The sequence below is a fragment of the Pelophylax lessonae genome, assembly GCF_965119305.1.
Source record: "Pelophylax lessonae genome assembly, chromosome: 6".
Taxonomy (NCBI): domain Eukaryota; kingdom Metazoa; phylum Chordata; class Amphibia; order Anura; family Ranidae; genus Pelophylax; species Pelophylax lessonae.
In genome coordinates, this window is record NC_138773.1 from 331,982,548 (window position 1) to 332,054,636 (window position 72,089).

The 72,089-nt window shown below is 49.9% G+C and overlaps 1 protein-coding gene across 1 annotated transcript; it reads right to left on the bottom strand.

The window, feature by feature from the left end:
- Positions 1–4,815: 4,815 nt before the first annotated feature.
- MARCO (macrophage receptor with collagenous structure) lies at positions 4,816–48,119 on the bottom strand (the record flags this gene model as incomplete). The annotated part of the gene is made up of 4 exons (XM_082261968.1): positions 4,816–4,929; positions 20,731–20,997; positions 24,100–24,201; positions 48,017–48,119. The coding sequence occupies 4 exons, from the start codon at positions 48,117–48,119 to the stop codon at positions 4,823–4,825; spliced, it is 579 nt and encodes a 192-aa protein (XP_082118094.1). The 3' UTR covers positions 4,816–4,822.
- Between the last annotated feature and the right edge of the window lie 23,970 nt (positions 48,120–72,089).

Below are 72,089 nucleotides of genomic sequence, written 5' to 3' on the forward strand. Positions count from 1 at the left end.
CCGTCTAAGCGCCGAGACTCGGGAGGCGCCATTTTTAAATGCAAAGCCAGAAGCCACCTTCCACAGAACAGGTAAGTCACATTGTCACTGCTGCTGCCGCCCGCCTGTGTCATTTGTTATCTATTTTTCACACAAATTAGGCTAAATACTATTTTATTGAAGGGGAGGATAAGGGACTGTCACCTGGCTGTCTTAACATAAGGAAAAAAAAAAGAAGAATTAAAATACAAGAAAATAATACAATACTTAAAAATAATATTTTTACTACATAATTGCATCGGTAATGGCACAGTTACATACATGTATGTAATGCATGTATGTAATGTATATGTATGTAATGTATGTATGTATGTAATGTATGCATCATGTAATGTAATGTATGTATGTAATGTATGTTATGTAATGTATGCATGTAATGTATGTATGTATGTAATGTTATGTATGTAATGTAATGTATGCATGTAATGTATGTAATGTTATGTATGTAATGTAATGTATGCATGTATGTAATGTATGCATGTAATGTTATGTATGTAATGTAATGTATGTATGTAATGTAATGTATGCATGTAATGTATATAATGTTATGTATGTAATGTAATGTATGCATGTATGTAATGTATGCGTGTAATGTTATGTATGTAATGTAATGTATGTATGTATGTAATGTATGCATGTAATGTTATGTATGTAATGTAATGAAATGTAATGTATGCATGTATGTAATGTATGCGTGTAATGTTATGTATGTAATGTAATGTATGTATGTATGTAATGTATGCATGTAATGTTATGTATGTAATGTAATGTAATGTATGCATGTATGTAATGTATGTGTGTATGTAATGTATGCGTGTAATGTTATGTATGTAATGTAATGTATGTATGTATGTAATGTATGCATGTAATGTTATGTATGTAATGACATGTAATGTATGCATGTATGTAATGTATGCGTGTAATGTTATGTATGTAATGTAATGTATGCATGTATGTAATGTAATATATGTATGGGACGAGGGGTGAAGATGGGCGGGCGAGGGGTGAAGATGGGCGGGCGAGGGGTGAAGATGGGCGGGCGGGGGGGGGGGCGCCACAGGATTAGCTCGCACAGGGCGCCTGAACACCTAAGGCCGGCCCTGTCCCCAGTCCATACCAATATAGATCCTAACACATTACCCAGCCCATACCAGTATAGATCCTAACACATTCCCCAGTCCATACCAGTATAGATCCTAACACATTCCACAGTCCATACCAGTATAGATCCCAACACATTACCCAGTCCATACCAGTATAGATCCCAACACATTACCCAGTCCATACCAGTATAGATCCTAACACATTCCCCAGTCCATACCAGTATAGATCCTAACACATTACCCAGCCCATACCAGTATAGATCCTAACACATTCCCCAGTCCATACCAGTATAGATCCTAACACATTCCCCAGTCCATACCAGTATCGATCCTAACACATTCCCCAGTCCATACCAATATAGATCCTAACACATTACCCAGCCCATACCAGTATAGATCCTAACACATTACCCAGCCCATACCAGTATAGATCCTAACACATTACCCAGTCCATACCAGTATAGATCCTAACACATTCCCCAGTCCATACCAGTATAGATCCTAACACATTCCCCAGTCCATACCAGTATAGATCCCAACACATTACCCAGTCCATACCAGTATAGATCCCAACACATTACCCAGCCCATACCAGTATAGATCCCAACACATTACCCAGCCTATACCAGTATAGATCCTAACACATTACCCAGCCCATACCAGTATAGATCCTAACACATTCCCCAGTCCATACCAGTATAGATCCTAACACATTACCCAGTCCATACCAGTATAGATCCTAACACATTACCCAGTCCATACCAGTATCGATCCTAACACATTACCCAGTCCATACCAGTATAGATCCTAACACATTACCCAGTCCATACCAGTATAGATATCCAGCATGAGATTTTTCTCCATTGAGATCCGATGTGTTTTTAAAGCGTTCCTTTAATTTTTGTGAGCAGTATTTGGTATTTATTACCCCAACAAATCATCAGCCGTTACATTTTTACATAGTAACATAGTTAGTGAGGTTAAAAAAAGACATCAGTCCATCCAGTTCAACCTATGATGTGTGTGTGTGTTTGCTTTTAACCGTACATTGTATACCCCTGTATGTTGTACATTGTATACCCCTGTATGTTGTACATTGTATACCCCTGTATGTTGTACATTGTATACCCCTGTATGTTGTACATTGTATACCCCATGTATGTTGTACATTGTATACCCCCTGTATGTTGTACATTGTATACCCCCTGTATGTTGTACATTGTATACCCCCTGTATGTTGTACATTGTATACCCCCTGTATGTTGTACATTGTATACCCCCCGTATGTTGTACATTGTATACCCCTGTATGTTGTACATTGTATACCCCTGTATGTTGTACATTGTATACCCCTGTATGTTGTATATTGTATACCCCTGTATGTTGTACATCGTATACCCCCTGTATGTTGTACATTGTATACCCCCTGTATGTTGTACATTGTATACCCCCTGTATGTTGTACATTGTATACCCCTGTATGTTGTACATTGTATACCCCTGTATGTTGTACATTGTATACCCCTGTATGTTGTACATTGTATACCCCTGTATGTTGTACATTGTATACCCCCTGTATGTTGTACATTGTATACCCCTGTATGTTGTACATTGTATACCCCTGTATGTTGTACATTGTATACCCCTGTATGTTGTATATTGTATACCCCTGTATGTTGTACATCGTATACCCCCTGTATGTTGTACATTGTATACCCCCTGTATGTTGTACATTGTATACCCCCTGTATGTTGTACATTGTATACCCCTGTATGTTGTACATTGTATACCCCCTGTATGTTGTACATTGTATACCCCTGTATGTTGTACATTGTATACCCTTGTATATTGTGGTCTTTAAGGTGCCCATCTAATAGTTTTTTGAAACTATCAATGCTTCCTGCTGATACGACTGCTTGTGGAAGAGAATTCCACATCCTTACCGCTCTTACAGTGAAGAATCCCTTACGCATTTTAAGGTTAAACCGCCTTTCCTCTAGTTTTAGTGAGTGGCCACGTGTCTTATTGTATCTCCTTTCTCTGAATAGTTTGTTCCTTATGCTAGGGTCACCAGTACAGTATTTGTACATTGATATCATATCCCCCCTCAATCATCTCTTCTCCAGAGAGAAGAACATTTAATAGTATGTACGGAGATTATGTTGTGTTTTGTGCAACGCATATAATTGATTCTATAACATGGGTTTTTTTTTTTAGATCCTCTGCTTTTAGAAAATATATTGTTTTGTCTTTAGTAAGTTTTAAAGCCCATAATGTTATTTTCTGATAGTACTGGAATGGGTGAAGAGGGAGAATGTTGGACTTCAGGGTGGATTGAGGGGTAGAGGTGTCCTCAGATGTTAACCTGCCTAAGGCCATGTTTGGTCTGACTTCGGCCCTGACATTAAGGTTCTCTGGGGTGATGGCTTCTCTGTCTGTATTCATTTATTATTTCTTACCTGGCGATCCATTAATCCCGTTGTCACCTTTATCTCCTTTCTGTCCTGCTGGGCCTGGTACACCGGAAGGGCCAGAAACCCCCGGAGCCCCCAGGTCACCTGGAATACACAATGGTAAGGACATAAATCTGTATATAAACAATTTAATGTAATTAGAATCCAATACAGATGATATGAAACTGATACAAAACTCTTAGATTGGGCGAGATGATCTCTTATTAAAAGAAATAAAATATTTAACAACGGAGGAGAAATTATTTCATATGGAGAAAGCCAAACAAAATTCAACTTTCACCCGTGACATCTCTTTCACAGGGACCGGTGTCCTCTTAAGATATTCGGTGGTTAAGATGACTTCAGGAGGCCATGATGGCTTCCAATGGTCATTGTAACTATAGGCAGTCATATTGACTCTCTGTGGCCATAGCAGTCTCAGATGGTCTTGATGAGTCCCCACATCCATGATGACTCCCGGGAGTCATGGTGATTTCAAGTGGCCATGAGGATTCCAAGCTGCCATGATGACTCCCTGTGACCATAATGATGTGAGGTCATTATGAGTCCTGGTGGCCATGATGACTCCTAGCAAACATCATGTCTTTAGGTAGTCTTGATTACTCCTGGCAGCCATAGTGATCTCTGGTGTCCATGAAGACTCCAGGCTGTCATGATAGTCTTAAGGAGGTCATGATAACTCCTGGCGGCCATGGTGGCTCCCAGTGGCCATGATAAATTCTGGCATTCATTGAACATTTTGCAGGAAGATGATTGTGTAATTTGAGATTATTTTACCTTTTTGTCCCGGAACTCCTGGTTCACCTTTCACCCCTTTAGGAGACAAAAATATACCTTGGCTAGTGAGCAGAATTGACTATTTATCATTTGTATAAGATTACAATGATTGGTAATTTATTAATATTATCCCCTTATTGTACAGTATGTTCAATAATCCCGGTATAGATGGTAATCCCCTCCTCCTCCTCTCTGTAGAGATATCTACAAGACATAAGCTCCTCCTCTTTACTCAGGCGGTTTCTTTCTCACCATCTTTCCCACTAAGTCCAGTTGGTCCAGGGGGTCCCTGCGATCCGGGAGGGCCACCATCTCCTCTCTGGCCAGGAAGTCCTGCAATCAGATACAGGTGATAATGGAATGTCTATCCAGTTCTGGGTGGAGGGTCCACAAACCATTCATCCATTGTACTCTGGGCCCCTCCCCCTTTCTATATATTTCGTGTTCTTGGATTTCCAGTCTCACCTGTATCCCCCTTCTCTCCTCTCATTCCTGGGAGCCCCGGAGCTCCTTTCTCCCCTCTAATTCCCGGCAACCCTAAAAAACAAAATAAAATATGCAATGGAAGAAAATAATCAAATTCTGAGTGTATAAAAATGTCATATAATAACCCAACACACACAAGTTAAAGAGGACCGGAGCATAGCATTATAGAATATTAAGTAACGATGCTAAAATCCCATTTTACATTCATACTTTCATTATAGAGTAATCAGTAATGGAAATTTGTCAGCATTATCTAAGTCTAGGTATACATTGTATCTCTTTAAAGGAGATTGTACAGAGATTGTACAATCAGATTGTATAGTGTATGATCAGTTCTATAATGGCATCATGGAGAAGAGAATCATTTGGTGATCAGACGAGAAATTAAAAAAAAAAAAAAACAGTGATCTGCACCACAGAAAATATACATAACCAGTGCTTCAGCCACCAATAAGGAGCAGCCAGACTCCCAACATCAATAACAGCAGCACTAGCCCTGATTATTGTCCTGTGATAATGTAGCAATTAAAAAAAGCAAAAACAAAGGATCAGTGGGAGGAGCTCCAGGCTTGAAGGGAAGGGCCCCAGCCAGGGGTCCGGGGGGGCCCTTCATGGTTTCTTGCACCGGGGCCCTGAAGGTTCTAGTTACGCCTCTGGATTGGACGCTGGACTTTGGGTTTGCTCTGTTCAGCACCAATCTTCTTATGAAGCAATTTTCATTATATCGGTTTTAAGTGAATTCATGGGATTGACATTATAATGAATTGGACACATTTCATGTGAAGGGCGCGTATCACTTTGGATTTTATTTCTTCATATTATTGGATTTATAGTTGCACAATCTGTGTTACTTTGTTTTGCTTTTGCAATTGCGTCATTATGACCGGATAATCAGAACTAGCGCTGCTGTTACTTGCTTGTTATTGATCAGAAGATGCAGACCAGCTCCGGTCCTCGGGGCCACACTAACAGGCCAGATTTTAAGTATTACCTTGGAGAGATTCAGACCAGAATACTGCAATCACTGAGCAGCAACTGATCTCACCTGGGATGTAATTCAGTTTTCTTGCAAACCTGGCCTGTTAGTGGGTCCTGAGGACCGGAGTGGAGAACCACTGATGCAGACAATATGTGGTATCCTTTCCTCCTAACAACATTGTTAGCCCATGAATATCCCTCTGAGCCCCATAGAATGTCTGTACCGGTGCTGACTGCACTGCCTGCTGATCCCTTCTCCAGTTTACAGTCGATTTCCTTTCCAGAGTGTTGTGATTGTGAACCAAAGTCCTCTTCCCTGACCAGAGCTACTGTCACTTATCAGATACAAAGATCTTCACTTCAACATCTGGCCATTCACAATCTTTAATTTTATGAGACCCCCCCCCCCCCCCCTGTAACAGCCTTCAATATCCATCTTGGTCCAGAGCTGTAATATTTGGTGGAGATCAGCGATGTGAGTTTCATTTCACACCAATGTATGAGGATAACAAGTGATCCATTGTGAAGTCACCTGACAATCTGGAAGGGAGGTCGTAGCATTGAGATCACTGTAAATTATTCCAAAATGGCAGAAGAAGCCACATTGGGGTATCCCAGTCTCAGGACTTTTTTTCTCGAAAAATAGCTGCAGGAACTCCCCCTTTCTGACTCACTCTTTTTCTCCGCCCCTACCCACCTCCGAGGACCGTTCCCTGATTCCACCCCCTGCCCACCTCCCAGTACTGCCCTTTATAGAGAATACAGAACTATTTTTGGTACCAAGTAAGTATGGAATTTGTTAATGATTGTTAATGATAACAAGAAAATCAGTAAAATAGATCTCCTGCAGCCAGCAACATCAATACACTCTCCAGCAACAATAGATCCATCCAACAAAAATGCACCACCCACAACAATATATCCCACAGTACAATAATAAAGCGCTGGCAGCAACAACCGATCTCCCCACAGCCTGCATCAATAGACCCCCCTTAATAGTAGATCTCTCCCAGCAACAACTGACACAACTGACCCCCCAGCAACATAAGACAAACCCCAGCAACAAGAGATCCCCCACCAGTAACAATAGACTTCCCCAGAAACAATAGACCCCCCTGCAGTGCAAATATGGATCCCCTCCAGCTACAATACATCCCCTAGCAGCCAGCATCAGTAGACCCTTCAGCACACCCCAGCACTACTTGCATACATTCAGTGCCGGAGGTGCCGGAACTGCGTTCCCCCGCATTCCTGCTGAAAAAAAGCCCTGCAGGGTACTGACTGGATAAGAGTCAGAGCCAATCCACATTGCTGTAGCCATAGGAACAAGAAGCCATCTTCTCAGGTGGAGAGAGAGCCAAGGAACCCTAAAGTCGTTTCTCTTCAGTTAGTACTGTTCCTCTCCTATTTTATTGTAAGACAGAGAAAGTCCACATCTGGCCTCTGGAAGTCCTGGCCGGGAGAAGGGGATCTTTCCAACATTTCCTAAGGCAAAAACTCAATCTCAGCAGAAATGCCAGCTTGCCATTGGTTGAGGAGATTCAGCATGGAGAGCGATATGAGCAGTGTTGGTCATCTTACTTTAAAAAAGTAATTAGTTACAAATGACTTCTCCCAAAAAGTAATTGAGTGACTCAGTTACCACATTGAAAAGGTAATTAGTTACTCAGCAAAGTAACTGCGATTTTTTTTTTACTATTCTATAATGCAATTATGTTCTATAAGATCTTTAATAGTGGTGGCGGTGTGGCACACTGGTCGTGGCGGTGTGGCACACTGTGGGGGACTGAGTCCTCCTGACTGTGTGAGTAACTGTATTTTTTTTTTTTGGTACCTGCTGCCTGGAGTGGCTGGCTGCTGGTAGTGGTGGTGGCGGTGTGGCCCACTGGTAGTGGTGGTGGCGGTGTGGCACACTGGTGGTGGCAATGTGGCACACTGGTGGTGGCGGTGTGGCCCACTGGTAGTGGTGGTGGCGGTGTGGCACACTGGTGGTGGCAATGTGGCACACTGGTGGTGGCGGTGTGGCCCACTGATAGTGGTGGTGGCAGTGTGGCACACTGGTGGTGGTGGTGGCAGTGTGGCACACTGGTGGTGGTGGCGGTGGTGTGGCACACTGGTGGTGGTGGTGTGGCACACTGGTGGTGGTGGTGGTGGTGTGGCACACTGGTGGTGGTGGTGGTGGTGTGGCACACTGGTGGTGGCAATGTGGCACACTGGTGGTGGCGGTGTGGCCCACTGGTAGTGGTGGTGGCAGTGTGGCACACTGGTGGTGGTGGTGGTGTGGCACACTGGTGGTGGCGGTGTGGCACACTGGTGGTGGTGGTGGTGGTGTGGCACACTGGTGGTGGCGGTGTGGCACACTGGTGGTGGGGGTCTGAGTCCTGACTGTGACTGAGTCTGTGAGTAACCTTATTTTGGTTTTTGTTTTTTGGTACCTGCTGTGCTGCCTGGCTGGCTGATGGTGGTGGTGTGGCCTGCCCAGGAAAGCACACTGGGGTCCGTCTGGCTCCGTCCTCCTCCTCCAGGCCTGTCTGTCTGCCTGTGCTGTGTGCGCCTCTCTCTTCTGGGCTGGCTGTGTGTGGTGGTGGACTTCCTTCTGCCCTGGAGACTCCTGGACTATATTTTGGCCGGCCAGGCTGGCAAAGTGGCAATGGTGGTCGGCTGGTCGAATGCTCTGCCCTCCTGGGCCTGGCGCGCTGTGCTCTGCCGCTCGCCTCTCCTCACAGAGTCTCCTCCTCCTCCCTCTTTCCAGTACCGCGGACAGCACCGGCCACGGTCATAGAGGAGAGGGGGAATTACAATTACACTACTGCCATCTAGTGGCGGTAGATGTAATTGCGGTAACGCAGCCGAAGTAGCGGCAACGGCGTTACAGGGAGGGCACGAGTATTCAGTTAGATTACTCGATACCCTCTAAAGTAACTGCGTTAAGTAACGCCGTTTACTTAAACGCAGTTACTACCATCACTGGATACAGAGGCGTAACTAGAACCTTCAGGGCCCCGGTGCAAGAAACCATGAAGGGCCCCCTGGACCACTGGCACCCTGGGGCCCTTTACTCTCGTTGCGGGGCCATTTATTATGGTCCCGCAGCGGGACCTTTTCACAAGTTCTGCAGTGGGTCCCCTTCCTGCCATCTTGGGGCCTCCCCACAGTGGTGGAATGCCAGGGCCCTGTCGCAAGTGTGACCTTTGTGATCCTGGAAGTTCACCCACTGATGTCGGTAGTTTTTATTTTTTGGTATTTTAATTGTATTGTTTTTCATAATTTTATTTTATTTTTTTTACAATGTGACTGACTATGACTCTGTCCATTCAGAAAAGGAAGGAGCTGGTAAAATTACATATTTACCAACCCCTTCCTGGTTCTCTATTGTGACATATCCCCTGTAGCAGCCGGCAGGAGAGGGAGGGGAGCTCAGTGGGGGGGGGGGCAGCACAGTGGGGAGGGGGGACCAGGGGAGCACACAGGGCCCAGAGACAGCAGAACACAAGGGAACTGGATAGGAGGAGTGGCGGGGGCAGCATACAGAGGAACCAATCTCCTCCATTTTCCTCCTGCAGCTACAGAAGGAAAAAGGAGGACAGTGATTTCTCTACATGCTGCCCCCGCCTCCCCTCCTATTCAGGTGTACGGGGGAGCCACATGGGCCCCCTTGAGCATGGGGCCCGGTTGCGATTGCCACCCCTGCAACCCCTGTACTTACGCCCCTGACTGGATATGAGAATCCTTCAAACAGGAGAAGGAATTCATGACAATCTGTATGGAATATATTCTACAGGAAGAGTTTTGTCATTTTTTTCATCAACAATTGGCATCGCATTCAGGGGTCAGGCTCGGAGACCAGCAGCTAAACCAATGGAGAGGCTCCCACCAATTAGTAGGATAGGTGCACAAGCAGGTCACCCAGGCGGATGACACCGGCTCACCTGAGGTGCAGGGTCTTAGCACTAACCGGTGTTCCTGAGAGCTCCTGATGGTGGAGATGGGTTTAGCTGCATGTTAGTACCAGGTTGTGGTCCTCAGGATCACCCCACTAGGAGGTGAGCAAGCTGGGGTCCAGTAGCAGATATAGCAGTAAAAAAGGGGAGGTGTGAGGTTGGTGCTTCTCTGATGTGTGTACAATCAAATATGAAACCAAAGTCAGAAATATATACAATACCAATGAGTACTAATAAATAAAAATATAAATAAAAATTCATCCAATGATAAGAAAGTGCATGGTGCTGGATAAAAAATTCAATCAAGTGCTGAGGATGTGATGCCCTTCCTTAGCCACTAGAGGGAGTGGCGTGCACAAATAGATATGCAAGATGCAAATGTGAAATAAATAAATTGGTGATTTGTAACGTGCCAATGTGCTATTGAATGGAATACCTCTATAATTAATTAACCCACCGTATTATTAAGGTGCTTAAATAGATGAAAATAAATAAAACAAATACATTATACTTAAGGTGACATTTATCAAATAAATAGTACTGATTCATGATAGTGTCTTAACAGTCCATACAATGGTAATCCTGTGTATTGCAGCTATTCGCTAAGGGCCCTTTCACACAGGCGGACCGTTCAGATCCGCCTGTCCGTTTTTTTGGCGGATCTGAACGGTCCCCCCATGCATCCCTATGGGGCATCGGATTTCAGCGGAGACAAATCTGGACGGATGGAAACCCTATTTTCCACCTGTCCAGCAGATCGGATCGGATGAGAACGGACCGACGGTCCGTTCCCATCCGATTCCCCCATAGAGATCTATGGGGCTCTGACAGCTGTGTCTCCACACACAGTGCGGAGAACAGTTGTCATTCTCCTGCTCAGCGGGGGATCGGCGGATCGATCCCCCGCTGAGAAAAGCGGAGTCCGTTTGACGGACACAGTGTGTGAAAGGAGCCTAATAGCTGAAAAAGTGCCTGTGCTTCTTTAGTCCTATATGAGTGTTCGAAACCAATGGGGAGTCTTCCCCGTGATCCTGTGCTGTGAAATCTATCCAATCTTATGGTGATTGTGCTTTCTTCCTCCTTGGTGCATCAAGGCTCGTGCAGGTGCGAATCCCCTATGGTTTTGCACTCACCACAGATCCTTACCCCTGCAGGGGTATGTAGCCTTTGTTGCAGTAAGAATGTGTCCCTGGACTTCCCAGCTTTCCTACCGACTTCCTATGTTGCCACTGCTCACATATGGAGAAAATATAGCGATACGCCCATAGTGTAGTATGTTAACCACTTAACCCCCGGAGGATTTGGCTGCTCAAAGACCAGGCCCTATTTTGCAATTTGGCACTGCGTGACTTTAACGGACAATTGCACGGTCGTGCGACGCTGTACCCAAATGAAATTGATGTCCTTTTTTTCCCACAAACAGAGATTTCTTTTGGTGGTATTTGATCACCTGTGCGATTTTTATTTTTTACGCTATAAACAAAAAAAGAGCGATAATTTTGAAAAGATAACAATATTTTTCACATTTTTTTATATGAAATTCCCCCCCAAAAAATGTAAAAATCAAAATTTTTTAACATTTTAGGCCAATTTGTTTTCTGCTACATATGTTTGGTAAAAAAAAAACGCAATAAGCGTATTTTGATTGGTTTGCGTTTACTAAGTTATTGCGTTTACTAACTAAGGGAAAGATTTCTGTCATTTTTATTGTTTTTTTTTTAACTAGTAATGGTGGTGATCTGCGATTTTATTTGCGGGACTGCGACATTGCGGCGGACAGATCGGACCCCTGACTGACATTTTTGACACTTTTGGGGTTACCAGTGACATTACTGCAGTAATCAGTGCTATACATATGCACTGTTACTGTAAAAATGACACTGGCAGGGAAGGGGTTAACTTTATTGAAGATGCAGGGGTTAAATGTGTCCCTAGGGGCATGCTTCTAACTTTCAAGGGGCGTGGCTTTTCATGTAACCACAGAGACATACGATCCTACATAGCAGGATCGTATGATCTCTGCAGTTACACCAGGGAGAATGACAGACACTTGTGTTTACATCAGCCGCCTGCCTTTCTCCCTCTCCAGTGGGAGATCACACACGCAGGGATCCCTGTGAACGAGCGGGGGCAGGAGTGCGCCTCCGGCGGCACGCGCTCGCCCCCTATTGGCTCGTGGGCAAGTGACGTACCGGTACGTCACTTTGCCCAGGAGGGGCTGACCGCTGCAGTATATGTACTTGCGGCGGTCGGCAAGTGGTTAAAATAATTTATTATTACAAAACATACTACACTATACTAACATATTGGACAGTGGAGGAAACCTGGCCAATAGCACACCAGGGCTTGTATCTATCCCAGTGGGCAGAATTTGCCGCAATGCATCCTGGGAAGGGATATAAGTCTGAGGGGAGCACATGACAGGGTGTCTTTGGCGGCAAGCAGAGTCCCAGGAGGAGGGTGACGGCTTTCTTTCCTCCTGTCAGCGGTAGTGAAGGGGTCCTTGGCGGTCGGCCTGAAGGACAGAAGGTTGAGCTGAGCTGCAGAGAGGGATCCAGTGTGCTGTGGACTGAGTGGAGCTGCTGGGCAGAAGTTTCCAGAAAAGCAGAGTCGTGAGTACTGTAAACTGCCCCCGGGGTCTGCCTAGGATAGGGGACCACTCCAGAAGATTGGAGGGATCCAGGAGCCAGCTAACCAGTAGAGGGGGTTTGGAAAGGGGGTGCCAGTTCTTTAGCCCTGAAGATAAGTGAGTGAAAGAGGGTCAACGACAGCAAGTCAGCATTAACCAGCGTCATCCGGCGTTGACCGGCATCCAGCCAGCGTCAGGTCAACGCAAATAGGCGTTTTTCAGTTGTCCCACTAAAATTGTGCACTGGTAAGCCAGAGGAGTATCCCACTCATCCCTCAGGAACCGCACATTCAGCCAAGGCTCGGCAGTTCCTAAATGTTTTGCAGGACAATTTCATGGGTCAGATGGTGAATGCACCGACAAGAAACAATGCGGTACTTGACCTACTGATTACCAACAATACAGACCTGCTCACGGATATAGAAATACGGGACAACTTAGGAAACAGTGACCATAGGTCAATAAGTTTCAGTATTAATTACAGTTATAGGAAGCAGAGGTGTAATATAAGGACACTGAATTTCAAAAGAGCCAATTTCCCAAAACTGCGCTCGCTGCTAGAAAATATCAATTGGGATAGAACCCTGGGAACAAAGAACATGGAGGAAAAATGGGAGTGCTTCAAGAGCATACTTAACAAGGGGATTGGCCAGTGCATTCCAAAGGGAAATAAATTTAAAAGAGCAAAACTAAACCCTGGGTGGCTAAACTCCAACATAAAAATGCATATTAATACTAAAGAAAAGGCCTTCAAAAAATACAAGACTGAGGGGTCATTGGCAGCATTTAAGCATTACAAAGAGTGTAATAAGAAATGTAAAGATGAAATCAGGGCGGCTAAAATAGAACACGAGAGACATATAGCGGAGGAGAGTAAAAAGAACCCCAAGAAATTCTTTAAGTATATAAACAGTAAGAAAGCGAGGCCCCATAAAAGACGATGAAGGGAGATTTGGCCACAGAGGACAGAGAGAAGGTCGAAAGTGTTAAATAATTTCTTCTCTTCAGTCTTCACAAAAGAATTGGGGGCTACACTAACCCAGCTTGTAAGGCCAAACTAAATAACACACCTCAGAAAATACCGCCATGGCTAACAGAAGATAGACTTAGAACTAAACTAGAGAAACTTAACATAAATAAATCACCGGGACCGGATGGCTTGCACCCGAGGGTTCTTAAAGAGCTCAGCCAGGTGATTGCCAGACCATTATTCTTGATCTTTAAGGATAGTTTACAGACGGGTATGGTGCCACCTGTGAGGAAAAAAGCCAACGTGGTACCAATATTTAAAAAAGGGCCGAGATATATCCCGGGTAACTATAGGATGGTCAGCCTAACATCAGTAGTCTGCAAGATTTTGGAGGGGATGTTAGGGGACCACATACAAGACTTTAGTAATGAAAACGGTATTATTAGTAGTAATCAGCATGGATTAATAAAAAATCGTTCTTGCCAAACAAATCTATTAACCTTCTATGATAAAGTGAGCTGCCACCTAGATAAAGGTAAGCCTGTCGATGTGGTGTATCTGGATAAAGGAAGGTCTGTGGATGTGGTGTATCTGGATAAAGGAAGGTCTGTGGATGTGGTGTATCTGGATAAGGAAGGCCTGTGGATGTGGTGTATCTGGATAAGGAAGGCCTGTGGATGTGATGTATCTGGATAAAGGAAGGTCTGTGGATGTGGTTTATCTGGATAAAGAAAGGTCTGTGATGTGGTGTATCTGGATAAAGGAAGGTCTGTGGATGTGGTGTATCTGGATAAAGGAAGGCCTGTGGATGTGGTGTATCTCTGGATAAAGGAAGGTCTGTGGATGTGGTGTATCTGGATAAAGGAAGGCCTGTGGATGTGGTGTATCTGGATAAAGGAAGGCCTGTGGATGTGGTGTATCTGGATAAAGGAAGGCCTGTGGATGTGGTGTATCTGGATAAAGATGTATAAATGATCTAGAGGAGGGGATATCTAGTACAATCTCAGTATTTGCGGATGATACTAAACTAAGCATGCCAATATCTTCTATGCAGGATGTGGAAACCTTACAAGCGGATCTGAACAAAATAATGGGGGGGGGGGGGCAACTACATGGCAGATGAGGTTTAATGTTGAAAAAAATAAAGTAATGCACTTGGATGCCAGAAACCAGAAAGCAAGCTACTCACTAGGGGGGAAGCCTCTGGGTGAGTCTAGGATGGAAAAGGACCTGGGGGTACTGGTAAACAACAGGCTTGGCAGTGGCATGCAATGCCAAGCCGCTGCAAGCAAAGCCAACAGAATACTGGGATGTATAAAAAAGGGGATTCACTCCAGAAATAAAGAGATTATTCTCCCTCTCTACAAGACTCTGGTCCGGCCACATCTGGAGTATTCTGTCCAGTTCTGGGCACCGGTCCTCAGGAAGGATGTGCTGGAACTGGAGAGAGTCCAGAGAAGGGCAACAAAAATAATTAGGGGAATGGAGGACATCAGCTATGAGGAAAGACTACAAGCACTGAACCTATTCTCTCTGGAGAAGAGACGATTGAGAGGGGATATGATATCAATGTACAAATACTGTACTGGTGACCCTAGCATAAGGAACAAACTATTCAGAGAAAGGGAATACAATAAGACACGTGGCCACTCACTAAAACTAGAGGAAATGCAGTTTAACCTTAAAGTACGCAGGGGGTTCTTCACTGTAAGAGCAGTAAGGATGTGGAATTCTCTTCCACAAGCAGTGGTATCAGCAGGGAGCATCGATAGCTTCAAAAAACTATTAGATGGGCAACATACAGGGGTATACAATCTACAACATACAGGGCTATACAATGTACAACATACAGGGGTATACAATGTACAACATACAGGGATATACAATGTACAACATACAGGGGTATACAATGTACAACATACAGGGGGTATACAATGTACAACATACATGGGTATACAATGTACAACATACAGGGGCTATACAATGTACAACATACAGGGGCTATACAATGTACAACATACAGAGGTATACAATGTACAACATACATGGGTATACAATGTACAACATACAGGGGCTATACAATGTACAACATACAGGGGTATACAATGTACAACATACAGAGGTATACAATGTACAACATACATGGGGTATACAATGTACAACATACAGGGGGTATACAATGTACAACATACAGGGGTATACAATGTACAACATACAGGGTTATACAATGTACAACATACAGGGGTATACAATGTACAACATACAGGGGTATACAATGTACAACATACAGGGGTATACAATGTACAACATACAGGGGGTATACAATGTACAACATACAGGGGGTATACAATGTACAACATACAGGGGGTATACAATGTACAACATACAGGGGTATACAATGCACAACATACAGGGGGTATACAATGTACAACATACAGGGGTATACAATGTACAACATACAGGGGGTATACAATGTACAACATACAGGGGGTATACAATGTATAACATACAGGGGGTATACAATGTACAACATACAGGGGTATACAATGTACAACATACAGGGGTATTCAATGTACGGTTAACAGCAAACACACACACATCACAGGTTGAACTGGATGGACTGATGTCTTTTTTCAACCTCACAAACTATGTAACTATCCTTTCTCCCATCCAAGTTCACAATAAACATAAAAAAACAAAAGATACTGGACTGTTCCTTGTCTCAGTGCTCACAATTGGAGAACATGCTTAAATGTGCTGTGGTTGTTAGCGCTAATCCTGGCGGACCAATAAGCAGCAAAACGGCTGGAAATCATGCTACATTTGGGGGCTCGTCCGGGATTTCGCCATGGGTTACTGGGTCGGTTGCCCTTGGCAACGGTCAAAGAAAATGTTGAAAATCTCCATTTTTGTGGCCGGAACTTTTCTACAAAACTCAAGCCAAGTGTGAGGTTAGTTCTGCGGGAGGCAGGGAGAGTGGGATGAAGATTGAAGTGCACATGGAAGGTTGCCCATGGCAATGCAAATGTTCCAGTCGGTTCTGCAAAATGGTGGGAACCTTCCACTTCAGTTATGACATGTACTCTGCTATCAGGCATTGGAGAGCAGGGAAGAAGTTTATGTCAGTGAACAGAAGCTGCAGCTGCCTAACAGAGAAAGTTTCAGGGAGGGACGAAGAAAATGGTGGTCAGGGTCACAAGGAGCAAGGTGCCAGGGGCCAGGTGTGTGTGCAAGCTATATGGACTGATGTTGACCGTGCTTATAACAGCAGGACATTTATTCTATACAGTGATTGCATTGATACTGTTAGAGAAATTAAGAATGTCTTTATAATCATTTATGTATAAGGCTGACCATTTTGTTCTGCTTGAATACAATCTAACTGGTTTTAAATGCCCTATACTATATATGGTAATGGCTAGATTTCAGAGTTTGTAAGATGAAGCTTCTTCCCCTTTAAGGAAATGGCAATAAAAACAGACATTCCTCATTGTCCTGGGGGAAGAGTTAAGTCAGGATGTTTAACTGTATATAAATGTGCGAGCTAGCTTAAGAAGGCAGACAAGTCTCAGATAAGAAGCCAACTAGGCTAGCTACTGTGTATGGTGCCCTATACCACAGGTCACAGGCGGCTAGAACCGGTGGGTGAATATCTGACAATCTCCTGTACTTGTCTCCTCGTATACGAGTATTAAATGCCTCTTTCCTTGTATCAGCTTGTGGTCTAAAGGTGATTTCCCTGACACATACTGTGAAGATTGCAGTCGGCCATGCCGGGGGAGGCAGTGGAACTATCTTCGGAGACAGTATGGTGGGCCTTACTTGCACATGTGTTGGGGAGAGGACTATTGACCGTGCTTGTGACAGCAGGATAATTCTCTTGCCTGGCAAAGAGGGACAGCTGGCTCCGGGAGAGGGAGGCGGGAGGGGCATGATTTGAGTTATGATAAAGCTGGAGGCCATGCAAGCTGACATTGGGCCAGCATTATCAGTGAGAGGGACTCGGTCACTGGGATCTCTGGGGAGAGGGTGCATGCCTACCCAGCAGGCCAGGAGGTGGCCAGAGGGTGCACCAGTACCCACCGCAGCAGCAACAAGGTCTGCCCCTGTTCCCATTCCACAGCAAAAATGGCCTGAGGCCATCAAGGCCTCACCAACCAGCCCTAGCAGTGAGGAAGGGGCCGGAATTATTAATGTAGGGTCTCCTTCCTTTCAGTATAAACATGGGTCTATTGAGGAAGAAATAGACGACTGGAGATCTGAGGACGAGACAGAATGGGATTGGGGTTCTGAGGCTGGGAGCAGCTCACCAGGCCCCGAAGTTGTCACTGTTCCTGATAAAGAGACTAAAGAGGCTATAGAAAGAGGGAATTTAGCTCAAAAACTGGGGTTTTGTGAGGCATACACTAAGAGGATCCCAGACCTATCCCCACCTGCCAACTATGCCTGGGCTCGGGACCAAAGCTAGGCATATGACTCATTGATTATGAGAAAAGAGACCCCCTTTTCCTTTCCAGGGAGAGGCAACAGGAAAACCCTCCCCCGACTATCTCGAATGCAGAGGTGGATGCAGCGCAAGGTGGCGATGGAGTACGGATTTGACTATCCATATGCTCCTCGGGAGGTCATGTTGTTGAAAAACAAAGGGACTTCTGGTGTGACAAAGCCATATGGGACTTTCTCTTTGTCCCCAAACCTTTTTGGGACTCACCAAGGACAGACCTCAAGGAAAGAATTGATGCGGTGAAAACTCAATGGCTCTATGGACGATCCATTTACATTGATAGGGTGGAGGTCCATCGTCCAGACGGGTTGGGCCAGGCCTGGTCCATCCGAGTGCGAGACAGCCAGGGAGCCCTTGTCAGGGTTCCCCACCCAGAATACTATATCTAAATGGATTTCTTTCATTGCAAAACTGTGTATTTAGGGCTGGCTAACCATCACACTGACAAAGAAAATATAATGCTGAGTTATACAAGTTACTGTTCAGGTTGAAAGTGTTGTGTTGTTCTACAGAACACTTGGGCCATCGGGCCAGGGTCTTAAGGAGGTATTTTGAACCTCATAGATCCCTTGGGCCATTGGGCCAGGATCTTTTGGATTACAAATATTATGCAAGAAACTGTGCAATTTTCAAACAAGAGGAAAAAAAACGGGTGGCCGTCACAGCCTTGGGCGGTGCATCCAAGAAGTTGATGAGGGCTGCCCTGGAAAACCCCTCATATTTCCCTGTCTCAGCAGGACTGCAGGCCACTCAGGCTCCAGTGGTTTGCCCTGTTTCCAAAAAAAGGAGAAGCGTTCTGAGTCACATCAGGAAGATGCTGAGTCTAACTTCTCTAAGGACTCTGCATAAGTAGTCAGAGATAAGGCACAGATTTCCCCAGAGGAGAGGGGGAGAATTGGACCCGGCGTGTGAAAACACTGAATGGCAGAGGAGTCAGGGAGTGGAGTGAGAAGGTCGCCCTTGTAAGGACTCGGGTCTTCTCACTCAACTGTTCAGAAAGTTACTTCTGTGATTATTGCATATGTGTAGTGTGACTAATCTTTATTTTCTCTACCGGTGGGCTCACAGTAGAGGCAGATAGTCAGTGAGTTTGTTTGCTAAAATCCCCACCAGGCAGATTTGTTTGGTGGGGGGTGCATCCATCCATGCACCTTAAACTGTTTGTATATTTGTACACAGTGGCGGCTGGTGCTCAAAATTTTTTTTGGGGGGGCGCAAACAGAAAAATGTAATAGGCATTGCTTTGCGGCAAAAAATGTGGAAAAAAATTGTGACTTTGAGGTCACAAAAGTGTTAAAGGGGCCTTCAGTAATCAAGGTATAGTGTGCCCCCTTCAATGCACAGTGACCAGTGACCAGCGTGCCCCTTCAATGCAGAGTGACCATCGTGCCCCCTTCAATGCAGAGAGACCATTGTGCCCCCTTTCAATGCAGAGTGACCACAGCGTGCCCCCTTCAATGCAGAGTGACCAGCATGCCCCCTTCAATGCAGAGTGACCAGTGACCAGCGTGCCGCTTTTCAATGCAGAGTGACCACAGCGTGCCCCCTTCAATGCAGAGTGACCAGTGACCAGCGTGCCCCCTTAAATGCAGAGTGACCAGTGACCAGCGTGCCCCCTTCAATGCAGAGTGACCATCGTGTCCCCTTCAATGCAGAGAGACCATCGTGACCCCTTCAATGCAGAGTGACCAGCGTGCCCCCTTCAATGCAGAGTGACCATCGTGCCCCCTTCAATGCAGAGAGACCATCGTGCCCCCTTCAATGCAGAGAGACCAGTGTGCCCCCTTCAATGCAGAGAGACCATTGTGCCCCCTTCAATGCAGAGAGACCATCGTGCCCCCTTCAATGCAGAGTGACCCTCGTGCCCCCTTCAATGCAGAGTGACCATCATGCCCCCTTCAATGCAGAGTGACCAGCGTGCCCCCTTCAATGCAGGGTGACCAGTGTGCCCCCTTCAATGCAGAGAGACCATCGTGCCTCCTTCAATGCAGAGTGACCCTCGTGCCCCCTTCAATGCAGAGTGACCATCGTGCCCCCTTCAATGCAGAGTGACCAGTGTGCCCCCTTCAATGCAGAGTGACCAGGGTGCCCCTTCAATGCAGAGCGACCATCGTACCCCCTTCAATGCAGAGTGACCATCGTGCCCCCTTCAATGCAGAGTGACCATTGTGCCCCCTTCAATGCAGAGTGACCATCGTGCCCCCTTCAATGCAGTGACCAGCGTGTCCCCTTCAATGCAGAGTGACCATCGTGCCCCCTTCAATGCAGAGAGACCATCGTGCCCCCTTCAATGCAGAGAGACCATCGTGCCCCCTTCAATGCAGAGAGACCATCGTGACCCCTTCAATGCAGAGTGACCAGCGTGCCCCCTTCAATGCAGAGTGACCAGTGTGCCCCCTTCAATGCAGAGTGACCAGTGCACTTAGCTGATTTGCAGCGGCGGCTTCTCCTCAGTCCCCCGCATCTCCCCGCGTCTCCTCGAGTCCTCCCGCCTCCTCCTTCTCCTCCTCCTCCTTGGCCAATGGCATGAGTTTACCTTTCGGCCAATGAGGAAACGGGTATCGGACCCGCTTTCTGATTGGCCAGGAGGAGAATCCGTGTGACAATAGCGAATTTTCATTCGCTATTGACACACAAATGGGTGGGTTAGGGCGCAGTGCACTGCGCCCCGGGCCCACCCTTTTCTGAAGCCTATTAGAGCCTCTGGCTGTATAAGCTACGTAATACCACCTCCCCCATTGTCTTCAATTCAATGCATGCATTTATTTCTCTCTATATTCCCATGCTGGCCTGGTGGCGGGAGTGTCAGGGATGGGACAAAGCACTGTACCTGGGCTCAGGGTGATGTTGTTGATTCTCAGGTTGAGATCCATGTTCTGGACTTGGATAAGTCGGATTTCCTCCTCCAGGTCGCTCAGCGTTGGTCTGACCCCTCGTGGCCCTGATGAGAGGGATGAGGCTTTCTTTGTAGCTATGGCTTCCTCTGTCCTGGTATCCCAGAGGGTCTCATCTCTTCCTCCCGCCATCATATCACTACCGACCGGTGTGTGCAAACATTGCAAGTTACAGGCCACCAGCTCGCTGCGTAGACTCACATCTGATCCAGAGAGAAGATTGGGAAAAGAGTCCTGAGATCATGTGATCAACTAAAATATATTTCATGAATACAGGAAACTGTTATGCACACTCTGAAGCTGGAATACATTTGGGTTCATTTGCTAAAGAAGTAGAAAATGTTTACTTCGCTCAGTGAGTCATTATCAGCGATTGGGTGACTGCAGTGAACATTCTATTAATCAAAGTCTATGTAAACCCCAAGAATGAACATTTCTTATTTGCACCCTTTTGGTCTGTTGGACAGGGCTATTTTTTCAGACAATACTCTCTCTGCTCTCTGCCCCCTACCCACCTCTGAGCATCATTCCTTGGTTCCATCCCCTACCCACCTCTGAGCATCATTCCTTGGTTCCATCCCCTACCCGCCTCGGAGCACCGTTCCTTTGGTTCCACCCACTACCCACCTCTGAGCACCATCCCTTAGTTTGACTCCACCTCTGACTACCAACCCTTGGTTCCACCCCCTACCCACCTCTGACTACCAACCCTTGGTTCCACCTCCTGCACCCACCTCCAATCACTGTCCCCTGGTTCCAATCCCTATCCACCTCCGAGCATTGTTCCTTGGTTCCACCTCCCTATCTGTCTCCGCGCACCATCCCTTAGTTCGACCCCCGCCCCCCCCCCCTGAACACCATCCCTTGGTTTGACCCCCTACCCACCTCCGAGCATTGTTCCTTGGTTCCACCTCCTACCCACCTCTGAGCACCATCCCTTGTTCCAACCCCCTACCCTCCTCCGAGCATTGTTCCTTGGTTCCACCCCCTACCGGTCTCCGCGCACTATCCCTTGGTTCCACCCCCACCCCCCCCCCCCTTAACACCATCCCTTGGTTTGACCCCCTACCCACCTCGGAGCATTGTTCCTTGGTTCCACCTCCTACCCACCTACAAGCACTGTTCTTTGGTTCCACCCTCTACCCACCTCCAAACACTGGTCTTTGGTTCAACCCCCTACCCACATCGAGCACCATCCCTTGGTTCAACCCCCTACCTACCTCCAAAAATCGTTCCTTGGTTGCACGCCCTACCTACCTTCCAGCACTGTCCCTTTTAGAAAATACAGAACCAAGTATGAATTTGTCGTGCTGAGTAATTTGTGTGGAGTTTAGGACCCCCAAGCAACAATAGATCTCCTGCCAGCAACAATAGACCTCTGCAGTAACAATAGTCTAACTGCAACAATAGACCCCCCAGCGACAATAAATCCCCCAGCAGTATCAATAGACCCTCCAGCACACCCATCACCCTTGCCATAACATACATTCAGTGCCGGGACTGCATTCCCCCGGGTTCTTCCTGATAAAAAAAGCCCTGCTGCTGAATATATACGATTGGAAGTGTTTTATTCTATGTGTTTGAGAAGTTCAAAAAGTAGCTGTTGATCCTGCCAGAAATCCTGTGAGCTGATAACTTCCTGTGCTCTCTGCCTGTGCTGACTGTTATCGGTCACATTGTTCTCACCCATCTTCCCCAGATGTTATAGGCAGAGTGGGAGAGTTCCATAGTCCTGTTCTAGGGTGACAACGCTGCTCCTCAATGGATACTATACAATGAGCGTTGTCACCCTAGGACAGGAAGGGTATTGATGGCAGGATCACCAGGTGAAAATAAAGAAGAAGCCTAAAAGAGAAGAGGCAATCTACTTACCTTTCCTGCAGCCCATTTGTTGGAGCCCCGCCTCTTTTCTGCTTCCACCCACTGCAGGTTTTCAGCTGGTTGGGTGGGTTGAGGATCTTCTTCCTCCTCTACATGGTGTAGTTCTTCCCTCATATATCACATACAGGCATTGGACACTAACAGTGACATTCAACAACAGGGCCACCAGAAAGGTGAGTACACGGCCTCTTCTATTACAGGTGACATACTCATGCAGCTTACACTGATAGGGTCACCAGAAAGGTGAGTACACGGCCTCTTCTATTACCTGACATACTCATGCAGCTTACACTGATAGGGCCACCAGAAAGGTGAGTACACGGCCTCTTCTATTACCTGACATGCTCATGCAGCTTACACTGATAGGGCCACCAGACAGGTGAGTACACGGCCTCTTCTATTACCTGACATACTCATGCAGCTTACACTGATAGGGCCACCAGAAAGGTGAGTACACGGCCTCTTCTATTACCGGTGACATACTCATGCAGCTTACACTGATATTGCCACCAGAAAGGTGAGTACATGGCCTCTTCTATTACCGGTGACATACTCATGCAGCTTACACTGATAGGGCCACCAGAAAGGTGAGTACACGGCCTCTTCTATTACCTGACATACTCATGCAGCTTACACTGATAGGGTCACCAGACAGGTGAGTACACGGCCTCTTCTATTACCTGACATACTCATGCAGCTTACACTGATAGGGCCACCAGAAAGGTGAGTACACGGCCTCTTCTATTACCTGACATACTCATGCAGCTTACACTGATAGGGTCACCAGACAGGTGAGTACACGGCCTCTTCTATTACCTGACATACTCATGCAGCTTACACTGATAGGGTCACCAGAAAGGTGAGTACACGGCCTCTTCTATTACCGGACATACTCATGCAGCTTACACTGATAGGGTCACCAGACAGGTGAGTACACGGCCTCTTCTATTACCTGACATACTCATGCAGCTTACACTGATAGGGCCACCAGAAAGGTGAGTACACTGCCTCTTCTATTACCAGACATACTCATGCAGCTTACACTGATAGGGCCACCAGACAGGTGAGTACACTGCCTCTTCTATTACAGGTGACATACTCATGCAGCTTACACTGATAGGGTCACCAGAAAGGTGAGTACACGGCCTCTTCTATTACCGGACATACTCATGCAGCTTACACTGATAGGGTCACCAGACAGGTGAGTACACGGCCTCTTCTATTACAGGTGACATACTCATGCAGCTTACACTGACAGGGTCACCTGAAATGAACTCAATGTGAGAACTCCGGCAACCTCCCACCTCTGACTCTCAGCAAAGTTCAGCTAAATATAAGGAAGTGAAATCTTTTCTAGTCATTAAGTAGAATATATTTCAATGTTTGCCTGAGCCCAACCATGACTGGTCCTCTGAGATCCTTACCTCTATAAGCCAAATACACCAATCCACACGTCAGGAGAAGGAGGTAGACACACATGCAAATGTGCCGCCAGTTCCCTTTGGGTTTTCCTCTCGAATTTACATCTACAGAAAGAAGGAAACATGTATGAGAGATGAATGTAATTGTCGAAGTGTTCCTGTCACCGACACACCACAACGTCCAGACACAGAGCAGCTTACTCTAAGGGTCATATGATGGTCATATAAAGGTCATATGATGGCTATGTAAGGGTCATATGATGGTCATATAAAGGTCATATGATGGCTATGTAAGGGTCATATGATGATCCTATAAAGGTCATATGATGGCTATGTAAGGGTCATATGATGGTCATATAAAGGTCAAATGATGGCTATGTAAGGGTCATATGATGGTCATATAAGGGTCAAATGATGGTCATATAAAGGTTAAATGATGGCTATGTAAGGGTCATATGATGGTCATATAAGGGTCATATAAAGGTCATATGATGGCTATGTAAGGGTCATATAATGGTCACATAAGGGTCATGTAATGGTCATATGATGATCATCTAAGGATCATCAGATGATGGTCTTATAGTGGTCATATGATGGTCATATAAGGTCATATGATGGCCATATAGGGGTCATATGATGGTCATAAAAGGTCATATGATGGTCATATAAGGTCATATGATGGTCATATAGGGGTCATATGATGGTCATATAGGGGTCATATAGGGGTCATATGATGGTCATATAGGGGTCATATGATGGTCATATAAGGTCAGATGATGGTCATAGAGGGGTCATATGATGATGAGTTGTAAATGTGAATTGCCGCTCTCTAGAAACAATTGTGGACATTTTCACTTCCTGTTGGGTGGAGATTCTGCTTCCTAGATCTCTCAGAGTGACTTCTGTAGAACATTCTATGATTTCCATTGTATAGCACTGCCCCCGTAGGAGCTAAGAATGGCCCGCTGTCATTGTATGCTTGGTCAACATTTTCCTGTACAGCTCTGGCACACGCACGGCCCTTGGCACACCAATCCACGTGCCCTAGGCCGCCATTTTCTCCGTCCACACTTGCACTGTTTATTGTTAAGCAGACACAGTCCATTTTTATAGTAAAATACATTCCTCCTGGTCTCCAGCACATCATTTGAGCAAACACTTTGTAATCCTGGCAAAAATTCTTCTGTTGCCGCTGGCAACCATCACTGTGCATTTTATTCTTTATCCCACTCTCCCTATCTCCCATGGAGCCGGCCTCACGCTTGTCTTGAGCATTAGAACACAGTTCCTGAGAGAAAAATGGCATTTTCACAAAATTTCTTCGGCCGTTGCCTTTAGCAACCGTTCTGGCAACCCAGGGCAAAATCCCGGACGAGCCCCCAAGTGTAGCACTGCCCTGGTAGGAGCTGCTTAAAGCTGATTCCCCTGGGTTACCCATAGCAACAGTCTGTAAAATATTCCTCACTTTACACTTGGCTCAGTCAATGAACAGTCCAGGGGATTTGTTTTTTTGTGTTTTTATTTTATAGCGGGATGGGAGAAGTGATGAGTGGGATGGGGGAAGGGATGAGTGGGATGGGAGAAGGAATGAGTGGGATTGGAGAAGGGATGAGTGGGATGGGAGAAGGGATGAGTGGGATGGGGGAAGGGATGAGTGGGATGGGAGAAGGGATGAGTGGGATGGGAGAAGGGATGAGTGGGATGGCAGAAGGGATGAGTGGGATGGGAGAAGGGATGAGTGGGATGGGGGAAGGGATGAGTGGGATGGCAGAAGGGATGAGTGGGATGGGAGAAGGGATGAGTGGGATGGGGGAAGGGATGAGTGGGATGGGAAGGGATGAGTGGGATGGGAGAAGGGATGAGTGGGATGGGAGAAGGGATGAGTGGGATGGCAGAAGGGATGAGTGGGATGGGGGAAGGGATGAGTGGGATGGGAAGGGATGAGTGGGATGGGAGAAGGGATGAGTGGGATGGGGGAAGGGATGAGTGGGATGGGAGAAGGGATGAGTGGGATGGGAGAAGGGATGAGTGGGATGGCAGAAGGGATGAGTGGGATGGGAGAAGGGATGAGTGGGATGGGGGAAGGGATGAGTGGGATGGGAAGGGATGAGTGGGATGGGAGAAGGGATGAGTGGGATGGGGGAAGGGATGAGTGGGATGGGAGAAGGGATGAGTGGGATGGGAGAAGGGATGAGTGGGATGGGAGAAGGGATGAGTGGGATGGGGGAAGGGATGAGTGGGATGGGAAGGGATGAGTGGGATGGGAGAAGGGATGAGTGGGATGGGGGAAGGGATGAGTGGGATGGGAAGGGATGAGTGGGATGGGGGAAGGGATGAGTGGGATGGGAGAAGGGATGAGTGGGATACTCCTAGTAACTATGCACAACTTGAGGACAACTATCTGCAGAGGATGCTCACTTTGCCTCTGAGGTGAAGATGATCTGTACTTTAGCTTCTCTTCAGGGTCTTACTTGGCGCCCCCTTTCTGACTCACTGTGTGTGCTGATCCTTGTCCACTGACTTTCCCGGAGTGGTTCCTTTCCTGGGCAGACCCCTGGCAAGCTTCCTGGTACTCACGGACACTGTACTTCACAGGGACCTCTGCCACTGCTCCACCATCAGTTTCTCCTGGACCTCACAGCTCAGCTCCAAACTCCGGTCCATTAGACCGACCTCCTGTGACCACCTTCCAACCGGACAGGAGGAGAGACAGCCATCACCCTCCTCCTGGGACTCAGTTTCCCGCCAAAGACGCCCTGTCACATGTCTCTGGCTTTTATGGTCAATCCCAGCATGCACCACTGTTGTGCCCTCCCACCGGAAATTCCACAAAAGCCTGTGTGTCACTGGCTGGGTTTCCTCCACTGTCCAACAGGCCTCCCCATTGGATACAGTGGGGACACTCCCTCAGACCAAGTGAATCACATCTGGACAGTGGACACATGTAACAGACCTAACTAGAAATCCTGCTCCCTGATAAGCAGGAAAGCAACCCAATGCCTTTACCCTCACTAGGAGGGCGCTACAATTGTATCAAAAATGTTTGGAGCTCAGAGGAAAGATTTCTCTTCCCAGAGACAAAGAAAACTCAACATTGGAGGAGATTCACCCTCTGTACATCAATTAATGGAAGCATTATAATATTCATTCTGATCAAATCACCACTATGTACCCTCCATCTTCCTGTACTCTCCATCATCCTGTGCATTCCATCTCCCCGTGCCCTCCATCTTCCTGTGCCCTCCATCTTACTGTGCTCTCCATCTTCCTGTGCCCTCCATCTTCCCGTACTCTCCATCATCCTGTGCATTCCCTCTCCCCGTGCTCTCCATCTTCCTGTGCCCTCCATCTTCATGTGCCAACATCTTCCTGTGCCCTCCATCTTCCCGTACTCTCCATCATCCTGTGCATTCCCTCTCCCCGTGCTCTCCATCTTCCTGTGTCCTCCATCTTCCTGTGCCCTCCATCTTCATGTGCCAACATCTTCCTGTGTCCTCCATCTTCCTGTGCCCTCCATCTTCCCGTACTCTCCATCATCCTGTGCATTCCATCTCCCCGTGCCCTCCATCTTCCTGTGCCCTCCATCTTCATGTGCCAACATCTTCCTGTGCCAACATCTTCCTGTGCCCTCCATCTTCCTGTACTCTCCATCTTACTGTGCTCTCCATCTTCCTGTGCCCTCCATCTTCCTGTGCCAACATCTTCCTGTGCCCTCCATCTTCCTGTACTCTCCATCATCCTGTGCATTCCATCTCCCCGTGCTCTCCATCTTCCTGTGCCCTCCATCTTCATGTGCCAACATCTTCCTGTGCCCTCCATCTTCATATGCCCTCCATCTTCCTGTGTCCTCCATCTTCCTGTGCCCTCCATCTTCATGTGCCAACATCTTCCTGTGTCCTCCATCTTCCTGTGCCCTCCATCTTCATGTGCCAACATCTTCCTGTGTCCTCCATCTTCCTGTGCCCTCCATCTTCATGTGCCAACATCTTCCTGTGCCCTCCATCTTCCTGTGCCCTCCATCTTCCTGTGCCCTCCATCTTCATGTGCCCTCCATCTTCATGTGCCAACATCTTCCTGTGTCCTCCATCTTCCTGTGCCCTCCATCTTCATGTGCCCTCCATCTTCATGTGCCAACATCTTCCTGTGTCCTCCATCTTCCTGTGCCCTCCATCTTCATGTGCCAACATCTTCCTGTGCCCTCCATCTTCCTGTGCCCTCCATCTTCCTGTGCCCTCCATCTTCCTGTGTCCTCCATCTTCCTGTGCCCTCCATCTTCCTGTGTCCTCCATCTTCCTGTGCCCTCCATCTTCCTGTGTCCTCCATCTTCTTGTGCCCTCTATCTTCCTGTGTCCTCCATCTTCCTGTGCCCTCCATCTTCATGTGCCAACATCTTCCTGTGTCCTCCATCTTCCTGTGCCCTCCATCTTCATATGCCAACATCTTCCTGTGTCCTTCATCTTCCTATGCCCTCCATCTTCATATGCCAACATCTTCCTATGCCCTCCTTCTTCCTGTGTCCTCCATCTTCCTGTGCCCTCCATCTTCATATGCCAACATCTTCCTGTGCCCTCCTTCTTCCTGTGTCCTCCATCTTCCTGTGCCCTCCATCTTCTTGTGCCCTCTATCTTCCTGTGTCCTCCATCTTCCTGTGCCCTCCATCTTCATGTGCCAACATCTTCCTGTGTCCTCCATCTTCCTGTGACCTCCATCTTCATGTGCCAACATCTTCCTGTGCCCTCCATCTTCCTGTGTCCTCCATCTTCCTGTGCCCTCCATCTTCCTGTGTCCTCCATCTTCCTGTGTCCTCCATCTTCCTGTGCCCTCCATCTTCCTGTGCCCTCCATCTTCTTGTGCTCTTCATATTCCTGTGTGTCACGGAACCATGAACCAGACGTACAACAACAGATAAGTGAAAATAAGACAGCTTTATTGAAAAACAAGCTATAAAGCAAAAGTCCAAACGGATGGCGAAACCGATGCAGAGTCTTGCGAAGCCAGGGGTCTGGAACCAGCAGGGTAGTCAGACGAAGCCAGGATCAGGAACCAACAGGGTAGTCAGACGAAGCCAGGATCAGGAACCAACAGGGTAGTCAGACGAAGCCAGGATCAGGAACCAACAGGGTAGTCAGACGAAGCCAGGAACAGGAACCAGAAGTAGCAGCAGTCTTAGTAGCATGTGAACACAGGAGGACCAAGCAGGGAACTGAGCCACAGACCTCCTATATATATGAGCTAGGCATCCAGCTCCTCCCAGTGGGAAGGAGGAGCCGCAGGGTGGGAGGCTACAAGAAACCCAGAAACCAAGATGGCCGCCAGCACATGTCAAACGAAGGAGAACAGCAAGGAGGTAAGACCATGACAGTACCTCCCCCTCAAGGGCCCCTCCTCCGCGGAGTAAAGAACGGTTTTTGAGGGAAGCGTGCATGGAAGGCTCGGAGCAAGGCAGGAGCATGGACATCTGCGGAGGGAACCCAGGAACGCTCCTCAGGACCATAACCACGCCAATGAACCAAAAACTGCACCCGACCGCGGACCAGGCGAGAGTCCAGGATATTGCTCACCTCATACTCCTCACGATTGCCCACTTGGACCGGACGAGGCCGAGGAACCGAGGAAGTGAAACGATTACACACCAGTGGCTTCAACAGGGAGACATGAAACACGTTGGAGATCCGCATGCCAGGAGGAAGCGCAAGGGCATAGGCTACCGGATTTACCCTGCGAAGCACTCGGAAGGGACCAACAAAGCGAGGTGCCAGCTTGGGAGTGGGCACTCGAAGGTTGAGGTTGCGGGTGGACAACCATACACGGTCTCCGGCCTGGTAGGAAGGAGCAGGCGCTCGTCTGCGATCAGCCTGGAATCTCTGGCGCTGCGCAGAGACCTCAAGGGACTTCTGGATCAGTACCCAAGAAGCACGTAGAACGGAAAGGTGATCCTCCACAGCCGGAATATCCTGGGGAGAGAATACCTCCGGTAACACGGCAGGTTGGAACCCATAGTTGGCCAAGAAGGGAGACGTCCCAGAGGAAGAGTTCACCGCCGTGTTCCTGGCAAACTCAGCCCAAGGCAGGAGGTCAACCCAATTGTCTTGGTGATCGGAGACATAGCAACGAAGGAATTGCTCCAAGGCCTGATTGGATCGTTCTGCGGCCCCATTGGACTGAGGGTGGTAGGCCGAGGAGAAGGAGAGATGAATCCCCAACTGGGAGCAAAAGGCGCGCCAGAACCTGGACACAAACTGACTCCCCCGATCCGACACAATCTCCTTGGGCAAACCGTGCAACCGGAAGACCTCCCTGGCAAAAATCGTGGCCAACTCCTGTGCAGAGGGTAACTTCTTGAGAGGAACACAGTGGCACATTTTGGAAAACCGATCCACAATCATGAGAATGACCGTATGGCCTCGGGATGCAGGGAGGTCCACAATGAAATCCATCCCCAGGTGTGACCATGGGCGCTCCCCGGTGGCTAAGGGTTGCAGAAGACCCACCGGAAGGTGCCGAGGGGACTTACTCTGGGCACAAACGGAGCATGCCGCTACATATGCGGCGATGTCGGAACGTAGGGAAGGCCACCAGAACAGACGTGAAACAGCCCAGGACAGCTGATTCTTTCCAGGATGCCCCGCGGTCTTGGAGTTATGGTAGGTTCGCAACAACCGAGTGCGCAACTCCTCAGGCACAAAACATCTGCCGTTGGGTCTCCCAGAGGGAGCACCGGCTTGAGCCGCCAAAATCTGCTCACCCAGAGGAGAGGTCAGGCTGGTGCGAATGGCGGCCAGGATCTGATTCGGAGGTATGACCGAAGTCGGAATCGACTCCTCCCTGGACAGGTCGGAGTACTGCCGTGATAAGGCATCCGCCCTGATGTTCTTGGAACCGGGTAGGTAGGAGACCACGTAATTAAAACGTGACAAGAACAGAGCCCATCTGGCCTGACGTGGTGTCAATCTCTTGGCCTCAGAAAGGTAGGTCAGATTCTTGTGGTCCGTCAGGATGAGGACCGGAACCACCGAACCCTCGAGCAAGTGCCTCCATTCTTTAAGAGCCTGCACGATGGCCAATAACTCCCTGTCACCAATCTGGTAGTTGCACTCAGCAGAAGACAGTTTCCGGGAGTAAAACCCACAAGGAAGCAGAGGACCCTCTGGTGTTCTACGCTGAGACAGAAGGGCGCCTACTCCCGTCTCGGACGCGTCCACCTCGAGGACAAAGGGCAACCCAGGGTTGGGATGCGACAGAATCGGAGCCGACACAAAGGCGGACTTTAGAGCCTCAAAAGCTCGGATGGCCTCGGGCGGCCAGACCTGGGAATTACTGCCCTTCCTGGTCAGATCCGTGAGAGGTTTGGCTAGCATGGAAAAGTCCCTGATGAACTTCCGATAATAATTGGCGAAGCCCAAAAAGCGCTGCAGGGAACGAAGACCACTGGGCTGGGGCCACTGTAAGACAGCCGAAACCTTCTCAGGATCCATGGAGAACCCTTCAGCGGAAATGATGTAACCTAAGAAGGTTACCTGGGATCGGTGAAATTCGCATTTCTCAAGCTTACCGAACAGCTTGTTCTCTCGTAACCGTTGCAACACACGTTTGACATCCAGAATGTGGGTCTCCATGGACTCAGAATATACCAGGATGTCATCCAAATAGACCACCACACACTGCTGCAACAGGTCACGGAAAACATCGTTGATGAATTCCTGAAAGACTGCGGGCGCATTGCACAGCCCAAAGGGCATAACCAAGGATTCATAATGACCGGTCCTGGTGTTAAACGCGGTCTTCCACTCATCGCCCGCCTTGATCCTTACGAGGTTATATGCCGCCCTCAGGTCGAGTTTGGTAAAGACCGTAGCCCCTTTAAGACGGTCGAACAGCTCGGAAATCAAGGGTATCGGGTAAGCGTTCTTGATCGTGATGCGATTGAGACCCCTGTAATCGATGCAAGGCCTCAACTCACCGCCCTTCTTTTTCACAAAGAAAAATCCAGCCCCTGCCGGGGACGAGGATTTGCGAATGTGACCGCGTGAAAGCGCCTCCCTCACGTACTCCTCCATGGCCTCATTCTCTGCTACCGACAGTGGATAGACTTTGCCACGAGGAGGAACGGCACCAGATTGTAACTCGATGGCACAATCGTATGGGCGGTGCGGAGGTAGGGCAACCGCGCGCACCTTATCGAATACATCCCGGTACTCCTCGTATTCAGGGGGCAACAGAGAGTCCGAGGAAGTACACAGCAACTTGACAGGCCCATGGATGCAACTAGCCCCACACTGCGGTGACCACGAGAGGATCTCGGCCGATCTCCAATCGAAAATCGGATTATGCTTCTGGAGCCAGGGGTACCCCAAGACCACCGAGTAGTGTGGAGACGAAATAACCTGGAAGCAGACCGACTCTCTGTGAACGGCACCAATGGCTAACCCCACTGGAAGGGTCTCATGAGTCACGTGTGGCGGCAGAAGGGGTCTGCCGTCTATCGCCTCAAGAGCCAGAGGTGAACCCCGAGCCTGCAGAGGAATGGAATTGGTGGCAGCGAACACACTATCAATGAACAAACCACCAGCACCAGAGTCCACCAACGCCTGGGTCGTCACCGAGCCCCCGACCCAGGAGAGGACAACAGTGATCAGTGGTTTGTCAACACGGGAAACCGGGGACGAGGAGACTCCACCCAAGATCTGCCCCTGACAGGATCTCAGGTGCGAGCGTTTCCCCGGACGGTTCGGACATGCCAACCGAAAATGCCCACCAAGACCACAGTACATGCATCGGCCCTCGCGTCTCCGGAGTACCCTCTCCCCCTCGGACAGGCGAGCAAACCCCAGCTGCATGGGTTCACCCCCAGACAAGTCATCCCCAGGAGGCGTGGGAGGAGAGGGAGGCACGGGTGGGACAGCAAACGTAGGCGCCAATCTGTTAGGAGGCCTCCGCAGACTCTCCTTAAAGGAAGGTCTCTCCCTGAGTCTGGTGTCAATCAAAATCAGGAAAGAAATAAGGGACTCGAGCTCCACTGGTAGGTCCTTAGCTGCAACCTCATCCTTCAAGGCATCCGAGAGACCATGAGAGAAAGCAGCGACCAGAGCCTCATTATTCCAGCCCACCTCTGCTGCCAGGGTACGAAACTCAATGGCGTATTCAGCTACGGATCGTGAACCCTGTCTGATGGACATAAGGAGCTTCGCAGCAGAGGCAGCACGAGCCGGCACATCAAATACCTTCCGAAGAGAAGCAACAAAACCGGAAAACTCGGCAACCACCGGATTGTTGTTCTCCCATAAAGGGCTGGCCCAGGCCAAGGCCTTGTCCGAGAGCAGCGAGATCAGGAAGCCCACCTTTGATCTCTCAGTAGGAAAGGCATGTGGCAGCAACTCGAAATAAATGCCCACCTGGTTAAGGAAACCTCGGCACTGAGTTGGCTCTCCCCCAAAGCGCTGTGGAAGGGGGGCAGAACCGGACATACCCCGAAACACCGCAGGCGCAACAACAGGTGTCGGGGTAGACTCTGGCGCAACAACCGGAGCGGACCCAGGAGCGACAACCGACCCATCGGCAACGGGAGCGAAATGAGCCGTGCGTTCAAGCAGGGATTGCAACGCCACGGCGAACTGACCCAACAGGTGATCCTGCTGATCAAGTCTGGCAACCAACGTGGGTAGTGAGGATGGCCCTGTACCGTCAGAATTCATGGCCTGTGGTACCGTGCGTTCAAGCAGGGTTTGCAACGCCACGGCGACCCGACCCAACAGGTGATCCTGCTGATCAAGTCTGGCAACCAGCGTGGGTAGCGAGGATGGCCCTGTACCGTCAGAATTCATGGCTTGGTCCTAGTGTCACGGAACCATGAACCAGACGTACAACAACAGATAAGTGAAAATAAGACAGCTTTATTGAAAAACAAGCTATAAAGCAAAAGTCCAAACGGATGGCGAAACCGATGCAGAGTCTTGCGAAGCCAGGGGTCTGGAACCAGCAGGGTAGTCAGACGAAGCCAGGATCAGGAACCAACAGGGTAGTCAGACGAAGCCAGGATCAGGAACCAACAGGGTAGTCAGACGAAGCCAGGATCAGGAACCAACAGGGTAGTCAGACGAAGCCAGGAACAGGAACCAGAAGTAGCAGCAGTCTTAGTAGCATGTGAACACAGGAGGACCAAGCAGGGAACTGAGCCACAGACCTCCTATATATATGAGCTAGGCATCCAGCTCCTCCCAGTGGGAAGGAGGAGCCGCAGGGTGGGAGGCTACAAGAAACCCAGAAACCAAGATGGCCGCCAGCACATGTCAAACGAAGGAGAACAGCAAGGAGGTAAGACCATGACACTGTGCCAACATCTTCCTGTGCCCTCTATCATCCTGTGCCCTCCATCATCCTGTGCCCTCCATCAACCTCTGTCCTCCATCATCCTGTGCCCTCCATCATCCTGTGTCCTCCATCTTCTTGTGCCCTCCATCTCTCTGTATTCTCCATCTTCCTGTGCCCTCTATCATCCTGTGCCCTCTATCATCCTGTGCCCTCTATCATCCTGTGCCCTCTATCATCTTGTGTCCTCCATCTCCCTCTGCCCTCTATCTTCCTGTGCCCTCCATCATCCTTGGCCGTCTATCTTCCTGTAACCTCCATATTCCTGTGCCCTCTATCTTCCTGCACCTCCATCTTCCTTTTCCCACCATTTTCCTGTGGCCTCCATCTTCCTGTGTCCTCCATCATCCTGTACCCTCCATCTCCCTGTACCTCCATCATACTGTGCCCTCCATCTTGCTGCACCCTCTGACTTCCTGCACCCTTTATCTTTCTGTGCCCTCCATCTTCATGTGCCAACATCTTCCTGTACCTCCATCTTTCTGTGCCCACCATCTTCCTGTACCCTCCATATTCTTGTGCCCTCCATCATCCAGTACCCTCCATCTTACTGTGCTCTCCATCTTCCTGTGCCCGTCATCTTCCTGTGCCCTCCATCTCCCTGTGCCCTCCATCTCCCTGTGCCCTCCATCTTCCGGTGCCTTTCATCTTCTTGTGCCCTCTATCTTTCTGTGTCCTCCATCGTCCTGTACCCTCCATCTTCATGTGTCAACATCTTACTGTACCTCCATCTTTCTGTGCCCTCCATCATCCTGTGCCCTCCATCTTCCTGTGCCCATAATCTTCTTCTGCCCTCCATCATTCTAGGCCCTCCATTATTCTGTGCTCTTTATCTTCCTGTGCCCTCCATCTCCCTGTACCTCCATTATACTGTGCCCTACATCTTCCTGCACCCTCTATCTTCGTGTGCCCTCCATCTTCATGTGCCAACATCTTCCTGGACTTCCATCTTTCTGTGCCCTCCATCATCCTGTGCCCTCCATCTTTCTGTGCCCTCCATCTTCCTGTACCCTCCATCGTCCTGTGCCCACCATCGTCCTGTACCCTCTATCTTCCTGTGCCCTCCATCTTCCTGTGCCCTCCACCTTCCTGTGCCCTCCATCATCCTGTGCCTTTCATCATCCTGTGCCCTACATCATCCTGTGCCCACCATCTTCTGGTAACCTTCATCTTCCTGTGCCCTCCATCTCCCTTTGTTCTCCATCTTCCTGTGTCCTCCATCATCCTGTACCCTCCATCATCCTGTACCCTCCATCATCCTATACCCTCCATCATCCTGTACCCTCCATCTTCTTGTGCCCTCCATCATCCTGTGCACTCCATCATCATGTGCCCTCCATCTCCCTGTGCCCTCCATCTCCCTGTGCCCTCCATCATCATGTGCCCTCCATCTCCCTGTGCCCTCCATCTCCCTGTGCCCTCCATCATCATGTGCCCTTCATCTTCTTGTACCTCCATCTTCCTCTGCCCTCCATCATTCGATGTCCTCCATTATTCTTTGCCCTTTATCTTCCTGTGCACTGAATCTCCCTGTGCCCTCTATCTCCCTGTGCCCTCAATCTCCCTGTACCTCCATCATACTGTGCCCTCCATCTTGCTGCACCCTCTATCTTCCTGTGCCCTCCATCATCCTGTGCCCTCCATCATCCTGTGCCCGCCATCGTCCTGTGCCCTCCATCTACTTGTGCCCATCATCTTCCTGTGCCCTCCATCAACCTGTGCCCTCCATCATCCTGTGCCTTTCATCTTCTTGTTCCCTCCATCTTCTTGTGCCCTCTATCTTTCTGTGTCCTCCATCGTCCTGTACCCTCCATCTTAATGTGTCTACATCTTCCTTTACCTCCATCATTCTGGGCCCTCCATCATCCTTTGCCTGCCATCATCATGTGCCCACCATCTTCCTGTACCCTCTATCTTCCTGTGCCCTCCATTTGCCTTTACCCTCCATCATCCTGTGCCCTCCATCTCCCTGTGACCTCCATCTCCCTGTGCTCTCTATCATCCTGTGCCCTCCATCTTTTTTTGCCCTCCATCTTTCTGTACCAACATCTTCCTGTACTTCCATCTTTCTGTGCCCTCCATCATCCTGTGCCCGCCATCTTCTTGTACCCTCCATCTTCCTGTGCCCTCCATCTTCCTGTACCATGTGCTCTCCATCTTGCTATGCCCTTCATCTTCCTATGCCCTCCCTCTTCCTATGCCTGTCATCTTCCTGTGCCCTCAGCCATACTGTGCCCTCCATCTTCCTGTGCCCTCCATCATCCTGTGTCCTTCATCTTACTGTGCCCTCCATCTTCCCGTGCCCTCCATCTTCCTGTACCCTCCATCGTACTGTGCCCTCCATCTTCCTGTGTCCTCCATCTCCCTGTGCCCTCCACCTTCCTGTGCCCTCCATCATCCTGTGCCCTTAATCTTCTTGTGCTCTCCATCTTCTTGAGCTCTCTTTCTTTCTATGTCCTCCATTGTCCTGTACCCGCCATCTTCATGTGCCAACATCTTCCTGTACCTTCATCTTTCTGTGCCCTCCATCATCCTGTGTGCTCCATCATCATGTGCCCTCCATCTTCCTGTGCCCACTGTCTTCATGTGCCCACCATCTTCCTGTACCCTCCAACTTTCTGTGCCCTCCATCTTCCTTTGCCCGTCATCTTCCTGGGCCCTCCATCATTCTATGCCCCCAATCTCCCTGTGCCCTCCATCTTCCTGTGCCCTCCATCATCCTGTGCCCTCCATCTTCTTGTGCCCTGCATCTTTCTGTGTCCTCTATCTTCCTGTACCCTCCATCTTCATGTGCCAACATCTTCCTGTACTTCCATCTTTCTGTGCCCGTCATCTTCCTGCTCCCTTAATCATACTGTGTCCTCCATCTAGCTGTGCCCTCCATAATCCTGTGCCCTTCATCTTCTTGTACCCTCCATCTTCCTGCGCCCTCAATCATACTGTGCCCCCCCATCTTCCAGTACCCTCCATCATCCTGTGCCATTCATCTTCTTATGCCCTCCATCTTTCTGGGTCCTCCATCTTCCTGTGCCCGTCATCTTACTGCCCCCTTCATCATACTGTGCCCTCCATCTTTCTGCACCCTCCATCATACTGTGCCCTCTATCTTCCTGTACCTCTATCTTCCTGTGCCCACCATCTTCCTGTACCTCCATCTTCCTGTTCCCAAAATTTCCCTGTGCCCTCCATCTTCCTGTACCCTCCACCTTCCTGACCCAACCATCTTCCTTTGCCTTCCATCATCCTGTGCCCTCCATCTTCCTGCACCTCCATCTTTCTGCACCTCCATCTTCCTGTACCCACCATTTTCCTGTGCCCTCAACCTTCTTGTGCCAACATCTTCCTGTGCCCTCCATCTTCCTGCACGTCCATCTTCCTATGCTCTCTATCTTCCTGCGCCCGTCATCTTCCTGCGCCCTCAATCATACTGTGCCCTCCATCTAGCTGTGTCCTCCATAATTCTGTGACCTGCATCTTCTTGTGCCCTCCATCTTCTTATACCCTCCATCTTCCTGTGCCCCTCATCTTCCTGCGACCTCAATCATACTGTGCCCCTCATCTTCCTGTGCCCTCCATCATCCTGTGCCATTCATCTTCTTATGCCTTCCATCTTTCTGTGTCCTCCATCTTCCTGTGCCCGTCATCTTACTGCCCCCTTCATCATACTGTGCCCTCCATCTTCTTGTGCCCTCCATCTTCTTGACCCTCCATCTTTCTGTGTCCTCCATATTCCTGTGCCCACCATCTTCCTGCACCTCCATCTTTCTGCACCTCCATCTTCCTGTGCCCTCAATCTTCTTGTGCCAACATCTTTCTGTTTCCTCCATCTTCCTGCATGTCCATCTTTCTCTGCCCACCATCTTCTTGTGCCCTTCATCTTCCTGTGCCCTTCATCTTTCTGTACCCTCCTTCTTCCTGTGCCCTCCATCTTCCTGTGCCCTCAATCTTCCTGTACCCTCCTTCTTCCTGTACCCTCCTTCTTATCGTGCCCTCCATCTTTCTGTGTCCTCCATCTTCCTTTTGTCCCCCAACGTCCTGTACCTTCCATAATCCTATGCCCTCCATCTTGCTCTGCCAACCATTCTGTTCTGACTGGTTCTCTTTATTCTAAGCATGAACATACATTATCCAATCTTATGTGGATTCAGAGCAAATTTTCCACACATATATCCCCCCTCCCCCCTCCATTGCCGTTTTGGCCACTGCCCCAGACTTTGTTTTGTGATTGGTCAGAAGGAGAGGAGGGCGGAGACAGGACCACCGCACTGTGGTCTATGAAAGGGCCAGAAGTGGGGATCACTCCTGAGGCAATGGATCCTCGCTGCTTTACCCCGGAGAGTTTATTGTGTGCCGAGTTCGGCTTTATTGGAGTTTTTTCTTTTTTTTGCCAGAATTGTTTTTTTTATCTAATTTTCCTTTTTTCCTGATCTGTTTTTTTTTTACAGAAAGCAGAAGATATTTTCCCCCTCATATTATGTTTCACTTCCCTTTACTTATTTTGTAAATGACGGCTTTGCATGTCAGATCGGCAATTGCAGCCAGAAGAATTTCCTCCATGTACACAATAACAGAGGAGTCAGGGTGGGGGGAGGGGGTTGCCTTCCCAGGTTTCTCCCTCCCCCCACTCATCAACATGCTAATGAAATTATTAAATCCTTTGCATTCAATTTTATATATATATATATTGTTTCCAATAATGTCATCACTGGCTCTCTGTGCTTCTCTATGCAATGCAGGCAGATCATGGCTGGAGAGAGGAGTCGGCAGGGGGCGGTGCACGGCTTCCTGATAACATCCCAGCACCCGGCCTCAATACTCCTCCCAAGACCTCTCAGTTCTGATGTAAGCAGCGGGAGGAGTTATGCAAATTATCAAAATGCCTTTATAGGTGGGTGTCAGTCTCGAGGAGTGGGCGTTTCCTAGGCAGGTGGTTTTTACATAGGTAACACCCACATGTGATGCTAAACCTCCATGACTGAAAAAACTGAGTCCCAATGAATAAAAAGGGTTGGCCAGGCAGAGCCGTCTATAGAATGAACTGCAGCAGATCAGGCAGCGATTGCTTGTCAGAGGTTACATCATATAATTACCGCTCACTGATTGGTTTCTAGAGGTTAATGTAAATCATTACCGCTCCCCTATTAGTTGCTGGAGATGGGGGGGGGCTGTGATCAGTGGCAATGGTGGTGGGGGGGGGGGGGATGGAATCAGTGGCAGTGCTGGGGGGGGGGGAATCAGCAACACTCATTTGCTGTCATCTGTCAGTCAGTGTTCACTCTGTTCCCCCTGACTGTAGGGGAAAGAGGGAGGGAGCAAAAGAGAGAGAGAGAGAGGTGTGAGCAAGAGAGGGGGTGAGAGAGAAAGGGGGAAAAAAAGAGAGGGGTGGGAGAGAAAGAGAGGGGGTGAGAAATTGATGAGAGAGAGAGGGGAATGAGAAAGAAAGGGGGTGACAGAGAAAGAGGGGGTAAGAGAGGGATGGGAGAGGAGGTGAGAGAAAGGGGGGTTGGAGAGGGAGAGAGGAGAGAGAGAGGGGGTGAGAGAGAGGGGGGGTGAGAGAGGGAGGGGGGAGAGAAAGGGGTGAGTGAGAGAGAGTTAGGTAAGGGAAAAACTGACTGAACCCCAGACATGTCAAATAAAACAAGCAAAAATACCAATCTCTCACCTTAACAAATTCCTCCCAACTTTTTCTAATCTCTTTCATTTTTTCCATTTATTTTGCAGGAGGTTCCTCCTCTATTCAGCAGGACTCTTGTCCCACTTCTTTCTAAAATGAAATACCTAATCTGTTTTCGGTTTACATTGACTGGCCATTTCACTTTAAGCCCCAAAGCAACAAATAGTATTTATAAAGAAAATAAAAAATACCGGTCATCCATTCACAAGAAACCTTGTGAATAGTCCCCAGTCACCAAAAAAAATAGAAGGGACATAGAACCAAACTCCAACTGAAATCAGACACAATTAAACCCTCTGATTTAGAACATGATCTCTAACTTTGACCCAAAAGAAACGACCACGACTAGGGATGATCGAACTTTTGAAAAGTTCGGTTCGACCAGAACACCCGAATTTCCTGAACGTTTGGTTCGGATTTCAGAACCCCATTGAAATCAATGGGACCCCGAACTTCTGGAATCAAAAAACACAATTTTGAAGCCCTAGAACCCAATAAATGCCCCTAAAAAGTGCCTAGGGTTCTGGGTCATGCCCCAGGGACTATGAATCAGGCAAAAAAAAGTTCTTAAAAATTGTCATTTTTGATAGAGAGCCAATTATTGAAAAAATTATTGAAAAAAAATGAGATTTCTTTGGATTTAGTGTCTGGGGGGTCTAAAAAGTGTACCTGTGATGTTTCAGCTCTGTAGCATGTCCAGAACCAGAAAAAAATATCATTTGTATTAGAATCAATATAGAACAGGATAGTGGCTCCGCTATTGTCACACCTTGCCGGTTTTGTAGCAAGCGTTTTTTTGGCCATTTTTTGGGGGTTATTGGAGGCAGGCATAAAATCAGAACTTCTGTGTAGGGGTATATATACACACACACATATATAGGTGTGAAAATAGCAGAAACCTATGCTTGTGCTAATGAAATAATTAACACCCATATGGCTTCTCTGCTATAACACCTATATGTGTGTATGTGTAAAAATACATATAAGTGTGTGTGTGTATATATATATGTATACCCCTATACACAAGTTCAGATGTTTTGCCTGCCTCCAAAGACCCCAAAAAAATGCCCAAAAAAACGCCTGCGCCAAAAAAAACGCCCAGGTGTGTTATTGCAGGCGTTTTTTTTTTGGGCATTTTTTGGGGGTCTTTGGAGGCAGGCAAAACATCTGAACTTCTGTATAGGGGTGTATATATACATACACACTTATATGTATATATACACATACACATATATAGGTGTGAAAGTAGCAGAACACTATGCTTGCGCTAATGAAATAATTAACAGGCATATGTCTCCGCTCCTATCACACCTATATATGTGTATGTGTATATATACATACATGTGTGTGTGTATATATACCCCTATACTCAAGTTCAGATGTCATGCCTGACTCCAAACATGTCCTCAAAAAGCCCTATAAACGCCTGCAGCAAAAAGCAGGCTGACCGTCGAGAAGCCATATCGCTGTTCTATAAGTGACCTAAGAGAAACGATCTTTTCTCTATAGCGGTCACCCTGACATGGAAGGGTTTTGTCACCCTGCCATAGCAGTCACTGCCAGTTAACTCTACACTACACTACGGTCCCCTTACACTTAACACTTTCCCTACAGAAACTAGATTATTAAATCTAACTATAGTGGAAAATAGTACCCTAACTACACTAGATATCCCTTTCCTCACATTTTCTGGCACTTTTTTATTTGGTCCATCTTTCACACTATCCATTCTGATCAGCACACCCTTGGTTTATTCTATCTATTTCACATAACATGGCTCCCTGATTATGGGTTCTGCTGGGTGGCTTATACCACTCAGTTTATTTAAGTTTATTAATTCATTTATACGTACTACACTAGTTTCTATATTTACAAGAATTTACTTTCAGAACCCTCAGGTGACCATAATTTATGTGGATCTGTTCATCACACTCCCTCCCTGGTTTATAGGCACTTCCTATTTGGTTTATCCTTTACACCATCTATTCTGATTAGCACACTTTTGGTTTATTTAATCAATTTCACACAACATGGCTCTCTGATTATGGGTTCTGCTGGGTAGTCTATACTACCCAGTCTATTTTAGTCTATTTATTTATATGTACTACACAAGTTTTTTCATTTACAACTATTTACTTTTAGAACCCTCTGGTGACCATTATCTATATGGATCTGTTCATCACAATATTGAATACACATTTCTTTGTGGAATCTTCTTAATGTGCCTGGATGACCTTGGATCAAGCTCTCTCAGTTCCCGGTAGAGACGTTCCCCCAGTGGTCTGCCCCCCACAATACTTAGGTGTTGATGTCATTGCTGGATTGTAAGTACACTGGCTGGAGAACATATAGGCTAGAGATATTATATCCCTTCCCTATCATTATTTATTAGTCCTTTATCATTTTTTATGCTATCTGTAAAAAGGATTCTCTTTTTTCTACAGTAATATATGATGCATCTGCTCCTGAGGAAGTGGATTACATTCCATGAAACGCGTAGAGCTTGTTTATGATGCATTCCTTATTTCTATTTTTTGGATCCTTCAATATCGCTTGACAATTAGTGTTCTACTCCAGTCTACAACCAATCAGCTCTTATGTATATGATTTGGTTTAATTATTACCGTTTACCTGCCGTATCAATTATATTTATACTATGATGTTCTTATGTCTGTCGATGACATCGCCAATAAAATGTTTTTTATCATCATATGAGACCTACCTGTGTATTTTACCTATGTATGTACCAATCGTTACCACACACCTCATTCAAAGTCCCGAACTTTCCCCTTTTACCCCCCTCCCATATATTTTTCATCCAACAACTGGCTTTATAGTATTGGTTAATATTTATGGCTATATATTTTTTACCCTTGTTATTTATTAACATGCCAGTTGTTATGAAATTATATCTCCCACCCTTTTTTACTTCCCCTTCCCCCCTTTCTTTGCTTTCCTCACACTAATAATTGCTAAATGACACTTTTGAAGCAGAAGTAACAGAACTGCTTCCACTCTCTTCCACGTCCCTGTATAACAATGCTAGGAATTTGGCGGGGCTATCTTATATACTGGGGGGCGTATTCACTAATGATTGGCCTCTGGACCCCCTAGTCACTCCAATCACATTTCTAGCATTCTCCTGCCCCCTCAATTGGCTTTTACTGATGGTTCTGGTCCAATCACAGGCTTTTAAAGCCCATTTCCTGTCCCATTGCATTTTGGTCGGTTCTGGTTGCCGAATTCCGAACTTTTTCAGCAAAAAGTTCGGAATTCGGCCGAATTTCAAACAGTCAATGTTCGGGTGCAACCGATGGTCGACCCGAACCATTCAATCATCCCTAACCACAACCCCTCTTGGTTAGGTCTCTCAAGGCTGCCAACAAAATTCTTCTCCTCATACCTACCCACAGGAAACTGTAGATTCTGCTCCCTGTAGTCGGGGATCACATCTCATATGGCCCATCCCAATCCCCCCCCCCCCCCAAAGCTCCCTCCCCGTTTCTATATTGCTGTAATATAATTATATATAGCTTTGACTCATCATTCTTATAATAGCACTCAGTATTGTACTGATGTCATTTTTGCTCATATCTGTGCTATTTATCATTTATTTTTTCTGTTGTATGCCTGTATCATATGATCCCTTGCCTGATCCTTCAAACACACCCGGCACGGGTAACCCCGGTATCTCAAAACCGGGGGTTTTATGAGAAGCAGAGGGGGCACATCCTCCACAATGATCTCCTTCAGGAGATCCGTGTCGGCGGCTGCATAGAAGAATCTGCCCACTCCTGTACTTCAGGGCGTGCGCCGCTGACTCACGCCCCGTCAACACACAGACCCGGAAGTCGGATCTGAATACGTGGCACTCCGATGCCCACCTAATGAGCATGCGCGAGCGGTATATAAGGCCGGGGAATTGAAACAGGGCGCCTCTTGCTGAGGGAACGAGGCAGACGCCCGGGACCCACTGCAGCTGGACCTTATCCATGAACCCCCTTTATACATTACCAACAGTGAGTCTTTGCTACAAGTCTACAATGCTTTATTCCTTATGCATTGTTGACATTTATCCTTCAATAAAAACAAGTATTTTCCTTTTTTTACTCCATTATTATCAGGGCAAACCGGAAACTGACCGGCATTAACCCCTTACTGATCATATATCCAAGCAAATACGCTGACAGTAAGTAACCCAACATAATATATATTTATATACATTTCTAAGCCCAAAGAGATACAATTAACATGCTTACTATACATCATATACCACAGCAGCAGCACCCACACCAATTCCTGTGTGGAAATTTAAAGGATCAGAAGCAAGGTTCCTGGATCAGGCACATTTTTTACAAAGGAAAAGGAATTGGCAGCACTCCAGGTTGAGTCAAAATCCAGATTTATTGACTGGACATCCAAATATGACAATCGTGACAAGGTAGACGCGTTTCACACACTGACTGTGTGCTTAATCATTACGCAATTACACCACCTTGAGCAGTGAGTTCTTGTCTCGTCAATTACATTTTTTACAAGTATGTATCAAAATGATGCGACCAATGGGAACTTATCCATGGGAAGCATAAAATCTATTGACTGTTTACCTACTATATTTTCCAGATATGGTGGACAAACTTTCTTTGATAAAGGCAATCTATCTCATATGCCGAAACGCGTAGGAAACCAAGATATTTTCTCTCTGCAGACCCCACTCTGCTTCTCAAGCGTGGACTGACTGAGAGACATACTGTATTTTCATTGTCACCATATCACGGTGTCACCTATTTCTCTACTCATTTCACTATCACCTATGGGTCTATAACCCATGCACATGATAAAGTGTTGTTATCACTATTTTATGTTCATTTACAAATAAATTGTTATTAATTTTACACAACATTGTCTTACTAAGCCCATGAAGTCCCACCCTCTGTGGCCTGAGGCACCAAACCCCTTCTAGACATTTCTCAGGGACGTTGGCTAAACCGACTAAAAAAAAGTTTTTTTGGAATCACACCCATTGATACCAGGGAAAGGGGAGTGGCAGAGAAAGGGAGGGGAGAGAGAGAAGGGTGTTAGAGAGAGAGGAGGGTGAGAGAGAAAGAGAGAGGGGGTGAGAGAGAGAGAGAGAGAGAGGGGGTGAGAGAGAGAGAGAGGGGGTGAGAGAGAGAGAGAGAGAGAGGGGGTGAGAGAGAGAGAGGGGTGAGAGAGAAAGGGAGAGAAACAGAGAGGGGTGAGATAGAGAGAGAGAGTGAGAGAAGCATGAGAGGGATGGAGTGAGAGAGGGATGAGAGAGATGGAGTGAGAGAGGGATGAGAGAGGGGGTAAAAGAGAAAGGGAGAGAAAGAGAGAGGGGTGAGACAGAGAGAGGGGTTGAGTGAGGGGGGGGGTGAGAGAGGGATGAGAGAGAAAAAGGGGGTGGGAGAGGAATAAGAGAGAGCGAATCGGTGAGAGAAAGAGAAAGGGGGTGAGAGAAAAAGGGGGAGAAAGAGAGAGCGGTGAGAGAGAGGGGGTGAGAGCGAGAGAGGAGGAGGAAACAGAGGGGCGTGAGAGAAAGAGAGGAGGAGAGAGAGAGAAAAAAGAGAGCACTAGCCTTCTTCCTCCTGTGCCCTCCTGTCCCGGTCCCTGTTGGGTGTGTAATGCCCGGTACCTTGCATGCTAGCAGTAGAACATTCATCATTGCCAGCAGCAGGCAGGGCCCATTCTTGTTCTGTGTGACGATGGAGGTGCTCTGTAGTCCCTGGCTGCCTGCGCTCCAGCCTGTCCTTGTCCTCCAAGCTCCTGGTCAGCCTGTCCTCCAGGCGGTTAATGCTGTTGATGTCAGAGCTGGGAGCAGAGAAGAGGTTGGAGGGGTCCAGGTTCTGGATGGCGCCGGGGATTTTGTGCCTGCTGCTGCTCACCTCCCCAGGAGTCAGGGGAGTGGTGGAGGTCTTCTCTCTCCTGGGCTCTCAGTCCTGGCTACCTTTACTGCTCGCCTCCCCTCAGCTCCTGCTACCAATGAACCGGAACTCTCCATAACAAGGGACTCAAGCTGCTTTGGGCCCCAGAATGACGGAGCCCAGGGCAGCTGCCCCTTTTTCCCAGTGTTGAAGATGGCCCTGGGGCCAGGGACAGTCAGGCTGGGAAGGAAAGTGCTAGATCAGTGGTTCTCAACTCCGGTCCTCAGGACCCACTAACAGGCCAGGTTTTCAAGATAACTGAAATACATCCCAGGTGATATTATTTGCTGCTCAGTGATTGCAGTATTCTAGTCTGCATCTCCCCAAGGTAATACTTTAAATCTGACCTGTTAGTAGGTCCTGAGGACAGGAGTTGAGAACCACTTTTTTTTTTTTTAAGCCCGTAGCGTGTGAAACACACTCAAAAGACTTCACCCGGTGCATAAAAAAGTGCACACACACAAACGTGAGGAACACAAAAAGTGCACAGGGTGTGCGAACACAAATGGTCTTCCCTCCGAAGAGGTAGGACCCGAACCTCGATCCCCCGGAGCGCAAGACTCCTGACAGGGATTTAAGGTACTCATGGTCTGTCTGGCCGAAAACCAGACTGACCCCGTTCTTCAGGGGGACTGCCGAAACAGCCCCCACCGAGTACTAAGTGGGGCTCCCCCGAAGGGAGACCCCATGAGAGAGGGCGGACTAAGCCAAAAGGCCATATCCACCCCCTCCCAAGACTCAAGGCAGGGCCCGAGGACCCACACCCTACAAGTCGTGCAAGTGAAAAAAAGGTGATAGAAAGTGACAAACTACAAAGAAAAAGCACACACAAACAAAAAAGTGGGGGAGGGGAAGTGGAGAGGTGAATTAGTGCCCTTGTGAAAATACAAGGGCAGGCCTTCCGGCCGGAATAAAAATTCCTCTGGTCGAAGCCAAAAGGCCTTGCCCAAGAGGCAGGTGCTTAAAAAAGTGTACGTAGGTGCAGTGACCATGGTGCCGAAAAACTCAAGGCGAGCTGCCCCTCACCAGTGAGAATTAAGGCACCCCTGGGCTGCCACCCCAGGGGCACATACACTACGGGCTTTTTCTACCCCGGCCCAATGGCCAGACCGAGTGTAGCCCTTACCTACCAGGAGGTTTAGAACGTGGACAGCTTAGAGAGAGCCTACCTTCAACTGGGGACAAGCCTTTTGCAAGGCCAGATTCAACGCAGGAGGAAAGGCCCTCCCACCGCCGTCCCAATTCCTCACCAATTACATCCAGGAGCAATACTAACCGTCTTTTCCCAGCTTTTTGTCAGTGGGAGGAATAGTGCCCCATCGTTGGTGTCAGTGGGAGGAATAGTGCCCCATCATTGGTGTCAGTGAGAGGAATAGTGTCCCATCATTGGTGTCAGTTGGAAGAATAGTGCCCCATCATTGGTGTCAGTGGGAGGAATAGTGTCCCATCATTGGTGTCAGTGGGAGGAATAGTGTCCCATCATTGGTGTCAGTGGGAGGAATAGTGTCCCATCATTGGTGTCAGTGGGAGGAATAGTGCCCCATCATTGGTGTCAGTGGGAGGAATAGTGCCCCATCATTGGTGTCAGTGGGAGGAATAGTGCCCCATCATTGGTGTCAGTGGTAGGAATAGTGTCCCATCATTGGTGTCAGTGGGAGGAATAGTGTCCCATCATTGGTGTCATTTGGAGAAATAGTGCCCCAAGGGCCATATCCGGCCCATGGGCCGCAGTTTGGAGACCCCTGGTCTAGAGAAAATAAGGACTGGATCCTTCATCAGCTGTAAAGGAAATCAATCAAATTATAAGTGAAAAACTGAAATCTTTTACATTTCTAAAGCCTGGGAGAAAAATGTAATTAAGATAAAAATGTAAAAACACTTTCTGATTGGCTGAAACAATCCAACAGTACAGAAGTGAGCTATAAATTATCAGATTTACCATATATATCGAAAGGAAACATCTGTGGTGTCACCTTGGTGTCATCAATGGATGAAGATTGATATTTTGTATCTTTATCGGGAGGACAGATTGAAGATTCCATCACACACAGAACTCCAGGAGAGGATGTGGAGGATTCGGAACGGTCCCTTTATATATCCTCTGCAGTTTCACAATGACGGTCAGCGGCAGACGACTTCCTCCATGGACGGGTTAGAGAGGGAAAATGACCTCTGACTTGCAGTGGTGGCAGTTACTCCATGGTGCAATGTGTGTGCCGCATAGGGGCCCCAAGGAGGATGGGGCCCCACTGAACTCTAACATACAATGCACTACATGAGGGATCCAATTCCAAACAACTCCCATCAGCTGCACTGTCCCTGCCCTCAGCCAATCCTGTCACAGAATTCCTATGGGAGAGACTCACCGACTGCACACCTTTCTTTTTCTTTAAAGTAGAACTGAAGGCAATGGCAAGGGTTATAACCTCTGTCAGGTTTGTTTTTGCCATCTGTGTCCCCTTCGGGGAGATTTCACTTAATTTCCTGTCCCATACACACAACAGGAAGTGAGAGGAAATGCCTCCGAAGTGAGGGAATCCCTGGGATGTCAACAGAACGAGTCTCTCCATTGGAAGATTTCCCCTCTATTCTTGTTCTGGTGACTACCCCAAATTTGGAAATTTCTATGACTTTTACTCTCGATTAAATTGGAAAACAGGAAAAAAAAAGATGATGATTTTCCCTAACAGGGACACAGACAGCTAAAACATGAAAGGGGTTCTAACCTCTCTACTCTCTGAAAAGATGGATATGCTGTCTCTGTAGCCACCGGTCATCCCACATCTGCCTGCCGTCTGTCAAATCGGAAGCTCAGAACCTCAGGAAGTCCCCCAATACTACACATCTGACGGGAGCTGGGTGCAGAGGTGAGAGATGTGGAGGGAGAGCTAGGTGTAGAGGTGAGAGATGGGAAGGGGGTGCTGGGTGCAGAGGTGAGAGATGGGGAGGGGGTGCTGGGTGTAGAGGTGAGAGATGGGAAGGGGGTGCTGGGTGCAGAGGTGAGAGATGTGGAGGGGGTGCTGGGTGTAGAGGTGAGAGATGTGGAGGGGGAGCTGGGTGCAGAGGTGAGAGATGTGGAGGGAGAGCTGGGTGTAGAGGTGAGAGATGTGGAGGGGGTGCTGGGTGTAGAGGTGAGAGATGTGGAGGGGTGCTGGGTGTAGAGGTGAGAGATGTGGAGGGGGTGCTGGGTGTAGAGGTGAGAGATGGGAAGGGGGTGCTGGGTGCAGAGGTGAGAGATGGGGAGGGGGTGCTGGGTGTAGAGGTGAGAGATGGGAAGGGGGTGCTGGGTGCAGAGGTGAGAGATGGGAAGGGGGTGCTGGGTGCAGAGGTGAGAGATGTGGAGGGGGAGCTGGGTGCAGAGGTGAGAGATGTGGAGGGAGAGCTGGGTGTAGAGGTGAGAGATGTGGAGGGGGTGCTGGGTGTAGAGGTGAGAGATGTGGAGGGGGTGCTGGGTGTAGAGGTGAAAGATAGGGAGGGGGTGCTGGGTGCAGAGATGAGAGATGTGGAGTGGGAGCTGGGTGCAGAGGTGAGAGATGTGGAAAAGGAGCTGGGTGTAGAGGTGAGAGATGGGGAGGGGGGGGTGCTGGGTGAAGAGGTAAGAGATGCGGAGGGGGTGCTGGGTGCAGAGGTGAGAGATGTGAAGGGGGTGCTGGGTGTAAAGGTGTGGAGGGGGAGCTGTGTGCAGAGGTGAGAGATGTGGAGGGGGTGCTGGGTGTAGAGGTGAGAGATGGGGAGGGGGGGGTGCTGGGTGAAGAGGGGAGAGATGTGGAGTGGGAGCTGGGTGCAGAGGTGAGAGATGTGGAGGGAGAGCTGGGTGCCGAGGTGAAAGATGGGGAGGGGGAGCTGGGTGTAGAGGTGAGAGATGTGGAGGGGGCGCTGGGTGTAGAGGTGAGAGATGTGGAGGGGGTGCTGGGTGCAGAGGTGAAAGATGGGGAGGGGGATCTGGGTGCAGAGGTGAGAGATGTGAAGGGGTGCTGGGTGTAAAGGTGTGGAGGGGGAGCTGGGTGCAGAGGTGAGAGATGTGGAGGGGGTGCTGGGTGTAGAGGTGAGAGATGGGGAGGGGGGGTGCTGGGTGAAGAGGTGAGAGATGTGAAGTGGGAGCTGGGTGTAGAGGTGAGAGATGTGGAGGGGGCGCTGGGTGTAGAGGTGAGAGATATGGAGGGGGTGCTGGGTGTAGAGGTGAAAGATGGGGAAGGGACCTGGGTGCAGAGGTGAGAGATGTGGGGGGGGTGCTGGGTGAAGAGGTGAGAGATGGTGAGGGGGAGCTGGGTGCAGACGTGAGAGATGTGGAGGGGGTGCTGGGTGTAGAGGTGAGAGATGTGGAGGGGGAGCTGGGTGCAGAGGTGAGAGATGTGGAGGGAGAGCTGGGTGTAGAAGTGAGAGATTTGGAGGGGGTGCTGGGTGTAGAGGTGAGAGATGTGGAGGGGGTGCTGGGTGTAGAGGTGAAAGATGGGGAGGGGACCTGGGTGCAGAGGTGAGAGATGTGTGGGGGGGTGCTGGGCGAAGAGGTGAGAGATGGGGAGGGGATGCTGGGTGCAGAGATGTGGAGTGGGAGCTGGGTGCAGAGGTGAGAGATGTGGAGGGAGAGCTGGGTGTAGAGGTGAGAGATGTGGAGGGGGAGCTGGGTGTAGAGGTGAGAGATGTGGAGGGGGAGCTGGGTGTAGAGGTGAGAGATGTGGAGGGGGCGCTGGGTGTAGAGGTGAGAGATGTGGAGGTGGTGCTGGGTGTAGAGGTGAAAGATGGGGAGGGGACCTGGGTGCAGAGGTGAGAGATGTGGGGGGGGGGTGCTGGGTGAAGAGGTGAGAGATGGTGAGGGGGAGCTGGGTGCAGACGTGAGAGATGTGGAGGGGGTGCTGGGTGTAGAGGTGAGAGATGTGGAGGGGGAGCTGGGTGCAGAGGTGAGAGATGTGGAGGGAGAGCTGGGTGTAGAGGTGAGAGATGTGGATGGGGTGCTGGGTGTAGAGGTGAGAGATGTGGAAGGGGTGCTGGGTGTAGAGGTGAAAGATGGGGAGGGGACCTGGGTGCAGAGGTGAGAGATGTGTGGGGGGGTGCTGGGTGAAGAGGTGAGAGATGGGGAGGGGATGCTGGGTGCAGAGATGAGAGATGTGGAGTGGGAGCTGGGTGCAGAGGTGAGAGATGTGGAGTTGGAGCTGGATGCAGAGGTGAGAGATGTGGAGGGGGAGCTGGGTGTAGAGGTGAGAGATGTGGAGGGGGAGCTGGGTGTAGAGGTGAGAGATGTGGAGGGGGAGCTGGGTGTAGAGGTGAGAGATGTGGAGGGGGTGCTGGGTGTAGAGGTGAGAGATGTGGAGGGGGAGCTGGGTGTAGAGGTGAGAGATGTGGAGGGGGAGCTGGGTGTAGAGGTGAGAGATGTGGAGGGGGCGCTGGGTGTAGAGGTGAGAGATGTGGCGGTGGTGCTGGGTGTAGAGGTGAAAGATGGGGAGGGGACCTGGGTGCAGAGGTGAGAGATGTGGGGGGGGTGCTGGGTGAAGAGGTGAGAGATGGTGAGGGGGAGCTGGGTGCAGACGTGAGAGATGTGGAGGGGGTGCTGGGTGTAGAGGTGAGAGATGTGGAGGGGGAGCTGGGTGCAGAGGTGAGAGATGTGGAGGGAGAGCTGGGTGTAGAGGTGAGAGATGTGGAGGGGGTGCTGGGTGTAGAGGTGAGAGATCTGGAGGGGGTGCTGGGTGTAGAGGTGAAAGATGGGGAGGGGACCTGGGTGCAGAGGTGAGAGATGTGGGGGGGGAGCTGGGTGCAGAGGTGAGAGATGTGGAGGGAGAGCTGGGTGTAGAGGTGAGAGATGTGGAGGGGGTGCTGGGTGTAGAGGTGAGAGATGTGGAGGGGGTGCTGGGTGTAGAGGTGAAAGATGGGGAGGGGACCTGGGTGCAGAGGTGAGAGATGTGTGGGGGGGTGCTGGGTGAAGAGGTGAGAGATGGGGAGGGGATGCTGGGTGCAGAGATGAGAGATGTGGAGTGGGAGCTGGATGCAGAGGTGAGAGATGTGGAGTTGGAGCTGGATGCAGAGGTGAGAGATGTGGAGGGGGAGCTGGGTGTAGAGGTGAGAGATGTGGAGGGGGAGCTGGGTGTAGAGGTGAGAGATGTGGAGGGGGAGCTGGGTGTAGAGGTGAGAGATGTGGAGGGGGTGCTGGGTGTAGAGGTGAGAGATGTGGAGGGGGAGCTGGGTGTAGAGGTGAGAGATGTGGAGGGAGAGATGGGCGCCGAGGTGAGAGATGTGGAGGGGGAGCTGGGTGCAGAGGTGAAAGATGGGGAGGGGGATCTGGGTGCAGAGGTGAGAGATGTGAAGGGGGTGCTGGGTGTAAAGGTGTGGAGGGGGAGCTGAGTGCAGAGGTGAGAGATGTGGAGGGGTGCTAGGTGTAAAGGTGAGAGATGGGGAGGGGGTGCCGAGGTGAGAAATGTGGAGGGGGTGCTGGGTAAAGAGGTGAGAAATGGGGAGGGGGAGCTGGGTGCAGAGGTGAGAGAAGTGGCGGGGGAGCTGGGTGTAGAGGTGAGAGATGTGGAGTGGGAGCTGGGTGCAGAGGTGAGAGATGTGGAGGGAGAGCTGGGTGTAGAGGTGAAAGATGGGGAGAGGACCCTTAGTGCAGAGGTGAGAGATGTGGGGGGGTGCTGGGTGAAGAGGTGGGGAGGGGGTGCTGGGTGTAGAGGTGAGAGATGGGGAGGGGGTACTGGGCGCAGAGGTGAGAGATGTGAAGGGGGTGCTGGGTGTAGAGGTGAGAGATGGGGAGGGGGTGCTGGGTGTAGAGGTGAGAGATGTGGAGGGGGTGCTGGGTGCAGAGGTGAGAGATGTGGAGGGGGTGCTGGGTGTAGAGGTGAAAGATAGGGAGGGGGTGCTGGGTGCAGAGATGAGAGATGTGGAGTGGGAGCTGGGTGCAGAGGTGAGAGATGTGGAAAAGGAGCTGGGTGTAGAGGTGAGAGATGGGGAGGGGATGCTGGGTGCAGAGGTGAGAGATGTGGAGGGGGGTGCTGGGTGAAGAGGTAAGAGATGCGGAGGGGGTGCTGGGTGCAGAGGTGAGAGATGTGGAGGGAGAGCTGGGTGTAGAGGTGAGAGATGTGGAGGGGGTGCTGGGTGCAGAGGTGAGAGATGTGGAGGGGGTGCTGGGTGAAGAGGTGAGAGATGATGAGGGGGAGCTGGGTGTAGAGGTGAGAGATATGGAGGGGGGAGCTGAGTGTAGAGGTGAGAGATGTGGAGGGGAAGCTGGGTGTAGAGGTGAGAGATGTGGAGGGGGTGCTGGGTGTAGAGGTGAAAGATGGGGAGGGGACCTGGGTGCAGAGGTGAGAGGTGTGGAGGGGGTGCTGGGTGTAGAGGTGAGAGATGTGGAGGGGGTGCTGGGTGCAGAGGTGAGAGATGTGGAGTGGGAGCTGGGTACAGAGGTGAGAGATGTGGAGGGAGAGCTGGGTGCAGAGGTGAGAGATGTGGAGGGGGTGCTGGGTGCAGAGGTGAAAGATGGGGAGGGGGATCTGGGTGCAGAGGTGAGAGATGTGAAGGGGGTGCTGGGTGTAAAGGTGTGGAGGGGGAGCTGGGTGCAGAGGTGAGAGATGTGGAGGGGGAGCTGGGTGCAGAGGTGAGAGATGTGGAGGGGGTGCTGGGTGTAGAGGTGAGAGATGTGGAGGGGGTGCTGGTTGTAGAGGTGAGAGATGTGGAGGGGGTGCTGGGTGTAGAGGTGAGAGATGGGGAGGGGGTGCTGGGTGTAGAGGTGAGAGATGGGGAGGGGGAGCTGGGTGCAGAGGTGAGAGATGTGGAGGCGGAGCTGGGTGCAGAGGTGAGAGATGTGGAGGCGGAGCTGGGTGCAGAGGTGAGAGATGTGGAGGGGGTGCTGGGTGCAGAGGTGAGAGATGTGGAGGCGGAGCTGGGTGCAAAGTTTAGAGATGTGGAGGGGGTGCTGGGTGCAGAGGTGAGAGATGTGGAGGCGGAGCTGGGTGCAGAGGTGAGAGATGTGGAGGGGGTGCTGGGTGTAGAGGTGAGAGATGTGTAGGGGGAGCTGGGTGTAGAGGTGAGAGATGTGGAGGGAGAGCTGGGCGCCGAGGTGAGAGATGTGGAGGGGGTGCTGGGTGTAGAGGTGAGAGATGTGGAGGGGGAGCTGGGTGTAGAGGTGAGAGATGTGGAGGGAGAGCTGGGCGCCGAGGTGAGAGATGTGGAGGGGGAGCTGGGTGTAGAGGTGAGAGATGTGGAGGGGGAGCTGGGTGTAGAGGTGAGAGATGTGGAGGGGGCGCTGGGTGTAGAGGTGAGAGATGTGGCGGTGGTGCTGGGTGTAGAGGTGAAAGATGGGGAGGGGACCTGGGTGCAGAGGTGAGAGATGTGGGGGGGGGTGCTGGGTGAAGAGGTGAGAGATGGTGAGGGGGAGCTGGGTGCAGACGTGAGAGATGTGGAGGGGGTGCTGGGTGTAGAGGTGAGAGATGTGGAGGGGGAGCTGGGTGCAGAGGTGAGAGATGTGGAGGGAGAGCTGGGTGTAGAGGTGAGAGATGTGGAGGGGGTGCTGGGTGTAGAGGTGAGAGATGTGGAGGGGGTGCTGGGTGTAGAGGTGAAAGATGGGGAGGGGACCTGGGTGCAGAGGTGAGAGATGTGTGGGGGGGTGCTGGGTGAAGAGGTGAGAGATGGGGAGGGGATGCTGGGTGCAGAGATGAGAGATGTGGAGTGGGAGCTGGGTGCAGAGGTGAGAGATGTGGAGTTGGAGCTGGATGCAGAGGTGAGAGATGTGGAGGGGGAGCTGGGTGTAGAGGTGAGAGATGTGGAGGGGGAGCTGGGTGTAGAGGTGAGAGATGTGGAGGGGGAGCTGGGTGTAGAGGTGAGAGATGTGGAGGGGGTGCTGGGTGTAGAGGTGAGAGATGTGGAGGGGGAGCTGGGTGTAGAGGTGAGAGATGTGGAGGGAGAGCTGGGCGCCGAGGTGAGAGATGTGGAGGGGGAGCTGGGTGCAGAGGTGAAAGATGGGGAGGGGGATCTGGGTGCAGAGGTGAGAGATGTGAAGGGGGTGCTGGGTGTAAAGGTGTGGAGGGGGAGCTGAGTGCAGAGGTGAGAGATGTGGAGGGGTGCTAGGTGTAAAGGTGAGAGATGGGGAGGGGGTGCCGAGGTGAGAAATGTGGAGGGGGTGCTGGGTAAAGAGGTGAGAAATGGGGAGGGGGAGCTGGGTGCAGAGGTGAGAGAAGTGGCGGGGGAGCTGGGTGTAGAGGTGAGAGATGTGGAGTGGGAGCTGGGTGCAGAGGTGAGAGATGTGGAGGGAGAGCTGGGTGAAGAGGTGGGGAGGGGGTGCTGGGTGTAGAGGTGAGAGATGGGGAGGGGACCCTTAGTGCAGAGGTGAGAGATGTGGGGGGGTGCTGAGTGAAGAGGTGGGGAGGGGGTGCTGGGTGTAGAGGTGAGAGATGGGGAGGGGGTACTGGGCGCAGAGGTGAGAGATGTGAAGGGGGTGCTGGGTGTAGAGGTGAGAGATGGGGAGGGGGTGCTGGGTGTAGAGGTGAGAGATGTGGAGGGGGTGCTGGGTGCAGAGGTGAGAGATGTGGAGGGGGTGCTGGGTGTAGAGGTGAAAGATAGGGAGGGGGTGCTGGGTGCAGAGATGAGAGATGTGGAGTGGGAGCTGGGTGCAGTGGTGAGAGATGTGGAGTGGGAGCTGGGTGCAGAGGTGAGAGATGTGGAAAAGGAGCTGGGTGTAGAGGTGAGAGATGGGGAGGGGATGCTGGGTGCAGAGGTGAGAGATGTGGAGGGGGGTGCTGGGTGAAGAGGTAAGAGATGCGGAGGGGGTGCTGGGTGCAGAGGTGAGAGATGTGGAGGGAGAGCTGGGTGTAGAGGTGAGAGATGTGGAGGGGGTGCTGGGTGCAGAGGTGAGAGATGTGGAGGGGGTGCTGGGTGAAGAGGTGAGAGATGATGAGGGGGAGCTGGGTGTAGAGGTGAGAGATGTGGAGGGGGGAGCTGAGTGTAGAGGTGAGAGATGTGGAGGGGGAGCTGGGTGTAGAGGTGAGAGATGTGGAGGGGGTGCTGGGTGTAGAGGTGAAAGATGGGGAGGGGACCTGGGTGCAGAGGTGAGAGGTGTGGAGGGGGTGCTGGGTGTAGAGGTGAGAGATGTGGAGGGGGTGCTGGGTGCAGAGGTGAGAGATGTGGAGTGGGAGCTGGGTACAGAGGTGAGAGATGTGGAGGGAGAGCTGGGTGCAGAGGTGAGAGATGTGGAGGGGGTGCTGGGTGCAGAGGTGAGAGATGTGGAGGGGGAGCTGGGTGCAGAGGTGAAAGATGGGGAGGGGGATCTGGGTGCAGAGGTGAGAGATGTGAAGGGGGTGCTGGGTGTAAAGGTGTGGAGGGGGAGCTGGGTGCAGAGGTGAGAGATGTGGAGGGGGAGCTGGGTGCAGAGGTGAGAGATGTGGAGGGGGTGCTGGGTGTAGAGGTGAGAGATGTGGAGGGGGTGCTGGTTGTAGAGGTGAGAGATGTGGAGGGGGTGCTGGGTGTAGAGGTGAGAGATGGGGAGGGGGAGCTGGGTGCAGAGGTGAGAGATGTGGAGGCGGAGCTGGGTGCAGAGGTGAGAGATGTGGAGGCGGAGCTGGGTGCAGAGGTGAGAGATGTGGAGGGGGTGCTGGGTGCAGAGGTGAGAGATGTGGAGGCGGAGCTGGGTGCAGAGGTGAGAGGTGTGGAGGGGGTGCTGGGTGTAGAGGTGAGAGATGTGTCGGGGGTGCTGGGTGTAGAGGTGAGAGATGTGGAGGGGGTGCTGGGTGCAGAGGAGAGAGATGTGGAGGGGGAGCTGGGTGCTGAGGTGGGAGATGTGGAGGGGGATCTGGGTGAAGAGGTGAGAGATGTGGAGGGGGAGCTGGGTGCAGAGGTGAAAGATGGGGAGGGGGATCTGGGTGCAGAGGTGAGAGATGTGAAGGGGGTGCTGGGTGTAAAGGTGTGGAGGGGGAGCTGGGTGCAGAGGTGAGAGATGTGGAGTGGGAGCTGGGTGTAGATGTGAGAGATGTGGAGGGGGTGCTGGTTGTAGAGGTGAGAGATGTGGAGGGGGTGCTGGGTGTAGAGGTGAGAGATGGGGAGGGGGAGCTGGGTGCAGAGGTGAGAGATGTGGAGGCGGAGCTGGGTGCAGAGGTGAGAGATGTGGAGGCGGAGCTGGGTGCAGAGGTGAGAGATGTGGAGGGGGTGCTGGGTGCAGAGGTGAGAGATGTGGAGGCGGAGCTGGGTGCAAAGTTTAGAGATGTGGAGGGGGTGCTGGGTGCAGAGGTGAGAGATGTGGAGGGGGTGCTGGGTGTAGAGGTGAGAGATGTGGAGGGGGTGCTGGGTGTAGAGGTGAGAGATGTGGAGGGGGTGCTGGGTGCAGAGGAGAGAGATGTGGAGGGGGAGCTGGGTGCTGAGGTGGGAGATGTGGAGGGGGATCTGGGTGAAGAGGTGAGAGATGTGGAGGGGGAGCTGGGTGCAGAGGTGAGAGATGTGGAGGGGGAGCTGGGTGCAGAGGTGAGAGATGTGGAGGGGGAGCTGGGTGCAGAGGTGAGAGATGTGGAGGGGGTGCTGGGTGTAGAGGTGAGAGATGTGGAGGGGGTGCTGGTTGTCGAGGTGAGAGATGTGGAGGGGGTGCTGGGTGTAGAGGTGAGAGATGGGGAGGGGGAGCTGGGTGCAGAGGTGAGAGATGTGGAGGCGGAGCTGGGTGCAGAGGTGAGAGATGTGGAGGCGGTGCTGGGTGCAGAGGTGAGAGATGTGGAGGCGGAGCTGGGTGCAGAGGTGAGAGATGTGGAGGGGGTGCTGGGTGCAGAGGTGAGAGATGTGGAGGCGGAGCTGGGTGCAAAGTTTAGAGATGTGGAGGGGGTGCTGGGTGCAGAGGTGAGAGATGTGGAGGCGGAGCTGGGTGCAGAGGTGAGAGATGTGGAGGGGGTGCTGGTTGTAGAGGTGAGAGATGTGGAGGGGGTGCTGGGTGTAGAGGTGAGAGATGGGGAGGGGGAGCTGGGTGCAGAGGTGAGAGATGTGGAGGCGGAGCTGGGTGCAGAGGTGAGAGATGTGGAGGCGGAGCTGGGTGCAGAGGTGAGAGATGTGGAGGGGGTGCTGGGTGCAAAGTTTAGAGATGTGGAGGGGGTGCTGGGTGCAGAGGTGAGAGATGTGGAGGCGGAGCTGGGTGCAGAGGTGAGAGATGTGGAGGGGGTGCTGGGTGTAGAGGTGAGAGATGTGTAGGGGGTGCTGGGTGTAGAGGTGAGAGATGTGGAGGGGGTGCTGGGTGCAGAGGAGAGAGATGTGGAGGGGGAGCTGGGTGCTGAGGTGGGAGATGTGGAGGGGGATCTGGGTGAAGAGGTGAGAGATGTGGAGGGGGATCTGGGTGAAGAGGTGAGAGATGTGGAGGGGGATCTGGGTGAAGAGGTGAGAGATGTGGAGGGGGGAGCTGGGTGCAGAGGTGAGAGATGTGGAGGGGGTGCTGGGTGCCGAGGTGAGAGATGTGAAGGGAGAGCTGGGTGCAGAGTTGAGTGATGTGGACAAGGAGCTGATGAGGGATGGTGGATAGTGAGAGATGTAGAGGAGGAGGGGGAGATGGGTGCAGAGGCGAGAGATGTGGAGAGGGGAGAATGGTGCAGAGGTGAGAGATGTGGAGAGGGAGCTGGGATCAGAGGTGAGAGCTGTGGAGGGGTGCTGGGTGCAGAGGTAAGAGATGTAGAGGGGGAGCTGGGTGCAGATTGATGCAGAAGTGAGAGACACGGGGGGGGGGGGGTGCAGGGTACAGAGGTGAGAGATGTGGAGGGGGTGCTGGGTGCAGAGGTGTGAGATGTGGAGGGGGTGCTGGGTGCAGAGGTGAGAGGTAGGGAGAGGCAGCTGGGTGCAGAGGTGAAAGGTTGGGAGGGGGAGTGTTAGCTCAATCTCATCAGGAGGCAATTGCAAGATGATTTACGGCCCTTCAGTCCTAACTCCCCCTGTGTAGTGAATTCTCCGTCTGCTGGCCAGGAGATGCAATGACACACAGCAACTTAAGCTTAAAGTGGAGTTCCGGGCACAAAATCGATATTTTTTTTGTGCCCGTCCGCTTCTACACCTTCACCTTAAAGGGTCCTTTCACACGGCCGCTCCGTGTGTCCGCAAATCATCCTATTTTTTTGCGGATGATTTGCGGACATAATGTAAGTGAATGGCACTGCGGATGTCAGCGGAATACCATCCGCTGACATCCGATTTTCCTCCTTTCAGTTCTGTTCCGTTTTTTCGAATGGAACAGAACCCTATTTTTTCATCCGTGTAAAAAAACGGAAAGGAAGGAAAATCGGATGTCAGCGGTGTCATCCACTGACATCCGCAGTGCCATATACTTACATTATTTCCGCATATCATCCGCAAACGGATGGGATGATATGCGGGCACACGGAGCGGATGACACAAATGTCATCCGCTCCGTGAAAAAAAAAAAAAAAAGTCCCGCAGCGGACACAGACAGCGGAGCGGCCGTCTGAAAGGACCCAAAAGGAATTGGATAGTTAGGTTTTTTTTTTTTTCTTATTTACTCACCTTGTAATTGAAGATCGAAGATACTCACCTAGTCTTCACTTCCTCCCTCTGTGCCGAGGCTCAGTCGTCTCTTCTGGGCTTGCACTGATTCCTGGGAGCTGAACGTCATCGCTCCCAGGAATCAATGCGACGGCACTGGCCCCGCTCGTCACTTCCAGGGCGACGCCCAGAAGCTGTGGAGGAATGCGGCGCCGCACCGGAAGTGACAAGAGGGGCCGGTGCGGGTGCATTCTGGGAGAAGAAGACGCGGAACAAGACGCCGAAGAGGACCGCGCCGGCTTCAGCTGCCCACAAGAGAGATGGAAACGCTGTGGAAGAAATTCTATAAGTGAGTATTTCTTCTAAAAGGTAAAGTGCGAACCGGGACAGATCAGAGGCTAGCCATTGTGGAATGTACTAGCCCTGACTGTCCCGGGGGTATGTTTGTTGAAAAATGACTTCTGTGCCCGGAACTCCGCTTTAAGGTAGTTACATCTAATTTATTTCAAGTTTGGCTCACATATTTAATGGAAATTTGAGCGGCAAAAACCATTTTAAACCAGTTACAATTCATGGGTCAACTTAACAATAAAATATATATACTAAGACAATACATGAAAAAGCCCTTGTGTTCCCCATACATCTCTGTCAGTGTGGGGTGTCTCGTGTCTGAAATTGTGTTTGTGGAAAAGCCGCTCCGTCTGTGTTCAGCTGTCTGATGTGTTAATGTAAGCAATTGTCAGTGTTCAGTTGTTGTCTGTAATCTCTATGCGAAGCCTAACTTGTTAGGTGTCCAAATGAATGAATGAAAGGTGTTTAATATGTAAACACCTATCAATGTCTGTCGTCTATATGCAAAAAATCCAACTGCCAAGTGTCAAAGGATGTATGAATGAGGTGAGTTCAAGAGCCCACTAGCTGAAATGTATTATGAAATATAATATTTCAGTAAGGCACATTGCTACACTCTTTCAGGGAGCTGGGTGTAGATGTGGAAGGGGAGGGGGAGCTCAGTACAGAGGTGAGAGATGTAGAGGGGGAGCAGGGTGCAGAGGTGACACATGTGGAGAGGGAGCTGGGATCAGAGGTGGGAGCTGTGGAGGGGTGCTGGGTGCAGATTGATGCAGAAGTGAGAGAAATGGGGGGTGCAGGGTGCAGAGGTGAGAGATGGGGAGGGAGAGCTGGGTGCAGAGGTGAGAGATGTGGAGGGAGAGCTTGGTGCAGAGTTGAGAGATGTAGAGGGGTAGCTGGGTGCAGATGGGTTCAGAGGTGAGAAATGTGTGTGTGTGTGTGTGTGTGTGTGGGGGGGGGGTGCTGGGTGCAGACGTGGGAGATGTAGAGGGGGATCTGGGTGCAGAGGTGAGAGATGGGGAGTGGAAGCTGGGTGTAGAGGTGACAGATGTGGAGGGGGAGATGGGTGAAGAGGTGAGAGCTTTGGAAGGGGTGCTGGGTGTAGAGGTCAGAGATGTGGAGGGGGTGCTGGGTGCAGAGGTGAGAGATGTGGAGGAGGAGCTGTGTGCAGAAGTGAGAGATGTTGAGGAGGAGCTGGGTATAGAGGTGAGAGATGTGGAAGGGGAGAGGGAGTTAGGTGTAGAGGTGAAATATGTGGAAAGAGAGCTCAATGTAGAGGTGAGAGATGTAGAGGGGGAGCTGGTTGCAGGTGGGTGCAGAAGTGAGAGACGTGGGGGTGGGGGTGCAGGGTGCAGAGGTGAGAGATAAAGAGCTGGCTGCAGAGGTGAGAGGTAGGGAGGGGGAGCTGAGTGCAGCGCTGAGAGGTAGGGAGGGGGAGCTGGGTGCATAGCTGAGAGGTAGGGAGGGGGAGCTGGGTGCAGAGGTGAGAGGTAGGGAGGGGGAGCTGGGTGCATAGCTGAGAGGTAGGGAGGGGGAGCTTGGTGCAGAGCTGAGAGGTAGGGAGGGGGAGCTGGGTGCAGAGCTGAGAGGTAGGGAGGGGGAGCTGGGTGCAGAGCTGAGAGGTAGGGAGGGGGAACTGGGTGCAGAGCTGAGATTTAGGGAGGGGGAGCTGGGTGCAGAGGTGGGGAGGGGGAGCTGGGTGCAGAGCTGAGAGGTAGGGAGGGAGAGCTGGGTGTAGAGGTAGGGAGGGGGAGCTGGGTGCAGAGGTGAGAGGTAGAGAGGGGGAACTGGGTGCAGAGCTGAGAGGTAGGGATGGGGAGCTGGGTGCAGAGGTGAGAGGTAGGGATAGGGAGCTGGGTGCAGAGGTGAGAGGTAGGGAAGGGGAGCTGGGTGCAGAGCTGAGAGGTAGGGAGGGGGAGCTTGGTGCAGAGCTGAGAGGTAGGGAGGGGGAGCTTGGTGCAGAGCTGAGAGGTAGGGAGGGGGAGCTTGGTGCAGAGCTGAGAGGTAGGGAGGGGGAGCTTGGTGCAGAGCTGAGAGGTAGGGAGGGGGAGCTGGGTGCAGAGCTGAGAGGTAGGGAGGGGGAGCTGGGTGCAGAGCTGAGAGGTAGGGAGGGGGAGCTGGGTGCAGAGCTGAGAGGTAGGGAGGGGGAACTGGGTGCAGAGCTGAGATTTAGGGAGGGGGAGCTGGGTGCAGAGGTGGGGAGGGGGAGCTGGGTGTAGAGGTAGGGAGGGGGAGCTGGGTGTAGAGGTAGGGAGGGGGAGCTGGGTGCAGAGGTAGGGAGGGGGAGCTGGGTGTAGAGGTAGGGAGGGGGAGCTGGGTGTAGAGGTAGGGAGGGGGAGCTGGGTGTAGAGGTAGGGAGGGGGAGCTGGGTGTAGAGGTAGGGAGGGGGAGCTGGGTGCAGAGGTAGGGAGGGGGAGCTGGGTGTAGAGGTAGGGAGGGGGAGCTGGGTGTAGAGGTAGGGAGGGGGAGCTGGGTGCAGAGGTAGGGAGGGGGAGCTGGGTGTAGAGGTAGGGAGGGGGAGCTGGGTGCAGAGGTAGGGAGGGGGAGCTGGATGTAGAGGTATGGAGGGGGAGCTGGGTGCAGTGGTAGGGAGGGGGGGCTGGGTGTAGAGGTGACCAGCAGCAGGCATTTCCAATTATCATCAACCCTGATAATTGCAACTTTTCAGAAAATCAACCTAATATGGGACAATAAATATATAATATTAGAGCAGCTTCCATCCAGGAAGCAATAATGAAGGAAGGAATAATGTAGAAGGTCTGTCTGTTAATATTAATCATATAAAACTTAATTTGATAAAATCAATATTCTGGTCCTGTTACAACCATCATGTAATATTCTGCACTTAGCACCAGGTGGAGCCAAACTCCACCATCGCTCAGATTGTACTGTACCGATTGTACACTAGATGGCGCTCTACAGAGATAACAGATACATTGTATGTACCTTATATATCAAAAATCTCTTCACTAGTTATCGGAGTTTTGTTCCGTTCTGACCTGAGAACCCATCTGTGTATATATATATATACTCTCTCTCTCTCTCTCTCTCTCTCTTTCTCTCTCTCTCTATATATATATAATTTCCCCTCACAGGTCCATATTGTATCTCTGAGAAATTAAATAAAATACAGAATTGTCTGCAGCCGCCTGTCCTGGATTCCTCCATAGAAATAGAAAATGAGAATAGACCTTCTGCATCTGTTGCAGCATATTGCACAATAACCCCATAGGCGTCTGCACAGGGTGTGCCAGGGGTGCCTGAGCACATGCTACCCACCTCATGTGGAGCAGATTTAGATCCATGATATTTCACCAAAACCCCCGACAAGGCTCCTAAAAGAGTTGTAAAAAAAATATGTATACAGAAATAAAATAGTAAAAAATAATAAAAATAAAAACCACTGACACCGTCTACTGCCCTACTGACACCGTCTACTGCCCTACTGACACTGTCCACTACCCTACTGACACCATCCACTGCCCTACTGACACCGTCCACTGCTCTACTGACACCATCCACTGCCCTACTGACACCGTCCACTGCCCTACTGACACCGTCCACTGCCCTACTAACACTGTCCACTGCCCTACTGACACCATCCACTGCCCTACTGACACCATCCACTGCCCTACTGACACCGTCCACTGCCCTACTGACACCGTCCACTGCTCTACTGACACCGTCCACTGCTCTACTGACACCATCCACTGCCCTACTGACACCGTCCACTGCCCTACTGACACCGTCCACTACCCTACTGACACCGTCCACTGCCCTACTGACACCATCCACTGCCCTACTGACACCGTCCACTGCTCTACTGACACCATCCACTGCCCTACTGACACCGTCCACTGCCCTACTGACACCGTCCACTGCCCTACTAACACTGTCCACTGCCCTACTGACACCATCCACTGCCCTACTGACACCATCCACTGCCCTACTGACACCGTCCACTGCTCTACTGACACCGTCCACTGCCCTACTGACACCGTCCACTGCCCTACTGACACCGTCCACTGCTCTACTGACACCATCCACTGCCCTACTGACACCGTCCACTGCTCTACTGACACCATCCACTGCCCTACTGACACCGTTCACTGCCCTACTGACACCGTCCACTGCCCTACTAACACTGTCCACTGCCCTACTGACACCATCCACTGCCCTACTGACACCATCCACTGCCCTACTGACACCGTCCACTGCTCTACTGACACCGTCCACTGCCCTACTGACACCGTCCACTGCCCTACTGACACCGTCCACTGCTCTACTGACACTGCCCACTGCCCTACTGACACCGTCCACTGCCCTACTGACACCATCCACTGCCCTACTGACACCGTCCACTGCCCTACTGACACCGTCCACTGCTCTACTGACACTGCCCACTGCCCTACTGACACCGTCCACTGCCCTACTGACACCATCCACTGCCCTACTGACACCATCCACTGCTCTACTGACACCATCCACTGCCCTACTGACACCATCCACTGCCCTACTGACACCATCCACTGCTCTACTGACACCATCCACTGCCCTACTGACACCATCCACTGCTCTACTGACACCATCCACTGCTCTACTGACACCGTCCACTGCTCTACTGACACTGTCCACTGCTCTACTGACACCATCCACTGCTCTACTGACACCGCTCACTACCCTACTGACACCATCAGTATTTATATGTATATATATATATGTGCATACACATATATGTATACGAGCTATTGAGCGGCACACCCTAATGCAATAGACTGTGCGCATTGGTGTCAGTGAATGCAATATTACCCCCCACTCCTGCCACATCAGTGGTCCCGTGGCAGTAAAATGTACAGCCTGCAGGTCACATGTTGGTCACAAGGGGGTTAGAGAGCGATGGGAACAATGTAACTGAAAAGAGTGCAGCTCAGGAAGTTATTCATTCACAGCACAGGAAGTGATCCGCTGGCAGCACAGGAAGTGATCTGTTGGCAGCACAGGAAGTGATCCGCTGGCAGCACAGGAAGTGATCCGCTGGCAGCAGAGGAAGTGATCCCCTGGCAGCAAAGGAAGTGAACCGCTGGCAGCACAGGAAGTGATCTGTTGGCAGCACAGGAAGTGATCCGCTGGCAGCACAGGAAGTGATCCGCTGGCAGCAAAGGAAGTGAACCGCTGGCAGCAAAGGAAGTGATCCCCTGGCAGCACAGGAAGTGATCTGCTGGCAGCACAGGAAGTGATCCCCTGGCAGCACAGGAAGTGATCCCCTGGCAGCACAGGAAGTGATCCCCTGGCAGCACAGGAAGTGATCTGCTGGCAGCACAGGAAGTGATCCCCTGGCAGCACAGGAAGTGATCCGCTGGCAGCACAGGAAGTGATCCACTGGCAGCACAGGAAGTGATCCCCTGGCAGCACAGGAAGTGATCCCCTGGCAGCACAGGAAGTGATCCCCTGGCAGCAAAGGAAGTGAACCGCTGGCAGCACAGGAAGTGATCCCCTGGCAGCACAGGAAGGGAAGTGATCCCCTGGCAGCACAGGAAGTGATCCCCTGGCAGCACACCTGAGGTTTGTGGGTTCAGTTTCTGGGAGAAGTTTTCCAGGGTTGATTCCCCCTGACTGAAGGTTCCTCCCTGCAGACGCGTTGCGGTGTGATTGGTTCTCATGTGTCCTGTAAACATGCGCATGCTCATGGGCACCAAACGCATGAAACTGCAATACGGAAGATTTTGGCGCAGGCACTTCTTTTGGTTCCATGTAAGATAATTACCATGTTCTCCTCCCCCACTCTGATACTACACAGTGCGCCCCGATCCTCCTCTTCTGGGGCTCCCCGCTAGCACTCTAGGCTCCTCCTCTAATGCGTGTGCCACCAAAGCAAGCCGCATGCATGAGTGTAAGCATGAGCAGGCTAATCCCAAGCTGGGCTGTGAGCATCCATAGACACACACAGAGACATTTGGCCCCGCCCTCACCCAATCCTTACAGGACTTGATTGGCAAAGGCAGGAGCCAATGGCTCCCTCTTTCTCACTTTCTCACGATGAGTTGGATGTAGGTCCTCGGGCCTGCCTTGAAAGTCTTGGGAGGGGGTGGATACGGCCTTCTGGCTTGGTTCGCCCTCTCTCATGGGGTCTCCCTTCGGGGGAGCCTCACCTCGTACTTGGGGTGCGATGTTTCGGCAGTCCTCCCAGAGAACGGGGTCAGCCTGGCAGACCATAGTGAGTACCTCAGTCCCTGTCCGGAGTCTGGGGCCCCGGGGGATCGGGGTCAGGGCCCGCCCTCTTCGGAGGAGAACTTTCCGCACACTTTGAGCACTTTTTGTGTTCTCACGTTTGGCGTGTGCACTTTTTTATGCACCGGGTGTTAGTCTGAGTGTGTTCACACCCCACGGGCAACAAAAAGAGGAAAGGAGCCAATGGCTCCCCCTGCTGGCTCTGTGTGAAGAGAAGGAGAGAGAAGAGGATGAAGTTGACGGAACCTTCCGCCTTTACAACCACTTGAGGCAAAAATACAGAAATAGTGGTGGGCGGGGCCAAGCTTGGGAGGCTTTTCTTATAAATTGTTCTCTTTACCTAATACTTTATCCATACTCATCTCCTCTTCTGTACGACTCTCCTCTCCTTCAATATCCTCCTCTCCTTCTGTATATCCTCTTCTCCTCCTGTATATCCTCCTCTCCTCCTGTATATCCTCCTCTCCTTCAATATCCTCCTCTCCTCTCCTGTATATCCTCCTCTCCTTCTGTATATCATCCTCCTCCTCTCCTTCTTCTGTATATCCTCCTCTCCTTCTGTATATCATCCTCCTCCTCTCCTTCTTCTGTATATCCTCCTCTCCTTCTGTATATCATCCTCCTCCTCTCCTTCTTCTGTATATCCTCCTCTCCTTCTGTATATCCTCCTCTCCTCTCCTTCTGTATATCCTCCTCTCCTTCTGTATATCCTCCTCTCCTTCTGTATATCCTCCTCTCCTCTCCTTCTGTATATCCTCCTCTCCTCTCCTTCTGTATATCCTCCTCTCCTTCAATATCCTCCTCTCCTCTCCTTCTGTATATCCTCCTCTCCTCCTGTATATCCTCCTCTCCTTCTGTATATCCTCCTCTCCTCTCCTTCAATATCCTCCTTTCCTTCAATATCCTCCTCTCCTTCAATATCCTTCAATATCTTCCTCTGTATATTCGTCTCATATCTGTTTCCTCCTCTGAAGATGACACCCCCCACCGTCACCCCAACCCCATCACCCCCCCATCCCCACCGTCACCCCAACCCCATCACCCCCCCATCCCCACCGTCACCCCAACCCCATCACCCCCCATCCCCACCGTCATCCCCACCGTCACCCCAACCCCATCCCCACCGTCATCCCCACTGTCACCCCAACCCCATCACCCCCCCATCCCCACCATCACCCCAACCCCATCACCCCCCCCATCCCCACCGTCACCCCAACCCCATCACCCCCCATCCCCACCGTCATCCCCACCGTCACCCCAACCCCATCACCCCCCATCCCCACCGTCATCCCCACCGTCACCCCAACCCCATCCCCACCGTCATCCCCACTGTCACCCCAACCCCATCACCCCCCCCATCCCCACCATCACCCCAACCCCATCACCCCCCCATCCCCACCGTCATCCCAACCCCATCACCCCCCCATCCCCACCGTCATCCCCACCGTCACCCCAACCCCCGCCCATCCCCACCGTCATCCCCACCCCATCACCCCCCCCATCCTCACCGTCCTCCCCCCATCACCCCCCCATCCCCACGTCACCCCCCCATCACCCCCCATCCCTACCGTCATCACCCCCCCATCCCAACCGTAATCCCCCCATCACCACCGTCATCACCCTCATCCCCACCGTCATCCCCCCATCCCCACCGTCACCCCAACGGGCCCAACCCCATCACCCCCCATCCCCACCATCATCCCCCCATCACCCCCACCCCCCCATCCCCACCGTCACCCCAACCCCATCAACCCCCCATCCCCACCGTCACCCCAACCCCATCACCCCCCCATCCCCACCGTCATCCCAACCCCATCACCCCCCATCACCCCCACCCCCCCATCCCCACCGTCATCCCCACCGTCACCCCAACCCCATCACCCGCCCATCCCCACCGTCATCCCCACCCCATCACCCCCCCATCCCCACCGTCATCCCCCCATCACCCCCCCATCCCCACCGTCACCCCCCATCACCCCCCATCCCCACCAGCATCCCCCCCCATCCCCCCCATCACCCCCACCCCATCACCCCCCCATCCTCACCGTCACCCCCACTGTCACCCCAACCCCATCACCCCCCCATCCCCACTGTCACCCCAACCCCATCATCCCCCATCACCCCACCGTCACCCCAACCCCATCACCCCCCCATCCCCACAGTCATCCCCCCATCACCCCCACCCCATCACCCCCCCATCCTCACCGTCACCCCCACTGTCACCCCAACCCCATCACCCCCCCATCCCCACTGTCACCCCAACCCCATCACCCCCTCCATCCCCACCGTCATCCCTCCCATCACCCCCCATCCCCCCCATCCCCCCCATCACCCCTCATCACCCCGTCAAACCCCCATCACCCCGTGACCCCCCTCATCCCCCATCACACCCCTTCCCCACGGTCACCTCCCCCGCCCCCCCCTGTCAACAACCCCTCCATTACCCCCCCATCCCCCCTGCCAACAAGTCTCCCCCCCCCATCACCCCCCAGCAGGTTTCTATGGGGGTCTCATTCTGACATATTGGAAGGGTTGATATTTGATTGGTTTTCCCGCATCTCTTAAATCTCTGTGACAAGGACACGGCGGTCACTCCGGGGGAATAATCGCTAAGCGCCGATCGATCGCATTAACATGAGCGCCATTACCTGCAGGACGTCTCCTTAGACAAATGCTTTAATTACAGATTTTATTCAGCTGTATTTCCAGGGATTAACGCCCCATTCTACAACCATCACCCTGCTGTAATATTTACAGAGTCAGTAAAACGTTGTCACAGCGGCTGGGCACCAAAACTTCCATTAAATGAGAATATACAACCTCCCCCTCCCCCTCCACCTCCCTCATGTGTGGGCGCTGTTCCTGAATTCACCACAAGAGAGCGCTCCACTGCTATAAAACATTGCATTCATTTTCACAGCCAGCCACCAGAGGGCGGTGCAGACACATGAAATATATCCGGAGTGATAGAATAGGAGGAGGAAGGAGAAATGGATACATTGTTATTGCAGAGTGTCGCTCTGTGTGTTTATAGGAGGCGATTCCTCATTATTATTATTGATGGGATTATTTACTGACATTTCTCTTTATATATTTTCTTCTCTTCTTCTTTTTTCATTTCTTCCTGGTAATATTATTATTAAAGTATGAAATTAAGGTTGATATTATTATTATTATTGTTATTATTATTACATTTCATCACTTCCTATTATTATCATTTACTTTATTTTTTATTAAAGAGTTTTAAATGGTGCCGTCTATTAATGCAGCACTTTACACTTATAATTGATAGTAACAATAATATGTGATTACTCAATCAGTGATAATAAGTGATTGCTAATCACTTATTATTGTTACTATTATTATTTTTTTGTATGACATTTCTGTTTATATTATTATTATTATTATTATTATTATTATTATTATGACAGTTCATCTTCTTATTATTATTTTTGTTGTTGTTATTATTATTGTTCAGTTTTACAGTTCTCTTTATACTATTATTATTATTATTATTATTAATAATAATTAGAAGATGAAATGTTATAATAATAATAATAAAAAAAAGAACTGTAATATTAAATAATAATAATACAAATAATAATATAATTATTATATTATGATATTTCTCTTTTCATTATTATTATTATTGTTCTTGGTATTATTATTGTTCTTGGTATTATTATAAAAGGTATAACATTTCATCTTCTAATTATTATTACTGTTACTATTATTATTTTTTAGTATGATATTTCTCTTTATATTATTATTATTATTTTTTTAGTATGACATTTCTTTTTATATTATGATTATTATTACTATTATTATTATTTTAGTATGACATTTCTCTTTATATTATTATTGTTGTTCTTGGTGTTATTATTATTATATTTATGATATTTCATCTTCAAATTATTATTGTTACTATTTTTAAGTAGGATATTTCTCTTTATATTATTAGTAATATTATTTTTTTTTTAGCATGACATTTCTCTTTTATATAACATTTATTATTATTATTATTATTATTATTATTTGTATGACATTTCTCTTTATATTATTATTGTTGTTCTTGGTATTATTAATATGATAGGTATAACATTTCATCTTCTAATTGTTATTATTATTGTTATTATTATTATTTTTTAGTATGATATTCCTCTTTTTATTATTATTATTGTTGTTTTTAGTATGACATGTCTCTTTAAAAAAATATTATTAATTATTATTAATATTATTATAGTTATGACATGTCATCTTTTAATTATTGTTATTATTTTTAAGTATGATAGTTCTCTTTATATTATTATTATTATTTTTTTTTGTAATGACATTTCGTTTATATTATTATTATTATTGCTGTTCTTGTTATTGTTGTTGTTATTATTATCATGATAGTTATGACATTTCCCCTTCTAATTATTATTACTATTATTATTGTTACTAATATTTATTATTTTTTAGAGGTTACATTAAATAAACATACACTTGTAGCCAGTAAATTTGCAACTTCAGGCATCCCTGCCCTTTATAGTTGCCATCCGGCACCATGCAGGGAAATAGAAAAATGAATGAAGGGTCCAAATATCTTCATATATACAACCAATGGGAATCTGGGGGCGTCACCACTTATTAACCCTTTCCTATAGCAAACTATTGCTGATAAAATGGGGATTCTTAGTTGCCAAATATTTCAATAAATGTTCAGGGTGGCCAATCGCGTCACAGCGATCCCTGTCTGGCCGATCCCTCTCTGGCTGATCCCTACTCTCTCTCACAGATTTGCCAACTCTTATTTGCTAAAATACCTGCTCTGGGAGTGCGGAGATATAATATATAATATACAGATATTGGGGGGTATTTTGGGGTGCACCTGGTTACTTGCATAGATAACTGAAGGGATGCCTGAAGTTGCTAATTTATTGGCTACAAGTATATGTTCATTTAAAGGTATTATATACAGATGTTGGTGGTTCTTTTGGAATCCACCTGGTTACTTTCATAGATAACTCGCCGTTCCCCCTGCATAAACTTTATATATCTATATCCATAGTAACAGAAATGTCAAACTAAATAATAATATATTTTATTATTATTATTATTATTTTATTATTACCCTCAATTTTCTTAATAATATTATTTTGTTTAAAATTCTGTTTATTATATTATTATTATTTAGTTTTACGTTTCTGTTTATATTATTATATATTTTTTAATTACGTTTCTTCTGACGATGAATATTATTATAATATTATCACACTGAGGGGTTTATCTTCGTCTTTATCCATTCATGACGTTTGATGGACGTTCATCAACATTTGACCTCCGGATTCGCTATAACTCTCCGATTGATCCACGGCTTCGGAAATCTGCGCTGTGCGGTCTGCTATCAATATCCAATCGTGTGCCAGAGAATAAAAAATAAACAGGCATTTGCCTTGACATGATTGGATGAGTGAAGGGGCTACATGTTCTCTTCTCTAATAAATCCACCCAACAAAGGGGCGGATCAGTCGCCCATCACCCACTCTCCTGTTTTCTCAGCCATAGTTGCTGCTGAATAAAAGAACAATCCAGAAAATGAAAATGTTTGTTTAATTACAGGATTTCTTTCCAGTTCTGGGTGGAGTTGATGGGGGAGGGGAGGGGGGTGTAAACATATGTGTGAGTTCATTTATTTTTGCCTGTTTCCCTTTTAGGCCCCATTCATGATGATGTATGAACTCTTTTGATTGGCTCCTTGGTAACTGCTGCAAATATATTCATATACTTGGCATCTGAGGTCTCTGACCCCCCCCCCCCCCTCCACCCCGCTAAGGACATTTTACATTGGTGGTCAGTGAGAAGAATGTCCCTTACATTGGTGGTCAGTGGGAAGAATGTCCCTTACATTGGTGGTCAGTGGGAAGAATGCTCCTTACATTGGTGATCAGTGGGAAGAATGTCCCTTACATTGGTGGTCAGTGGGAACTTACATTGGTGGTCAGTGGGAAGAATGCTCCTTACAT